The sequence below is a fragment of the Triticum urartu genome, chromosome 1 (assembly GCF_003073215.2).
Source record: "Triticum urartu cultivar G1812 chromosome 1, Tu2.1, whole genome shotgun sequence".
Classification (NCBI taxonomy): Eukaryota; Viridiplantae; Streptophyta; class Magnoliopsida; order Poales; family Poaceae; genus Triticum; species Triticum urartu.
The window spans coordinates 25650300-25722388 of record NC_053022.1 but is presented as its reverse complement, the minus strand read 5'-3'; the positions used below and the strand labels follow the sequence as shown (position 1 = coordinate 25722388).

Here is a 72089-nt window from a genome sequence, read left to right as displayed (position 1 = left end):
ACGAAGATCTTTATCGGGCAGACCGCATAACAACATACGTTGTTCCCTTTGTCATCGGTATGTTACTTGCCCGAGATTCGATCGTCGGTATCTCAATACCTAGTTCAATCTCGTTACCGGCAAGTCTCTTTACTCGTTTCGTAATACATCATCGCAACTAACTCATTAGTTGCAATGCTTGCAAGGCTTAAGTGATGTGCATTACCGAGAGGGCCCAGAGATACCTCTCCGACAATCGGAGTGACAAATCCTAATCTCGAAATACGCCAACCCAACATGTACCTTTGGAGACACCTGTAGAGCTCCTTTATAATCACCCAGTTACGTTGTGACGTTTGGTAGCACACAAAGTGTTCCTCCGGTAAATGGAGTTGCATAATCTCATAGTCATAGGAACATGTATAAGTCATGAAGAAAGCAATAGCAACATACTAAACGATCGGGTGCTAAGCTAATGGAATGGGTCATGTCAATCACATCATTCTCCTAATGATGTGATCCCATTAATCAAATGACAACACATGTCTATGGTTAGGAAACATAACCATCTTTGATTAACGAGCTAGTCAAGTAGAGGCATACTAGTGATGTTTGGTTTGTCTATGTATTCACACATGTATTATGTTTCCGGAAATACAATTCTAGCATGAATAATAAACATTTATCATGATATAAGGAAATAAATAATAACATATTATTGCCTCTAGGGCATATTTCGCCTCTAGGGCATATTTCCTTCAATAGCAACCCCTCGGTATTTGATACTGGTTCAGTTGCTAAGAGTAGTAACTCGAAATGGGAGTTGCAAAATAAACAGAGACTAGTTAAGGGTGAAGTGACGATGTGTGTTGGAATTGGTTCCAAGATTGATATGATCATCATCGCGCACTCCCTATACTTTCGGGATTAGTGTTGAACCTAAATAAATGTTATTTGGTGTTTGCGTTAAGCATAAATATGATTGGATCATGTTTATTGCAATACGGTTATTCATGTAAGTTAGAGAATAATTGTTGTTCTGTTTACATGAATAAAACCTTCTATGGTCATACACCCAATGAAAATGGTTTGTTGGATCTCGATCGTGGCAATACACATTTTCATAATATTGAAGCCAAAAGATGCAAAGTTAATAATGATAGTGCAACTTATTTGTGGCACTGCCGTTTAGGTCATATTGGTGTAAAGCGCATGAAGAAAATCCATGCTGATGGGCTTTTGGAATCACTTGATTATGAATCAGTTGATGCTTGCGAACCATGCTTCATGGGCAAGATGACTAAGACTCCGTTCTCCAGAAAAATGGAGCGAGCAACAGATTTGTTGGAAATCATACATACTGACGTATGTGGTCCGATGAATATTGAGGCTCGCGGCAGGTATCATTATTTTCTGATCTTCACAGATGATATGAGCAGATATGAGTATATCTACTTGATGAAACACAAGTCTGAAATATTTGAAAAGTTCAAAGAATTTCAGAGTGAAGTGGAGAATCATCGTAACAAAAATAAAAATTTCTACGATATGATCGCAGAAGTAAAATATTTGAGTTACGAGTTTGGCCTTCAGTTAAAACAATGTGAAATAGTTTCACTACTCACGCCACCTGGAACACCACAATGTAATGGTGTGTCCGAACGTCGTAACTGTGCTTTATTAGATATGGTGCGATCTATGATGTCTCTTACCGATTACCACTATCGTTTTGGGGTTATGGATTAGAGACAGCTACATTCACGTTAAATAGGGCACCATCTAAATCCGTTGAGACAACGCCATATGAACTGTGGTTTGGCGAGAAACCTAAGCTGTCGTTTCTTAAAGTTTGGGACTGCGATGCTTATGTGAAAAAGTTTCAACTTGATAAGCTCGAACCCAAATCGGAGAAGTAAATCTTCATAGGATACCCAAAAGAAAATGTTGGGTACACCTTCTATCACAGATCCGAAGGCAAGATATTCATTGCTGAGAATGGATCCTTTCTAGAGAAGGAGTTGCTCTTGAAAGAAGTGAGTGGGAGGAAAGTAGAACTTGATGAGGTAACTGTACCTGCTCCCTTATTGGAAAGTAGTTCATCACAGAAATCTGTTCCTGTGACTACTACACCAATTAGTGAGGAAGCTAATGATGATGATCATGTAACTTCAAATCAAGTTACTACCGAACCTCGTAGGTAAACCAGAGTGAGATCTGCACCAGAGTGGTACGGTAATCCTGTTCTAGAAGTCATGGTACTAGACCATGACGAACTTGCGAACTATGAGGAAGCGATGATGAGCCCAGATTCCGCGAAATGGCTTGAGGCCATGAAATCTGAGATGAAATCCATGTATCAGAACAAAGTATGGACTTTGATTGACTTGCCCATTGATCGGCGAGCCATTAAGATTAAATGGATCTTCAAGAGGAAGACGGACGCTAATAGTAGTGTTACTATCTACAAAGCTAGAATTGTCGCAAAAGGTTTTCGACAAGTTCAAGGTGTTGACCACGATGAGAGTTTCTCACTCGTATCTATGCTTAAGTCTGTCCGAATCATGTTAGCAATTGCCACATTTTATGAAATCTGGCAAATGGATAAACAAAACTACATTCCTTAATGGATTTATTAAAGAAGAGTTGTATATGATGCAACAAGAAAGTTTTGTCAATCCTAAAGGTGCTAACAAAATATGCAAGCTCCAGCGATCCATCTATGGACTGGTGCAAGCATCTCGGAGTTGGAATATACGCTTTGATAAGTTGATCAAATCATATAGTTTTATACAGACTTGCGGTGAAGCCTGTATTTACAAGAAAGTGAGTGGGAGCACTACATCATTTCTGATAAGTATATGTGAATGACATATTGTTGATCGGAGATAATGTAGAATTATTCTGCAAAGCATAAAGGAATGTTTGAAAGGAGTTTTTCAAAGAAAGACCTCGGTGAAGCTGCTTACATATTGAGCATCAAGATCTATAGAGATAGATCAAGACGCTTGATAAGTTTTCAATGAGTACATACCTTGACAAGTTTTTGAAGTAGTTCAAAATGGAACAGTCAAAGAAAGAGTTCTTGCTTGTATTACAAGGTGTGAAATTGAGTAAGACTCAAAGCCCGACCACGGCAGAAGATAGAGAGAGAATGAAAGTCATTCCCTATGCCTCAGCCATAGGTTCTATAAAGTATGCCATGCTGTGTACCAGACCTATTGTATACCCTGCCCTGAGTTTGGCAAGGGAGTACAATAGTGATCTAGGAGTAGATCACTGGACATTGGTCAAAATTATCCTTAGTGGAATAAGGATATGTTTCTCGATTATGGAGGTGACAAAAGGTTCGTCGTAAAGGGTTACATTGATGCAAGTTTTGACATTGATCCAGATGACTCAAAGTCTCAATTTGGATACATATTGAAAGTGGGAGCAATTAGCTAGAGTAGCTTCGTGCAGATCATTGTTGACATAGAAATTTGCAAAATACTTACGGATCTGAATGTGGCAGACCCGTTGACTAAACTTCTCTCACAAGCAAAACATGATCACACCTTAGTACTCTTTGGGTGTTAATCACATAGCGATGTGAACTAGATTATTGACTCTAGTAAACCCTTTGGGTGTTGGTCACATGTTGATGTGAACTATGGGTGTTAATCACATGGTGATGTGAACTATTGGTATTAAATCACATGGCGATGTGAACTAGATTATTGACTCTAGTGCAAGTGGGAGACTGAAGGAAATATGCCCTAGAGGCAATAATAAAGTTATTATTTATTTCCTTATATCATGATAAATGTTTATTATTCATGCTAGAATTGTATTAACCGAAAACATAATACATGTGTGAATACATAGACAAACAGAGTGTCACTAGTATGCCTCTCCTTGACTAGCTCGTTGATCAAAGATAGTTATGTTTCCTAACCATAGACATGAGTTGTCACTTGATTAATAGGATCACATCATTTGGAGAATGATGTGATTGACTTGACCCATTCCGTTAGCATAGCACTTGATCGTTTAGTTTGTTGCTATTGCTTTCTTCATGACTTATACATGTTCCTATGACTATGAGATTATGCAACTCCCGTTTACCGGAGGAACACTTTGTGTGCTACCAAACGTCACAACGTAACCAAGTGATTATAAAGGAGCTCTACAAGTGTCTCCGAAGGTACTTGTTGGGTTGGCGTATTTCGAGATTAGGATTTGTCACTCCGATTGTCGGAGAGGTATCTCTGGGCCCACTCGGTAATGCACATCACCATAAGCCTTGCAAGCATTGCAACTAATGAGTTAGTTGCGGGATGATGTATTACGGAACGAGTAAAGAGACTTGCCGGCAACGAGATTGAACTAGGTATTGAGATACCGATGATCGAATCTCGGGCAAGTAACATACTGATGACAAAGGGAACAACGTATGTTGTTATGCGGTCTGACCGATAAAGATCTTCGTAGAATATGTAGGAGCCAATATGGGCATCCAGGTCCCGCTATTGGTTATTGACCAGAGAGGTGTCTCGGTCATGTCTACATAGTTCTCGAACCCGTAGGGTCCGCACGCTTAACGTTCATTGACGATATAATACTATATGAGTTATGTATGTTGATGACCGAATGTTGTTCAGAGTCCGGGATGAGATCACGGACATGACGAGGAACTCCGGAATGGTCCGGAGATAAAGTTTGATATATGGGATAGTAGTGTTTGATCTCCGGAAGGGTTCTGGAATTCACCGGAAGGGGTTCCGGATGTTTCCCGAAATGTTTGGCACGAGAACACTTTATCTGGGCCAAAGGGGAAAGCCCACGAGGCTTTTGGAAAGTGCAAAAGGAAGTTTTGCGGAGACCAGAGGCTAGACGCTAGGAACCCTGGCGTCTAGGGGGTAGACGCCGGGAACCCTGGCGTCTAGCCCTGGAGTCCGAGAAGGACTCTTGCCTTTCGGGTGAAACCGACTTTGAGGAGGCTTTTACTCCAAGTTTCGACCCCAGGGCTCAACATATAAATAGAGGGGTAGGGCTAGCACCAAAGACACATCAAGAAACACCAAGCCATGTGCCGGCAACCCCGTCCCCTCTAGTTTATCCTCCGTCATAGTTTTCGTAGTGCTTAGGCGAAGCCCTGCGGAGATTGTTCTTCACCAACACCGTCACCACACCGTCGTGCTGCCGGAACTCATCTACTACTTCGCCCCTCTTGCTGGATCGAGAAGGCAAGGACGTCACCGAGCCGAACGTGTGCAGAACTCGAAGGTGCCGTGCTTTCGGTACTTGGATCGGTCGGACGTGAAGACGTACGACTAAATCAACTGCGTTGATATAACGCTTCCGCGAACGGTCTACGAGGGTACGTAGACAACACTCTCCCCTCTCGTTGCTATGCATCACCATGATCTTACGTGTGCGTAGGAATTTTTTTGAAATTACTACGTTCCCCAACAGAAAGTTGTACTGAACTCTAGCCTGGTACCCAAAGTTTCATGCAACTGATTCCAGAACTTTGAGGTAAATTGGGTTCCTCTATCTGATACAATGCTCCTTGGAACTCCATGCAGACATACGATTCTGGTCATGTATATTTTTGCCAACTTTGCACTGGTATAGGTAGTCTTCACTGGAATGAAATGAGCTACCTTTGTCAAACGATCGACTACAACCCATGTCGAGTCATAGCCTGAACGAGTTCTGGGCAATCCGGTGATAAAATCCATGCCTAACTTATCCCACTTCCATTCGGGTATCGACAATGGCTGTAGCAATCCTGCTGGCTTCTGATGCTCTGCCTTTACTCTCTGCATACATCACAAACTGCTACATACTCCGCAATATCCTTCTTCATTCTGGTCCACCAGAAAATATCCTTCAAATCCAAATACATCTTGGTATTTCCTGGGTGAATCGAATATGGTGAATCATGGGCCTCTTGCAGAATTAACTTCCTGATCTCCGAATCATTAGGCACATAAATGTGGTCTTCAAACCATAAGGTATCGTGCTCATCCTCACGAAATCCTTTAGCTTTTCCCTTGCTTATTTCTCCTTGATAGAAGCAATCTCCTTGTCAGTCTTCTGGGCTTCTCTGATCTTATCCATCAAAGTAGACTGAATCTCCAATGCTGCTACATAACCTCTCGAGACTATCTCCAAACATAGCTCACGGAGATTTTCGGCTAACTCCCTTGGTAAATCTCCCGTCATTAAGGTGTTGACATGGCTTTTATGACTCAACGTGTCAGCTACTACGTTAGCCTTTCCGGGGTGATAATGCAATCTCATGTCATAATCCTTGATGAGCTCCAACCATCTCCTTTGCCTGATATTCAACTCCTTCTGCGTGAAAATATACTTCAAACTTTTGTGATCCGTGTATACCTCACAATGGTTTCCAATGAGAAAATGTCTCCAGGTCTTCAATGCATGCACTACGGCTGCTAACTCCAAATCATGCGTAGCATAATTCAGCTCATGAGGCTTAAGCTGTCGTGAGGCATATGAAACAACTCTTCCTTCTTGCATAAGCACTGCTCCAAGTCCTCGACGTGAAGCGTCTCAATACACCTCATAATCCTTGGTCTGATCTGGCAAAATCAACACAGATGATGTAACCAAACGTTTCTTCAACTCCTGGAAACTGGCCTCACATTCCTCAATCCATATGAAGTTGGTATCCTTCTTCAACAACTCCGACATAGGCTTCGCAATCTTCGAGAAATTTTCAATAAATCTTCGGTAGTATCCTGCAAGTCCAAGAAAACTCCGGATCTCTCCAACTGTTGTTGGCGCTTCACAATGTGTCACAGTGTCAACCTTGGTGGGATCTACTGCTATACCTTCTTCGGATATAACGTGTCCGAGAAATCCAACTTCCTTCAACCAAAACTCACATTTGCTAAACTTGGCATATAACTAATGTTCTCTGAGTTTACCAAGTACCAAACGCAAATGCTCCTTATGCTCCTCTTCATTTTTCGAGCAAACCAGTATATCATCGATGAACACTACGACGAACTTATCCAGAAACTCCATAAACACCTTGTTCATCATGTTCATAAAATATGCCGGTGCGTTAGTCAGACCAAATGACATAACGGTATACTCGTACAGCCCATACCTGGTGGTAAAAGTCGTCTTAGGTATATCCTGTTCTCGAATCTTCAACTGATGGTATCCTGATCGCAGGTCGATCTTGGAAAATACCTTAGCTCCTTGCAATCGATCAAACAGATCGTTGATCATCGGTAGTGGGTACTTGTTCTTGATGGTTACTTCATTCAATCCTCGATAATCAACAACCATCCTTAAGGATCCATCCTTCTTCTCTACTAGAAGTACTGGCGATCCCCAAGGCGAAGAATTTGGGCGAATATAACCTTTATCCAGTAACTCCTTAATCTACTTCTTAATCTCCACCAAATCCTTTGCAGGCATCCTATATGGTCTCTTAGATATTGGCCCTGTGCCTGGCAAAAGCTCAATCAAAAACTCAATGTCTCTATCCGGTGGCATGCCTGGCAACTCTTCTGGAAATACATCAGGGAAATCCTTCACCACTGGTACTTCCTCCTGCACAACTCCTGTTAGACAATTTACTTGAGTCCTCTTCGGCACATGCCGGGATACATACTTGATCCTTCTCCCTTCTGGGGTGGTAAGAAAAATTGACTTACTAGCGCAATCGATGTTTCCTTCATACATCGACAGCCAATCCATACCCAGAATTACATCCAATCCTTGTGATTCCAAAATGATCAAATCTGAGGGAAACACATGCCTACCTATACTCAGTGGCACTTGAAAACATCCCTTACTAGCCATATACTCCGCTCCTGGTGAGCTTACTAGCATAGGTGTTCTAAGAACTTTGGTGGGCAGGTTATACTTATCCATAAATTCCCTTAATATGTATGAATGCGATGCACCGGTATCGAAAAGAACGAGTGCAGTAAATGACTTAACCAAAAACTTACCAATTACTGCATCCGGCTGTTCTTCAACCTCCTCCACGTTAACGTGGTTCACCTGTCCCCTGTTGAAAGGGTTCGGCTTCTTCTTAGAGCTTCCATTGCCATTTCCATTTTGGGATTCAGGACATTCATTTGCATAATGTCCGGTCTTTTGGCACTTGAAACAAGTGACTTGGCTCAGGTCTCTCTTGGCTGGGGTTGATGGGTTGGTGCGGTTCTGGCCGTTGCTTGTTCCATTCCCATTACCATTCTTGGTGCCATTGTGATTGTGCGAGGTACCTCCTCCATGGGTATGCTGAAAATGTCCTCCCGGTCTAGGGGTAAAACGTGGCTTCTGCTGAGCTCCTGAATTGTACTTCCCTTGTCCGTACTTCCTCTTGCGGTTCTCAATCTGCTGCTGCTTCCCTTCAATCATGAGAGCACGATCTACCAACTCCTGGTAGTTGTTGAAGGTTGCTACCATCAACTGCATGCTCAACTCATCATTCAGTCCTTCCAGAAACTTCTCCTTCTTAGTTGCATCCATAGCTACGTCATCTGGGGCATAACGTGCTAACTTACTAAAATCCTCCACATACTGGCCAACTGTCCGTCCTCCTTGGCGCAAATTGCGAAACTCTCACTTCTTCATGGCCGTAGCTCCTGCTGAAACATGGGCAGTACGGAAAGCCTGCTGAAATTGGTCCCATGTGACAGTGTCGACAGGGAAAGTGGTTGTGAAATTCTCCCACCATGATGATGCAGGTCCTTCAAGCTGATGTGCGACAAACTTCACCTTTTCCGCATCTGTGCATCCTGTTGTGGTCAACTCCCTTGCTGTCTTGCGGAGCCAATCATCTGCTACTATAGGCTCGGTGCTACTGGAAAACACCGGCGGATTTAGCCTAAGAAAACGGGCTAAGTGATCAACAGGTGGTGGTGGTGGTGGTGGGTTGTTGTTGTTCCCCTGATTCTGATTCTGGACTAGCAACTGCATTAATGTGTTCTGCTGCTGGATCAACTGGGTGAGCTGTGGTGGGAAGGTAAATCCGGGGTCACGTCTCGGAGGCATCTGAGGGTTTAGAAAATATGAGATTTAAGAATAAAGAGGGGTCTAGAGAGAAAACACTACCCATATGCACATGAGGCAAAAGCAAACAATTCACTTCAAACAAGGGCATACAATCAAACAAGGGCATACAATCAATCAAACAAGGGCATACAATCGATCTAACTATCACAAAAGTGTTCGGCTACTATATTTACATGGTGGACTTCTATTACTGTTGGGGTGGTCTACTAGAAATATTCTTCGGTTGCAGACTCCATGATATCTGCTCTAGCTTCATCCACATAGTCATCATCGCTATCATCTGGATCCGAGTCGGTGTCGTCGATTATGATCTTTCGGGCGAATCTCCTTGGGTTCTTCGTCTTCTTCTACTGGTGTAGGGCCTCCCATGAATATTCCAATCTTCTTGATCAGATCGTCATTCTTCTCCACTAATACTACGATTCCTCTTCATAATCTTCACGTGTAGACTTGAGTTCTTCCTCCAATTCCTTGATTCTTGTCCTTGTCTTCTTCAGATCTATCATGTCGGCGCACATCTGGTTCTCCTGACGTCGAATGTGCTGGTTTAACTCCTGGATAAAAGCTGCAATTGATCTATCCTTCCTGGTGCTGATCATCTCCCAGTGCTCATCTCGGCGCCCACAAATCTGGTAGATAGTATCCTTGAGATCATTGCGGTAAAATTCTCCAATGCGTCCCATGGCGATGTGAGCTGCCATGCTCTTTCCTAGATTCCAAGTTGGTGCATCAAAAGAAAACTCTATGGGTTCAGTGACTGGCATGAACGTCCTTCCTGGAACTTGAACTTAAATCATCCAGCGCTCCTCTTCAGGTAAAGTGGCGTTGTAGGTCCCGGTGAAGCTTGGTACTCCTATGTTCAGGTATCTAGTGACTTCCTTCAAGTGACTTCCAAAGGGTGTATCTTCATCCGGTTGCGTCAACTTGTTCCTTGCATCCGCCATCCTAAAAGAGTAGAAAAGATGAGAAGTCAGAATGAGAAGAGAGTGAGTAGTGATCTAGGTCTTTTAGCTTAGTGGTCATGTTCTACAGTCAGCGTGTGCTCTGATACCATCTTGTAGCGACCAGACGTCAAACGGTCCAATCTCTGTGCCCAGGTGTCATCCCTGGATCAGTAATGCTGATACCACACAATACTTGAAGGATTTATAACAGAGTAGCAATCACACACTTATTATATCGAGTGTCTCAAAAGAGAACTTATTGCAATAAATATGGCTTAAGGCCATCTAATAACGATAACAGCGGAAGGCTTGGAAGGTAAGTGAGTCCATCAACTCCAACGGCATCACTAAGTATAGAACCACGACCTAAAGGCACCTTAATCGTCGTCTGAAAAGTCTGCAACATGAACGTTGCAGCCCGAAACGGGTTAGCACATGGAATATGCTGGCAATGTAACACATAGAGAGCAATGAAAGATATAGGCTATACTATATGCATATTTGGCTGGTGGAAAGCTCTATGGTTACAGTTTTGTGTAAAGCTAATTTTTCCCTACTGCAAAGGAATAAATTTTATTTAACTTTCATGGTAGTTGTTAAACATTGAGAATTGTTGACAGCATTCTCAATCCCAATTAAGCATCATCCTTAACAAAACCCAACAAAATTAATTAGAGTAACATGATGAGATTCACATGATAATCCAGGTACTAGGTACTCAAGTTGTCCATAATCGGGGACACGGCTAACCATGATTAGTTTATACACTCTGCAGAGATTTTTGCACTTTTCCCCACAAGACTCGATCTCCTCCGTTGGGATTCTTGCACTACATGGTGTTTGAGAAACGAATGACCGAGACATAATCTTTCAGAAGCGCTAGCACCTTACGATCGGGTAAACCGTTACACCTACTTTCCCCTACATCTGCTAGTCTACCACGGTAAGAGTTCGCACAACTTAATCAACTATGCTAGAGCCCATAGTAGCTTGTGGCCGCACACGGAAGTTTCTAACATGAATAATCTCATGATCCCTTTGAGCCTGGGTGGCGGTCCAAAAGAAAAACAGGCAATCGCTGGAATACCCAGGTGCCTCAATCCACCCAGATGTGTATTTAAGTTGCCACCTTAGATAAACTATTAATTTAACAGTCTCACATCTGTCATGGATACACTCACCCAATCCACGTCTACTAGCATAGCATGGCATAATAAGCAAACGTAGAAGTAACTACCAAAGGTTTGATAATAAAACAGGTGATAGGTACTACCTCAACTACTTCCCAGAACCCAGAATTTAATTATATCCTAACCATGCATTGTGTGAGGATTGATCTAATGCAATAAAACTGGGTAGTAGGAGGTATGATCAAAGTGTTACTTACCTTGCTGATGATCCGCAAAACCTAACGATTCGAAGTAGCAAGCGGCGCACTCCGGGTACTCTATCGCAAACAAACAAGCATACAATAAGTACTCAACTAATGCAAAGGTAAAACTCGAATAAGAGATCTAACCAGAAAGTTCAACTTAAGAACTCCGGTTGGCAAAAAGAATCAAATCGAACGAAGCAACGAAAGACAAACGGCAAAAAAAACAGGCTTTGTTTACTATTCTAGATCTAGGGAAATTTTTACGGTGGCAAAAACTTATTTGAGTTAGTTAAACGGAAAGAGGGTTTTGAGACGAAACTCCAGGCGCTTGAATCGCCTGATTCCGATAAACGAGCGAAAAGTTATACTACAACGAAAATCGGATCAGAAATCGCGATCAGAAAAATCGCGGATTTAATCCAAGAAAAAGAAAATGACGAACAGATTAACGAACGAACGTTCGTTATCTGGATCTAACCGATAAACGCATTCGTTAAAACGAACGAACGAGCGAACGCTCGCTAAATAAAATAAACCAAAAAAACCGATCTAATAAAAAACGAAACTAAAAAACGAACGAAAAACCGACGGAAAACCGAGCGGTTTTTTGAGAAAAACTGGAGGCGAGCGGGGTCAACCTCCGGCGAGCGGCGACTCCGGCGGGCGGCGAGGTCAGCGGCGGCAGCGCTCCGACGGGCGGCGAGGGCGGTGCGGCGGCGCGGGCGGTGCGGCGGCGCAGCGGCGGGGCGGTGCGGCGGGCGAGGCGGCGGCGGCGGCGGCGGGGCGCTAGGGTTTGGGGTCGGCTGGGCTCCTCCCCCGGCTTATAAGGCCGGCCGGGCCAGGTGTCCGGGTCGGACACGGCCCGTTAGGTCGGTTCGCGTTTTTTTTAAATAGTTACGCTCAGAAAAAAATAAAAGGAAAACTAAACGGACTCCAAAAATCTTGAAATAAATTTTCTCCGGCTTCTAAAATCAAGCCGCACTGGATGAATATTTATTTGGGGCCTAAATGCAATTTTGAAAAATGCGCATTTTTCCTAAATTCAAATAAAATAGCAAATAAAACCAAAATAAAATCTTATTTGATTTCTTTATTAAATCCTCGGTATTTCTTTATTTTGGGAAAGTCATTTTATTCCCTCTCTCATATATTTGTAATAGAAATAATTCAAGATAAAATAAATAAAATCAAATTATCCTATTTTCAAAATTTGAGAAAACTCAAATATGAAAATAACGAAATCCGCAACTCTCTCCGAGGGTCCTTGAGTTGCGTAGAATTTTCTAGGATCAACCAAAATGGAATAAAATATGATATGCAATGATGATCTAGTATATAACATTCCGAATTAAAAATTTGGGATGTTACAGAGAAAATGACGGTTGCATCCATCCTAAAAAATGGTCATAATGGATTCTTCATATTATGATTATTTGGCAGACAAATGAATGGGATTGTCCCATTTACTATCAACAATATGGGGAGCCTGGATTGTCCAGCCAGTTGAATTTTGAGGAGCTCGTTGGGCACCTGTTTAATGTTTGAACATGCCTGAACGTATGATTGAGAAATGAGTTTTGATGTTAATATGATCTTAATTATTTATTTGATTCATGTAAATGCATTATAGTCCGGAGCAACACACAGGCATTCTGCTAGTAAGTTGTAGTACTAGTGCAGAATTGTTTTACGCATTACGTATACTAGTACCAGTGCAGGATTGTTTTACGCATTACGTGCAAGAGCATGGTTGGTAGTAGTAGTCTGTGTAACAGCAGGTCAGGCTGCAAGTGGACGCGGGCTGCCCGTGGTGTCCACGGCCAAGCCCACATAATTTACGTTCGTGGACACCCACGGTTAGAGCACCGAGAGATGCGGATTATGTGGGCTCTCCCGCGGCGCCCGCATCAAATCCACATCCCTTCTAAGTTGAATGTCAGTCGTGCGCCGTGCGGATTAGCCGATTATGACATGTCGCCATGGCTGCTGCGCCGCCGTGTACCTTCCCCATGGCCGCCCAGCGCCGCTGTCCAACTCCGCCATGGACGCCGTAATGTCGTCGTCAACCTCCGCCATGTACAGATGCAGTTCAGTCTTCTTCCCCTCTCTCATCTGTGATTTATTTGCTATCAACTATTACATCTTCAGCCAATTTCCTATAAATTGTTCAGAGCAGAGCCAATTCATTCTACCTTATTGAATCACATATCATCTGTGGCCTGACAATGCGAGTCAGCAGTTGTGGTATCTTCCCTCCTCATCCAATCCTCCTTGATTTCTTCTTCTCTCAAGAACGTCATGAAGAAGCTCGCTGCTTCAAGGAACAGCAGCTGCAAACAAGCAGATTGCACTCTGCTCACCTCTTATTTTGAGCTTATAACAGTGGCACTTCTAGTATCATTTTCGATGTGATTCTTCTACTGAAGCGACATCCGCCGAAGCACTGAGCTGCGACTTCGTAGAGGCAGAGGATTACCGCTTCCAGATAAACAAAAGTACTACAAAAAAGATGTATTTGCAGTGCCAACTCTGAAGATTCTTCACCTGATAATGAAGCCTGAACTTCTCTACTTCTTCCATGTCCATTGCAAAACAGAAAATATAAGCTTGAGCCTGTGATTTACATAGAGATTACGTGGGATGTGGGAAGCCCACTTATCCCGTGAAAAATTATGTGGACAAATGCAGGCTTCCCACTAATACTACGCGGCAGATGTGGGCGTGTTCGTGGGCTCCCGCGGAACGTCCCACTTGCAGCCTGAGCTGCAGGTCATAGTGGGAAGCTAGCCTGGCAGAGTGCAGCTGCAACGACGCGACGACGCAAGGGTGGAATGCGTGACATGCACTCTTCGACCTCCAGGAGTGTGAAGACATCTTTTCGGCCCACTGCAAGCCGAAGACAGCTCTTCGGTCCAGGCCATCTGTTCTTCGGCCCAGGTAAAACCGAAGAGGGCTCTTCGGCCTAAGCGAGACCGAAAAGTACCTCTTCGGCCTGAGCGAGGCCGACAGGGTCATATAATTGTAATTTACTAATTAGGTCATATATTATCGAAATTGTTATAAAAAAAATAATACTTTTAAAAAAAAATCTCAAATAGAGCCAAGTGTCAGCTTCTTCCAAGAGTTGTTTTACTGCAATAGACAGGCCGAATGCAGTGGAGGGTCGAGTCTGGAGTGCAACGGAGTTACTATCCAAGGGCGAAGGAAATGTGCCTTCCCTGATATGAAACTAGCAAGTCATCCAAGGAATGAAAGAAAACTTGGTTTTACTGTAAAAATACTTCTCCAAATCAGCATAATCCATTGCCGGGTTACAGATATACCCGGCTTGACTCCATGAAGCAGTTTACCTCTTATGCATCTACATAAAAGAGAGAAGCACTAGCACCTATCTATCCCAAAATCAACACCCTGACGGCTCAAGGGCTACTGCAGTAGATTTAACCTGGCACTGGATGAGTTGGCGAATTCAACCTCTCATTCTTAGAAAATGGCTGATGCATGAATACACATGCGTTAGAAGACGACTTGCGCTTCAGTGACTACGACCTGTCCGCCAGTGATCTCATGAAGGCCATCAAGAAACTTCTTGGTGAGACTCGGGAGAAGATCGCAATTGTGGGCCTTGCCCCTTTCTACGCTCGTAACACGACACCGGAGGTAAGCCGCCTTCTACTTTATTTTTAAAAACTTGTGCAACTTCCTTTGCCTCCTTTGATATGCTAGCTTATAATTCCTCAGGCAAACTCTCATTGAAGGAAAACTTGATTCCCTTGGTTGTCTTCACTGAAAGATCGTGAAAGATCGTGGATGTCGCCTAGAGGAGGGGTAAATAGGCGTTTTAAAATAATTACGGTTTAGACTTGAACAAATGCGGAATAAATCTAGCGATTAATTTATCAAGCACAAAACCTAAAACAACTAGGCTCATCTATGTGCACCAACAACTTATGCTAAACAAGATAAGCAACTATGTGATAGCAAGATATATGACAAGAAACAATATGGCTATCACAAAGTAAAGTGCATAAGTAAAGGGATCGGGTAAGAGATAACCGAGGCACGCGGAGACGATGATGTATCCCGAAGTTCACACCCTTGCGGATGCTAATCTCCGCTTGGAGGCACAATGCACCCCAAGAAGCCACTAGGGCCACCGTAATCTCCTCACGCCCTCGCACAATGCAAGATGCCGTGATTCCACTAAGGGACCCTTGAGGGCGGTCACCGAACCCGTACAAATGGCAACCCTTGGGGGCGGTCACCGAACCCGTACACTTTGACAACCCTTGGGGGCGGTCACCGATACCCGTCAAATTGTTCGGGGCGATCTCCACAACCTAATTGGAGACCCCGACGCTTGCCCGGAGCTTTACACCACAATGATTGAGCTCTGAACAACACCAACCGTCTAGGGCGCCAAGGCACCAAAGAGGAACAAGCTCTAGGGTGCCCAAACACCCAAGAGTAATAAACTTCTCAAACTTCACTTCCACATATCACCGTGGAGAACTCAAACCGATGCACCAAATGCAATGGCAAGGGCACACGGAGTGCCTAAGTCCTTCTCTCTCAAATCCCACCGGAGCAACTAATGCTAGGGAGGAAAATGAGAGGAAGAACAAGAAGGAGAACACCAAGAACTCCAAGATCTAGATCCAAGGGGTTCCCCTCACATAGAGGAGAAAGTGATTGGTGGAAATATGGATCTAGATCTCCTTTCTCTTTTCCCTCGAAAACTAGCAAGAATCCATGGAGGATTGAGAGTTAGCAAGCTCAAAGAAGGTCAACAATGGGGGCAAAAACGAGCTCAAGAGATAGGGAACCATTGGGGAAGAAGACCCCCTTAAATAGGTCCCCACGAATCTGCCCGTTATGTACAGAATAACATAGGAGCGGTACAACCTCTATGAGCACCGGTACAACCGGTAACAGGCAATAAGCGATACAACCGGCCCACAACCGCCCAACAACCGCACCACAACAGAGACCAGTCCGGTGGTAGAGCGGTACATGACCGATACAACCTCCGGACCAATTCTGGAGCGGTACAACCGCTCCAAACACCGGTTGTACCGGTCAAGCGGTACAACCTCTCCATGGGGCGGTACAACCTCTCTGTGTAAAACAGGCAATATCAAAACAGCCACAACTTTCGCATACGAGCTACGAATTCAACGAAACCAAGTTTGTTGGAAAGCTAATGAAAAGGGCTAACACAATCTTGAGAGAAATATAAATAAGAAGCAAATGAGAAAAAGACCATAATAAAATGGTGAGAACCCTTCCTCGGATAAGACCGGTAAAACCTCCAACACCGAAAACATCATAGAAGATGCATGCGAACTCCGTTTTCGATGAACTCAAGCTTGTCATAAAGATGACCATAAGCTCTAAGACTCACAAATGGAGCCAAACAAGAACCAAGAAAGATAATGCAAGGATGCAATGGTTTGAGATCTCGACTAATGATACAATCAAGCTACTCCCTAGAGAGCCCCCCTTGATAGTACGACAATCGATCCTAGAACCCGGTCTCCCAACTACCACTATGAGACCGGTAAAATAGAAAACCTATCAAGGGCAAACATTTGCCTTGCACATAGTCCACTTGAGCTAGATGATGATGATCTTGACTTCCTCAAGTTGGACCACCTTTCTTGATTGTGTTGGCTCGATGAAGACTAGTTGATTGCTCCCCCATACTCCACTATGGGTGAGCCACTCTTTGGCTCATCTTCACAATTACATTGACACCACAATGGACGGCAAGCTTCAAGCTTGATTGCTCCCCCATACTCCATTATGGGTGAGCCACTCTTCGAGTTGCTCCACTTGGACTTGCACACTGCAAACTTGATGACGATCACCACTTGATGTCATCCTCCATGGGTTGTATGAGATCTTCCTCTTGACGCAAGACCATGGAAACATACCTAACCCCACAAAGAACTCTCACGTAGACCATGGGTTAGTACACAAAGCGTAATGGACAATGCTTACCATACCATGGGATCACTTGATCCCTCTCGGTACTTCTTCTACGCTTTGTGAGTTGATCAACTTGATTCACTCTTGGCTTAGTATTGATCAACATTGAATCTTTCCAACTCTCATTTGGATGATGTCTTGAAGGTAGCCATGAATGATCACACAATCTTCTTCTTCAAGACATGCTTGCAATAAGCTCAACTCACACATGACCAATCTTTGGATAATTCCTTGAAAAGCACTTTGGCCATCTCATAAACTCCTTGAAACCAACACATGGACTTCAAGACAATCCTATGGACAAATCCATCAAATATAACTCAAGGCAACCGTTAGTCCATAGAGATTGTCATCAATTACCAAAACCACACATGGGGGCACCACATGTTCTTTCAATCTCCCCCATTTTGGTAATTGATGACAATCACTTTCAAGAGAGTTTATATAAGGAATTATGCATCACCATGCACTGCAACAACCAATAATGCATGCGAATGAGATGCAAAAGCTAAGGAAACATAAACCAAAGCTTCTCCACAAAACTCTCTGAAACTTCTCCCCCATTGGTATCGATTGCCAAAATGGGCGAAAAGCTTAGAGGGCCAATATAGATTGTGGTCCTCCATAAATTGTGTATTTCTCAACAAGAGAGTGGAATGCAATACACACATCCAATGGTAAATACTTGGAGGAAGACAAACTATATTGAGGCCCAAAGACTGCAAAAGGAAGATATGCCACAAAGACATAACAAAGAGAGAAACAAGCAATCAAAAGATACCAATTGAACCAACTAGGCCAATGATCCTACGAGCCACATGAATAAAAGATATTATGATATGAGCAAAGGAGTGTTCTAAAGAAACTAGAGATGCTCCCCATGATTTATGCACACATAAGAATATTTGAATTTGGAAACAAAGTGCACAAAATAGGATCATAGCTCCCCCAAAATCAATAGAAACTTACAACAAGTGCAAGTGAGCAAATAGGAAACTAAGCCTAGTACATGTAACAAACACATGGTTGAGCAAAAAGTGAAAGAGGCAACTTAAGAATGGGCTCAACCAAAATGATGTGCGTGAGTCAAGGCAATGCACTTGAGAAGACTAATGTACGTATGAGCATTAAGCATCAATAAAGTCTTGAAAGATTGAGGCAACACAGTGCAAGGCCTATCATTCCCACACACAACAAGCAAATGGGTTCACAAGCTTACTAATAAGCATATAGAGAACCTATGCTTGTGACAACCCTCGGTGAAGATAGAAGATGAAAGGCGCATCAAGACGAGGGATGCCAATTAAGATGGCAAAAACCTCGTAAAGATAAGCATGAGGAAAAATAATCTTCACCACACAAGAGCGCATCAAGATGCAACGATAGAAGACACGCACTCAAGGCAAAAGCTTTCACGGAGCCACCAAAGAAATAACATAAGAAAGACAAGGTGGACGTGAAAGAAAGGATATCATCTAGAGATGTAATTTCTCTCAAGTGTATATGGTTCTAGGTAGACTAGATCATGATGATATATATCTACAAAGAAGGATGTACACCCGAAATAGTTACAACATGAAGGAACAAGATATCCAAAAGGAAGTCATACATATACCAATAAGATATTTGCTTGGAAGCATAGCACATGGCTAGATATGGTCTTATAGTATATAAATGAATTCCTACCACACACCCATCAAAGACATCACAACTAGCAACAAGACATCATTGTTGGGATGCTTTGAGAAAGGAAACAAGTATCACAAGAATGAAAGAATAACATGCCATGATACAACCTACACAAGGTTGATGCAAGAAATGTGTGCATGAAGAATATTAAGATACTTGTTACCGAGTTAACATTGGAAGGATGTAGTAGATACCAATTGAAGGTAGATAGTAGTTCATTGATCATCCTAGCTTGACTCCAATAAGCACATGGTGACAACACCTTCCTTGTGAGTGAGCCGAGCATCCAATGCATCTCCACTTGTTCCTAGAACAATAACACAAACAAAATGGTACCCAAACTCATTGGGACCAAAGAGTTAGAGAACCAACAACACATAGGACAAACTCCACATAAAAAAGTGCATATAGATATGAAAATGAATTTCATGCACATCTCATCCAATTTGAGACTTGGTGGAGTTTCCCCTATATATTGGGTCAAAGAAAGAAATCATGCCAAATATACTACACGAAGTTAATATGCATGCTCAAGACTTTCAAGAACCGATACCAAATGACAAAGAAATACCAAGTGAAGAAAAGATACCAAATGAATAAATCATCACTTGGAGGATATCAAACCCCCAAAAGAGAGGATGGTTCCAAACAAACCAAGCTCTCTACAAAGTTTCATGATGGCACAAAGTACCCAAAAGAAACGACTTGCCTTCCACCGACACACACTTGATAAGGATCACAAGATGAGTGTTTTATAGAAAATATGATAGCTCCCCCAAGACTAGTGCATTATAGAGAAATTGCATTTGAATACAAAATGCACAAGGTGGGATCACCACTTTCACTATATCTAGAAAACACTAGACAAGATCAAGAAATAAACAAGACCCACAAGTGGTATGGAAGACAAAGGGAGTTGATACAATCCTTGGCAAGAGAAAGGGAAAATAAAAAGCAAAGGCCAATGTAAAGATGATCAATAAATTCTACCACAAAAGTGAGTACCAATTTTCAAAAGACAAGAAGTAAACGGAAATAATTCCCGGTGGTAGATAGCAAGGATATCCGACATCATCTTCACACCAAACAAAAAGCAAATTGCAACTTGTAGAGCTAACATGCCACCTAGGAACAAGATAATTAACAATATCAACTCTAGGTGACAATATCTCAAATGTACACATTTTCTAGGCTAGTAATATACACATAGCATATTACTCCCCCATAATGTGATACCAATTAAGGATAAACAAGAAGCAAATAAAAGGATCCAACAAGAGATAATTAATGGACTATTTAGAATTTAAATTTCTCATGAGAAGACATACCACATAGTGACTATATAATCTTGAAATATCAATACTAGATGATATTACTCATGTACACACATATATAGGATTGTGAGGTGCACAAAGCACATCACTCCCCCATAATGGGATATTCCATTAATCTCTCACAAGAGCCAACTAAGAAAAGAACAAGATGCAAAAGGCTCAACACACAACACACACGTACATGATGTGCAAACCAACATACACATACTTGATTTCTCAAGATAAGCAAATTGGAAGCACAACATATACAAGCACATGCAAGGTACAAAACCACAACATGCAAGGGGGCAAGTAACTTTCAATGTAAGCAATTTAAGTACAAGTTACCGCAAGGAGGCACATTGGATATAAGATATAAACTTGATGATTCAATTGGCTTGGCTTGAGACAATAAGAATGATGAATTCCCCTTAATTCTTCATAATGTAGCCAAGTCTCCAATGACCTCCAACAACACCTATTGATCAAGTATGAGCTAGTTGGTCCCCAACCAAGTTGGGTCCTAATTAAGAGGTTAGTCAAAATAGGCTTGGCTACCTAAATGGTTCTTTTCTTGACACCACTTTGAGCACCAACAAATTTGGCAAACACATTGCCAACTTTATCCTTCCCAAGAGAATAGATATCATCAATTAGAATAGGGTTGGATAAGGTACCATTTGTGCATGAAGAAGCGACGTGACCTTTTTCATGACATAGGTAGCAACGTCTACTCTTTACTTTCGTCTCACTTGATTTCTCAACTTGAGAAGCATTTGCTTGAGTTTTCTTGGGAAGAGGCCTTTCTTCAACTTGAGGTTGAGAATGAGAGTGAACTTGTGGCCGCTTCCCTTGTTGCTTGTCACTAATGGGCTTCTTCTTCAATGGGCAAGATCTAACATGATGCCCTTCTACTTTGCACTTGAAGCAAACAATCTTGGCCGAATTCTTGACTTGTTCTTGGCCCTTCCTTTTGTTCACCTTGGACTTCTTCTTCTTGTTGGAGTTGAATCTAAGTCCACCTTTGTCATTGGGGGATTTTTGCACACTCAAGATATTGTTGAGTGTGAATTTCCCTTCATGACTCTTTTCCAAGTCTTTCTTCAAAGAAGTGACTTGGGCCTTGAGCTCTTTGATTTCCTTTACATGGTTAGTCTCAACACAAGAACTAGAGGAAGTATAAGATTCATCTTTAGAGCAACAAGGCAAGGAAAGCAATTCATCACAAGATGTACCAATGTTATGCATGGATGAATCGCGAGGACTAGCACAAGGCAATATAGCATTTTGAATAAAAGTGGTGCTAGTATCCACATGAGGCTCACTAGATGTTACCTTAGCAAGCATGGCCTCATGAGCTAACTTTAGCACATTATGGGATACTAGAAGATCATCATGAGAGCTTGTGAGCTTTACATGATTTTCTTCCAACATCCCATAATTGCTAGATAGCAACTCAAGTTGAGCCCTTAGCTCAAAATTCTCCTTCAATATGGATGCCTCACAAGAGATAGAGTTAGTGGCACAAGCATCATCATTAGAAACAAGAGGAGAAGACAACTTGTCAAGCTCTTTTGAATATGAAGCTTTAAGTTGAGCATGAGACTCGGTGAGTTTGATGAGCTCACTTTTAATGACCCTTGAGCCATTTTTGAGGTGCTCAAAGTCCTCAAGGAGTTTAGCATGCGCAACTTCAAGCTCCTCATTTTTAGTTTCAAAATCATTGGCCACCTCAAGAGCTCTATCACGAGATTCCCTCACTCTAGATAATTCTAGAGCAAAAGTCTCCTCAAGAGATTCCTTGGTGGTTTGTTCAAGTTCAAGAGCTTGAGAGAGGTCTGCAATCTCATTAGCATAATCACGCTCATGACCTTCCATTTGATCAATGGTGACCTCATGCTCCTCAAGACGAGATTCCAACTCATCAATATATTTCTTGCCCTCAATAGCAATAGACATGATTTCCATGAAGTTGGAACGAGCAATTTTATTCTTAAGAAGAGCTTTAAAAATCATTTCCCCCTTAATTTTTAAGGAGGCAACATCATCATTCTCTTCATCATAATCAACATCATCATCACACTTGCCATCATCAATATCATCACAAGATATATTGGGATTCAAAGTGGGAGATACCTTTGAAGCCTTAGCCATAAGGCAAAAAGCAATCGATGATGATGTAGGTTCCCTTGAAGCACCGTACAAGACCACATCTTGTTCCATGGAGTGTTGGGTTTCCTCTACATTGTTAGCACAACAACTCGAGGAAATAGATGCATTTTTATCATGGCAACAAGACATAGTAAACATATCATCATGAGATTTAGTCAAGCAATTTCTACATGATATGCAAGGACTATCAACACAAGCATGTGAAACATTTGGAGTGCTCGAAGTGTTAAAGCCCAAAGAAGGAGCATTGCAATAAGATAGTGATGAAGGATCATCCACAATAAGCATACTCTTATCATTGCAATGACCAACACTACTCACCATATCATTACCTTGTGGAAAACCACATGTAGGTGAAGTAGAAGAAGTTGAGAAGACTATATGACCGGAGGTGGAGGGAGAACAATCATCCCCACAAATCTTGGACACTCCATATTTATCTTGAAGCTTCGTCCACAACTCATGAGCATCCCGGAATGGCATGAGTTGAAATATAACTACATTGCTCAAAGCATCGAAAAGCACATTAGAAGCTTGAGCATTGAGATAAGAGTTTTTCTCATCCTCTAAAGATAATCTTTAGGGATCCTTTGGAGGAGAAAACCCCATATCTACAATTCGCTCTAAATTTGGGTCCATGACCCTAAAGAGATTAAGCATGCGAATTACCCAAACATCAAAATTTGCGCCATTGAAACTAAGAGTGTCAGAGAATCCTAATCCCCTAGTCGACATCTTTACTCTCTAGGTGGTTAAGCCTAATAAAGAGAGACGAGGCTCTGATACCAATTGAAAGATCGTGGATGTCGCCTAGAGGGGGGTGAATAGGCGTTTTAAAGTAATTACGGTTTAGGCTTGAACAAATGCGGAATAAACTTAGCGGTTAATTTGTCAAGCACAAAACCTAAAATAACTAGGCTCACCTATGTGCACCAACAACTTATGCTAAGCAAGATAAGCAACTATGTGATAGCAAGATATATGACAAGAAACAATATGGCTATCACAAAGTAAAGTGCATAAGTAAAGGGTTCGGGTAAGAGATAACCGAGGCACGCGGAGACGATGATGTATCCCGAAGTTCACACCCTTGCGGATGCTAATCTCCGTTTGGAGCGGTGTGGAGGCACAATGCTCCCCAAGAAGCCACTAGGGCCACCGTAATCTCCTCACGCCCTCGCACAATGCAAGATGCCGTGATTCCACTAAGGGACCCTTGAGGACGGTCACCGAACCCATACAAATGGCAACCCTTGGGGGGCGGTCACCGAACCCGTACACTTTGGCAACCCTTGGGGGCGGTCACCGGTACCCGTCAAATTGTTCGGGGCGATCTCCACAACCTAATTGGAGACCCCGACGCTTGGCCGGAGCTTTACACCACAATGATTGAGCTTCGAACAACACCAACCGTCTAGGGCGCCAAGGCACCCAAGAGGAACAAGCTCTAGGGTGCCCAAACACCCAAGAGTAATAAGCTTCTCAAACTTCACTTCCACGTATCACCGTGGAGAACTCAAACCGATGCACCAAATGCAATGGCAAGGGCACACTGAGTGCCCAAGTCCTTCTCTCTCAAATCCCACCGGAGCAACTAATGCTAGGGAGGAAAATGAGAGGAAGAACAAGAAGGAGAACACCAAGAACTCCAAGATCTAGATCCAAGGGGTTCCCCTCACATAGAGGAGAAAGTGATTGGTGGAAATGTGGATCTAGATCTTCTCTCTCTTTGCCCTCGAAAACTAGCAAGAATCCATGGAGGGATTGAGAGTTAGCAAGCTCAAAGAAGGTCAACAATGGGGGCAAAAACGAGCTCAAGAGATAGGGAACCATTGGGAAAGAAGACCCCCTTAAATAGGTCCCCACGAATCTGCCCGTTATGTACGGAATAACATAGGAGCGGTACAACCTCTATGAGCACCGGTACAACCGGTAACAGGCAATAAGCGGTACAACCGGCCCACAACCGCCCAACAACCGCACCACAACAGAGACCAGTCCGGTGGTAGAGCGGTACATGACCGGTACAACCTCCGGACCAATTCTGGAGCGGTACAACCGCTCCAAACACCGGTTGTACCGGTCAAGCGGTACAACCTCTCCATGGGGCGGTACAACCTCTCTGTGTAAAACAGGCAATATCAAAACAGCCACAACTTTCGCATACGAGCTCCGAATTCAACGAAACCAAGTTTGTTGGAAAGCTAATGACAAGGGCTAACACAATCTTGAGAGAAATATCAATAAGAAGCAAATGAGAAAAGGACCATAATAAAATGGTGAGAACCCTTCCTCGGATAAGACCGGTAAAACCTCCAACACCGAAAACATCATAGAAGATGCATGCGAACTCCGTTTTCGATGAACTCAAGCTTGTCATAAAGATGACCATAATCTCTAAGACTCACAAATGGAACCAAACAAGAACCAAGAAAGATGATGCAAGGATGCAATGGTTTGAGCTCTCGACTAATGATACGATCAAGCTACTCCCTAGAGAGCCCCCTTGATAGTACGACAATCGATCCTAGAACCCGGTCTCCCAACTACCACTATGAGACCGGTAAAATAGAAAACCTATCAAGGGCAAACCTTTGCCTTGCACATAGTCCACTTGAGCTAGATGATGATGATCTTGACTTCCTCAAGTTGGACCACCTTTCTTGATTGTGTTGGCTCGATGAAGACTAGTTGATTGCTCCCCCATACTCCACTATGGGTGAGCCACTCTTTGGCTCATCTTCACAATTACATTGACACCACAATGGACGGCAAGCTTCAAGCTTGATTGCTCCCCCATACTCCATTATGGGTGAGCCACTCTTCGAGTTGCTCCACTTGGATTTGCACACTGCAAACTTGATGACGATCACCACTTGAGGTCATCCTTCATGGGTTGTATGAGATCTTCCTCTTGATGCAAGACCATGGAAACATACCTAACCCCACAAAGAACTCTCACGTAGACCATGGGTTAGTACACAAAGCGTAATGGACAATGCTTACCATACCATGGGATCACTTGATCCCTCTCGGCACTTCTTCTACGCTTTGTGAGTTGATCAACTTGATTCACTCTTGACTTAGTCTTGATCAACATTGAATCTTTCCAACTCTCATTTGGATGATGTCTTGAAGATAACCATGAATGATCACACAATCTTCTTCTTCAAGACATGCTTGCAATAAGCTCAACTCACACATGACCAATCTTTGGATAATTCCTTGAAAAGCACTTTGGCCATCTCAACTCACACATGACCAATCTTTGGATAATTCCTTGAAAAGCACTTTGGCCATCTCAACTCACACATGACCAATCTTTGGATAATTCCTTGAAAAGCACTTTGGCCATCTCATAAACTCCTTGAAACCAACACATGGACTTCAAGACAATCCTATGGACAAATCCTTCAAATATAACTCAAGGCAACCGTTAGTCCATAGAGATTGTCATCAATTACCAAAACCACACATGGGGCATCGCATGTTCTTTCATTCACAATGAACTTGGTGATGCCGACTCTTCTCAGGAAGAAATAGGGACCGATGAGATAGAGGTAAACACTACAGCCTCTGACTCGGAAACACTTGGCCAAAGGGGATGCTTCTAATGCAACTATTTACACTATTTATTCTAGGGGTGCAACAGGTTTATTGGGCCGGCCCAGCACGCTTCGCCTGAGCGCGGCGGCATAGCGGTCGAGGGTTTAGTACTACTCCCTCCGTTCGGAATTACTTGTCGCAGAAATGGATGTATCTAGATGTATTTTAGTTCTAGATACATCCATATCCGAGACAAGTAATTCCGAACGGAGGGAGTACCTTGCAGCGCGAGGGTGTGTCAGGCCAGCGGTTCAGGTGCGCAAACATGTACGTGTACATGTGTACATACCACTCACACGTCCCCGAAGGTGACCATCCGGAGGTGGGTATATGTTTTTGCCATAAAATCACATGTCCCCGAAGGAGACCATACGGAGGTGGGTATATGTTTTTGCCAAAATACCATACTGCCCTTATATGTTTAGAGGCGGGGTGGGGGTGGAAGCGGAGCTCATGATCTACTCCCATAAAATGTCTGATATTTGTTTATTGATAATCTAAAATGTCTTATATTTATTTACAGAGAGAGTAATTCATTTTATAGAAGTTAAGTTTGAGAGTTTGCCTCTAGCGGCACACTCTTTTTAACTACTCATATTTAAGAAGTTTATAAGAATTTGTTAAGGGTTGGTTAGAAATACCCTTACAACTCTTTTAAGTCGATACCGAATTGCCGAAGAGAGTAGTATAAACAAATGAAGGGTAAATACAAGAAACAAAATGAGTATTGGTTCTATTTGATTTGCATAGCCCACAGGGCAAAAAGGGCAAGGACAATATATTTCTTGTTGATATTAAATTGCAAAAATAGGACAATTGGAATTGGAGACAAGTCATGGCTCTCAGATGATCATAGAATTGGAAGTGGTAACTGAAACATGGCAGTTTCGTTTAGTTCAGCTTCCTTGTCTGTCCTTGATGATTTTTCACGACGCCAGGGCGCTGTCTCCTGCGCCCTCCTGGATGCAAGGGAACGTAGTCTTTATCTTGGTCGTAGTCCTCGTCGACCTCGACCTCATAGGTTACTACGCCCTTGGCTTTCAGCTGTTGCCTGTAGTCTTTCTGTAAATCCAGCATCTCCTGGTTAACACAGTCGTCGAACAGGGCTATGTCGGCCAACATGTCATACAAGCTCGCAGCCAGCACAGGGTCTTTCCTGAAAGCAATCTCAGGCACCTCCATATCCATGCTGTCCGGTTTGTAGGAGAGGACACGTTTCACATCGCACTCTGCCACCTGACGCGAGATCTTCTTCTTCTTCTTCTTCTTCTTCTTCAGCCCCTTCGACTCTGCAGATATTTCGGCTGACTCGCCGGGTGCGTTTTTCTGAACCTGCGGATCAACCAGCTTCACCTCCTGCTCCAAAGAACTCGAGCTCGCCATCGGGACCTGCACCAACTGCTATCGATTATTGAGATAAAAAAATCAGGTGACCCTTGATGCATATTTATATGCACGCGCGAGCAGAGTCCCTGTCGGGCTCCTCAAGTCGTATACGTGTGCTGCACGATCCGACTCGATCCCCGGCCGGAATCGGCAGAAGAGCGCGTCCGGGTCGATTCCAGATCGACAGATCCGAAGCTGCCACGATTAGGGTTCCAGATCGGGCACATGGATCCGACGCAGAAACCAATCGAGCATAAAACGGAATCATCTAACAAGGGAAGTCACACGTACCGAGCGACTCGGGGAGATCTGCTTGGCTCCTCGCTTCCAAAGGCAGGGCAGAGAGAAGGCCTTAGGGTTACACGAGTAACTTTGTTTTATAAGGATTGGAACACGGGCCTTGCTATACTTCAGAATCGGTCCAAAGTGTTGTCATGGCTGCAGCCCAAGAGAACTCGGGGCTATGTGGCCCAATAGGCCCCATCAAATTATTCACGCCAGCATTTATAAAACTGGAAAACTCCGTGTGGTTTTTTGATGAATAAGAACTTGGTTTACCCCTCAAAAAAATGAAAGGAAAAAAATCAAGAGAGGGGGGAATTCAGATTGTCACTCACGCCGTGATCATAACAGGAAGTTTATAGCGGCGACCAATGAGAGTATGAGACGATGAGCTTCTGTTTTCATGCTTTCACCACACAGGCGACAACTGTTAGATTTGGGCTAAACTTGGCTGCAACAGTCGGATGTAAAGCTAGAGGTGGAATTCGGTAACTCCAAGGTGGTTTCGGCCTTGCAAGAAGGAAGATCGAGTTCAGTGATGGAGCACACCACATGATACCAAGATATTCACATATCATATAAGTATTACAACACAGCTCCGGTCTTTATTACAACTGGATGACCCGTTGTGCCCTTGGCAAAGAACAATTGTAACAAAGAAATGCAACCAAAGGAACAGATGTACCATGTGAAGGAGTCTATTTTGGGTTTATCTGCAAAATACAATGCCAATGACTATGCTCACGTTCTTTTATTTTACATCGTTGCGGTAGACCATTAACGAGCATCACATGACCGCATGTCAACTAAGGTAACACCAAACCGGACGACCCGAGAAACAGGGCTCTGACCCGAACAAACCGAGAACCAACCTCCCCACCAAAAAGTGGCCAAAACCCAAATCCAAACCAACAAACAGAGTAGTAGAGGTGACTGGCACAATCCAACCCGACGAATGACAACAGTGAATAAGCCGCGGAGCCAGCCACTCAATGGTCCCTGTCGTGTGGGTCGAAGGCGAGCCCGGGGCTACCTCCTCTACCACTCGCTGTCCTCGCCTTGCGTGTGCCACCCTGCGCATTGGTGGTGGGGCCTGGTGTTTGTTCCATCGGGTAAAGGCGTCGAGTCTGATGCGATGGGTGCAGCATGGTTTAGCATGTGGGCTGTTTGACACACATGTGCGATGACCCGCTTGAAAGTTACACCAGTCAGAGGCCATCGCACACGATTTTTGAAACCATGTGCTTAAGGGGGCCTATTTGCGTACCAACCCAAGACATGCTTATCAGGCTTTATGTATTAACGATTGGAAAGCGTCAAGGTATTTGTGCAAATAGATATAATAGTTGCAGAAACTACCCAAATCTAAAAGTAAATTACAATAATAATAATAATTCTAAATATAGGAAAGATAAAGAACCCCATTTTCGCACAGACTTCCCAAATCTGTGTGTGATACGAGGGGTCAATCGCACACACAGTTAGAACACAAAAACTATGTCAATAAGTAGGGTCCGCCACACACAATCAGAATTCAAAATTGTGTGCTCAGATAGGTTGGCGACTGGGGATGCCATCGCACACACTTCCAAAACCGTGTGTGACTGGGGATCTAAACATGTTTAACCAAGCCTAAAATTAGTGCCATGTTACTAGAATTATTAGAACAAAATTACAAGCAAACATAGCACATAATGTAATTCACATTCAAAACACATCATGTGATTGTTTCCAACATGTATCTAACATATGACATGTTCCAAGTTCATCATAGAACATATGCAAGTACAAATGTACTTCTCCACATCACACAACGATCAACACACACAGCTAGCAATCACATATAATCTTACAGCATCTACAGAAGCTTCAGCTGGCCCTCTAAATAAACGGAGACCAGACTCTACCTTGCTCAGGAGCAATTAAAATTTTCTGATAACCATCATCTTGTGAAACAATTCGTTCAACGTTTTGCAAAGAGAGGTAGTGGTCAAATGGAAGCTCCCACAGAGCAGCAGGGAGTTAGTTATCAAAACCCCATCAGAGGACTTAGAGGAGCGGCAATGGAAATTTGTGCGGCTGTTCCGTGGAGAAGGAGGTATGGCCAGGGTTCCATCCATTCATGAGGTTTTATCAAGCTTCCTTCTGTTTATTTATGGTTGAACTTCTGGTCGAAGAATACTGCACGGAAGTTGCCGATTTGGAGCTCAGCTTGAGAGCTCTTGATTTCTTGCTTGTTGCTTGATGTGGGATGTGAGTATGCTGTCCCTTTTTTTTTATAAATTTTTCACCTATCCAAGCAGCTCAATTTTGTAATCCCCGCAAAAAAAAAGCTCAATTAATCCCCGCAAAAAAAAGCTCAATTTTGTAGTTAGAACAAGAACAAATTTATATCGTTCTTGTGGTGAACTGATCAACCTAAAGAAAGATCAGCACAGCATGCACTCACAGAAGGTGTACTGTAGTCTTTCAGTGATTATCAGATGCAATGTACATGTTTGTTTTTAAACTGGTATAAGTAATTTCGAAAGTCAACTGAATATATATCAAAGAAGTGCAGCATCAGATACCAAAGCTGAAACGAAGAGCATATATTGAATTGGTAAAATTCAGAGTCAACTGAACGCAGATCAATAGCTTTCCCTTTTCTTGGGTGAAGATCAAACTCTAAAATATAAATTCTTCTCAACGTCAGTGGGTTACTTTCAGTTGACATCTCAGAAGGCACCTTTTTGGTTTTATACATAACTACATATTTGATACTCTTATCAATTTCAGATTTCCCTTGATTGGTGGCCGCTTCTGCATTGCTGAATTTCTAATTGCCTCATATTCCCCGTTCCAACTACAATATAAGGTGAGTACTGTGTGCTTAGAGAGATGCCTTGTGAAAAAAATTGTCAACAGTTCGTTTTTGTAGCAGTTTCCCGTTCACACGTTGCACACTTTCCATGAGCCACACACTAAATGCTTTCTTTAGCTTATGTACATTTTTTTTAATCTTATGCTTGTATCTCATCATCTAGAAGGATTAACAGCCCCATCTTAGTTTAAATTTCATGTCTGGCATGGCATGTACATAATTAGAGGATGGATATCTATTTTCTGTTCATAATCAGTACACAGGAAAACATGTAGAAATCATCTTCCATACCATTGTGTCATTGATGAAGTAGATTTAAAATCAAGCTATATTAATGGGAGGATAGACACAGTTGGTTAACTTATCAATTTATAGCTTGCCTCCACACACGAGGAAGGCGATTCCATGATGCCTAGGCTGCCGCAAAGCCAAACAGGGTCGCAGCCTCAACACGCCTGCTAAACCCCTGGTTGGCTAGCTGTCCTTTCTTCCCAGTGAGGCCAGCCCAATTAAGCATCATTGAAATTTATGGCTGGGGAAGTGTTGAATCAACCTCCTCAATATTACCTATCCTCTTACTGCTTTACCATTCGAATCCTTAATTAATGCTAAATAACTGTTACTGATTATCTGAGGAGAAGTAGACGTTTGAACCATAATTTAGTTCTATTCATATTTTTGAGGAAGATGGCCATGTATCTCCTAATTTTGTAGTGGAGTTAATTTCTCTAAAAATAAGTAACTTCTTGCAAGACCGATATGGATATATGACAGTTTCGAGACAGGATGAGGAAATGACGTACATGTCTGGGAATGATGAAAATCATGGTATTTGTCTACTGATATGAACAACTATGATTATTACTGTTGCATTGTGAGCACCTCTCCTCCTCGACACTCAACAGGAGCCAAGGTGAGCCGCTGTTGATTCCTCTGCACATAAGGTTTTGCATTTGCTATTTTTGAATTTCATTACTGGGCAGCCAGTGCATGACTCACAAGATCTTGAACAAAAGATTGTTTGCATGTTGCTACTGACCATTGTGTGCGGCAATGAGGTGTGCAAGCAATTAATCAGCAGGTGACTAGCTTGGATGATTTTTATCGCTATTGCCTGTGAGAAGTTACTGTGTTCACTACGCTCTAACTAGCAATTATACATGTATTGTGTATGCTACCATTTCTAGCAGAGAAGTCATCGTTTCATTTATCCAGAATCACTGGTTCATGTCATGTGCCACTTCTTTCAGGGTATGTGGTTGATTTATTTTACTTTTGTATACATAAATAATTATTTGCTTGAGCTACAATTTTAGATGGTCAGTACCTATAATCCACCTTGTGCAAGAAAAGTTGTTGAAAGAAAGGTTGCGTACTATTTCTAACGAATAGTGATAATCAGTTATGATAGATGAGACACATTTCTAATTTAAGTACATGAGTAGTTACATTAGCAATCCAAATTTATCATTGACTCGAAAATAGAATAGTGGTGATCATAGCAACGCAATATAAGCTTCACTCTGAACTGCTGATAGATGTACCTACTAGCTAGGCCAAAGGGAGTCAAAATCTCTACAAGTCCACGGAAGTCAAAATCTTTTCTGAAGATGAATTGATGGTCACTGTCTATCTATGCCTCTTTTGTCACCAGATTCAGTGTCCATCCCTTATTTATAATAAGGAAGCATCTAATTTCATGGTTGGGTGTGTCGTGCCAGTAAGCACATGCGAAATGCGGAAAACGATAGAGAAATTGAACTAAAAAAATCTTATAACAGAAATCAGTTAACTCCATTTGAACTAAAACTTAATACACAAAACTTCCAGTCGGCTTCCGTGGAATAGCAGCAGATCTAACCATGATTTGCCAGAATAGTTCCACTTACCAGTAGCAAACTATGTTCACTAGGTTGGCCCATGCATGGGAGCACCACGACTCAGGCCAGTGGTTTAGCAGACACAAATGTTTGTTGGCTTAGCAAGTGAAAAATTATTTATGATGTTCTTGTGCTACATAGTTAGTAGACAGAAATATCTAATGAGATATTGATTCAGTAAATTGAAATTTGCTTTAGCCTATGGTTAGGTTATGCTCTTAAGAGATACTCCCTCCGTCCCAAAATTCTTGTCTTAGATATGTCTAGATACGGATGTATCTAATACTAAAACGTGACTTGATACATCCGTATTTAGCCAAATCTAAGACAAGAATTTTGGGACGGAGGGAGTACTTTTTTCCGACTATCTTTGCACAGTTTTCTTCAATGACCTACAAAAGATTACCTCGAGTGTGAAGTTACTGAGCATGGACCTGTGTTCCTATTTTGGAGCTCTATGCTACTACTGAGTTTTACAATTGAGTTTTCTTTTCGTAGCTTTGCATTATTTTACTGCTCATGTTGTTACCTATGAACTAAAGATTGAAGCTATTTATTGAATGAAGACACTAAATTAATTTCTGGGTCAGCTTGTAGAGGAGCGTTCAAGTTCATCTCAGTTTTTCCTTTGTTTTTGGTTGTCAATTATTGTACCTATGAACTCTTGTATTCTGCTCTTTCAAGCAACCACCATCAAGTTAATGCAAGAAACTACCGGCACTACCATAAGGATTAGCAAGCTAGGATGAATGCCGCGCTACCAGAACATGGTGAAGCATGAACCACTAGCCTATTAAAAAAAGGAAAAGCAGGACCAAGCATGCCAAGCAATTACCTTCGATGTCTGCTGGATGCAGAAGAGATGAAGATGAACTGCTGTGCACTCTATTCCCTTCCCACCTTGCCCGCCACCAACCAGTCACAGGCTCGCCTGCGCAGCTGCACCACATGATTCATCATGCCCACTTTCTCACTGCATAAGAGAGAAACATACACTGAATTACTCTCAGTTTTCCTATGGATAAGACAAATCAGACCTAATATTTTGTTTCTTAAATGTAACAGAAAAGATGTAGGCCAGCTGATTATGAGTTAGAATAGGAACAAGCTGAAGAACAAAATGTTTTTTGAAATTGCTACTACCTAGAGCTCAACAAATCTTCTACTCTAACTAGAGGTCATCAAATCTTTTGATGGCCTGAGGTGCTTCGACCAGAGTAGATACTAACTTAAACAGCAAAGAGAGAATAAATACCCTGCAAATGTCCGTGTTAGATTTCAGTAACAGTACATAAAAAACTAAATCGTTTGCTGAGACATGGAGCCACAACTGAGAAGCCTCCTATTACATAATGGAGTCAATTATAGTGTTGATACATAGACACATCCAAACCTGATAGTTTCTGGATCCGACATTAGGGCCAAGGCAATTTGATAGGTATCTATCTGAACTGGAGAGTTGGAGAATAGAGCATCTAAGTTCAAATTACTTGCCTGTTCAGTTGGGGCATGACGATAGGCGACAAAGATACTTCGACTGGAGCTCGATCTGCTTACTCTGAGAACATTAAGACTTGTATGGGATCAGGGGCAGAGCTGGAGAAAAATAAGCCCGATGCACGTCTGTAAGATGCACACAAAAATATCCAATAAAAAAGGTACTACTAACTAGCAACCTGTTCCGCAACTCTTGGAAGTCTGATATGAAAGTCTTTGGTAACTTATGAAATAGTTTTTTTTGGTTCAGATTATCAAGTAAAAAGAGTAAGTTTGCAAATAAAATTAATTAAGCAAGTTCTGGTGCTCTCGATATTGACTGAACTTAGGTAAAGTCATCTTTTCATCTGTGTCTATTTTTCACTGAATATTGTATGATAAGTTCAATGCGGCAAAATTCATTAATTGCAAACTGAGCCTAGATAAATAACACACAAGGCGATTAAGTTGGGTAACGCCAGGGTTTTCCCAGTCACGACGTTGTAAAACGACGGCCAGTGAATTGTAATACGACTCACTATAGGGCGAATTCTCTACTTCTCACAAGACCCACAAGAATTGAATTGAGATAGATTTAGGGGTGACCGGATGACGAGGGGAGGAGATGGGAGAAGTATTTACCACTAAGTGAGAAATTACAAAATCAAGATGACTTCACGTCATATTGAGGTAGGATGTAGGCGTGGCTGATCTGGTCCGACGGCTTTGTGCTTGGCGCCTGTGCAGAGGTTGAACATCAAACTGAGCAAGACCTGCGTCCGCTCGAGGAAGCACATGCATTGATCGATGGACTCCTGTCAATTCATTCCATCTAGCATTTATACATGACCGGTTGTGCACAAATAAAATAGACTTGCTGCATCATGGAGTATATCATAAAAAAAAGAGTTTTTTGAGAATTATGGCAGCAGATAAGACAGGACAGAAAAACGAGTTAGTAAGCTGCATAAACTTATATACCTATGATCAAATCAACTGACAAAACACTGTACTATGAGTGCTCTGAAGGAGAGTGCCAATGGATATTCTTGAGCTTGTACTTCATCCCATCGATCTGCACCGTCCCAGCAGCATCTTTGGCAGTTGCATCAATCGATTATACAGAACAAGAACACAGTGGATCCAATTAGATAAAACTGTATACATGCAGTAAGAGGAATTTCTCTGTGTATAAACTTAAAAAAAACTAAACAAAAAAAAAAGATGCAAACGGTGCCACTAGCAAAACCACCTGGTAACTTATACACTCAATAGATTTTTCAAGTAGAGAGAGTTGAAAGCCTTCACGAGTCAAGACTAAGGATGCAAGCGGGGCTTGTTACGGCCAGCCCGCACTTGCCTACAGAATTTCTACATACGCAGGTACTCACATTTGACATAGTTTATTATCTTCAGATAACCATCCCTTTTGCTGGATATCTATGTACAAGGACAGCATGATGGCACTACAGGTAGATGAGGTAATCATCATGTTTAGACTTTAGATACCAAAATACTTTGATGGGTACTAAGGAACATCATGGACTAGAGTTCCTAACTGAAGAATCACACCATCAAAGCTACTCTGAAGTCGGTTTGTGTCCCAGATTGAATCGTCTGGCTAATTCACAACACCGTGAAGCTAAATTGAGCTCTGCTACTAGAACACTGCACATAGGCAAAAACTGATGAGGCGAGAGCTTACGGTAAGATGTAGTTCCTGGTGAGCAGGAAGTAGATTGTCCAGAACTGCGTATCCTTCATGTGGCGTGGGCACAGATCATGCTGGATTTTAGCGAGTTCCTGCAGGGATCACAAATTACAGTAGTGAGTTCCTAAAGGGATCACATATTACAGTTTGAGGCTTTAGAGCCATCTCTCTTCGGCCAAGTGGGGGATGAGATCCCGGTAGACCTTACCTTGGCTCTGGCGAGAACGAGGATGGTGTGCCGCTGCTGCCAGTCCGAGAGCTCGCCCCCCGCGGCCATCGCCTCCGTGGAGGCACCTGCCACAGACAACACGGCACGTCACCGTCAGCAATCGAGACTGGACGAGTAGGGGAGCGGAATCAATGGGGGAGGAGAGGAAGGAGGAGTGCCTTGGTGAAGCGGGAGAGCGGACGACTTGAAGCCGTCGGGGGAGAGCGTCCGGAGGAAGCCGGCTCCTCCTCCTCCTCCTCCTCCTTCCGCCCCGAGGCCGCGGCGGGTTTGCTTGGGCCAGCTCCGGCGTTGGCGCTGCCGCCGCTCGGCGGCTGAACGACCATGTGAAAGGGGAGAAGGCCATCCATCGGCAGGGAGAAGGCTGGGACGGGATGCGTCCGGCGACGGCGATCTGATGGATACGACGGCGGCGGCCGGATCCGCGTGGCAGGCTGGAGAGGAGGAATGGACCCACGGCAGGGAAAGATGGATCCATGGAGCCAAACCTGGATTGGCGGAGGAGAGGAGAGACTCGAGAGATGATGGACCCACAGCGTGGGTGAGTTTCTTTTAACGAGAAAAGGCTTTCATGGCTAGCTTTATTAATTTAAACAACCGCTACATAGAAATCCGAAAATAAATTTGAAAGGTGAGTCTGAGCACAGAGTTGTCGCTTCTTCAGCTTGGTGCGCTCGCTTCCCGCATTACAAAATGGTGAACGTCAATCCAAAACACTCGGACCATAGGCCAGTGATCTTATGGGTGAACGACAGTAGGCGTTCGTCGGGCAGACCGAACGGTACACAGGTCAAAAGATTCGAGGCCCCTTGGTTACTTGAGGAGGAATGTGATGATCTGGTGCAGGCTGCATGGGAGAATGCAGAGGGGCCATCAACGACAAGTAGGTTGGGTGGGGCCCTACATGACCGGAGCCGGGATGTACTTGGGGACTTTCGGGCTCGCAAGTTAAAGGAGGATTTGGAGGTCGTTGGACGCCAGCCACTATCCCAGGCCAAATTCGTTGAGAGCTAACAATAAAATACAAGCTTGAAAAACTAGAGGAGCAACTGGATTTAGTATACTGACAAAGATCGCATGTAGACTGATTATCAAAGGGGGACCGTAACACCAAAAAATTTCAGGCCTTTGCATCGGAGAGAAAGAAAAAAAACACTATTCACAAGCTAGAGAGGGAGGATGGTGTGAAGGTGTCTGAGAAGGAGGGTTTAAAGGCCCTCGTAATTAACTATTTTCTTCATTTCAAAACAGATGACTCGACTTTGTACTAACTAGGAGTACAATTTATCAGTTCCCATCAAAACGAGCTGTCCTCATCTGATTAGTTGGCCTCATCAACGTTTGAACCAAATGAATCCAGTCAATCCAATTATGCCCAATGAGCGCAGGGCAAAACAAAGTATTCAATGGGCTCGACCCAAGCACTGGCGCTAACAGACACATACAAGTTTAGATATTGTATATGCCTAGGGAGAATCACCAAGCCATGTATCTTCCCAAACCATTGACGGTCATCTACTATAAATTCTCCCTTCTAGAAGAAATCATCCTTCATCCTCATCAGACCTTTCCAATAAGTGTATGTATGTCGGTTTTGCCATCACTGGAGATAAAGCCTATGATTTCGAGTGTTGGTTGGCCATTCGCTCCTAACAAATACCTTCCCCGCTTCATTAGTTTGAACAACCATTTTAATTAGAAAACAATTATTTTTAACCTCGAGGTCTTCAATCCCAAGAGCATCTGATCTTTTGCACAACACGTAATATCTCACTTAGCTAGTCGATACTTCTGATTTTACTCAACACTTTGCTGAATCACAAACTATAGAAATCCAGTTTTTTCTGCAGCCCCTTTGGGTATTTCAAAGAAGGATAATTAACATAACTATTGGCAAGCTAGTAAGGAAAACATTAATAAGAACAAGACGCTCTCCATAAGATATAAGCTTTCCTTTCCAGTTGCTAAGCATTTTCTCGAAGCAGTCCTCAGTAATCTTTCAATCTTTATTACGCATATGGAAGTAAATTGGGACACCCAAGATGTTTGAATGGTAGTGAACCAACCTCACAACCAAAAAGATTTTTGTATTGATTTTGTTTTATTTTGGCATTTTTTTTCATTCAAAACAGAACAACTCATTTTTGTGAAAATTAATCTTGAATGGGGACAGTTGATCAAATAGGCAACTGATCAACTTCATGTGCGTCTATATTTCATAGTAGCAGCAAATCTGATTGGTCAGCTCTTGTTAGAGAAATAATGGGTCAGTCGGATACATACATCGTACATACGTGGCAGATTCTTCTTGTTCTTCTTTGGGGCCAGTCCATTGGAAAATAGTTAGAGCAAGTCTAGTAGAGTCCTCAAATCCTCAAACCCCTAAAAATAATTACTTTTTTTACAGTTTTCGTCGAAAAAAAGCCATAGACTAGAATCTCTAAACCCTCAAACCCGTAAAAAAATTTAGAGGTCCAACCCTCAAACTGTTTCCCAACCTGTAGAAGTGAGGGTTGAGAGGAAAAACTCCCCCCAACCCACACTCTTTCTTTTCGCGCGGGAGGGAAGTTTCATCCCGCCTCCCCGGCTCCTCCCGCCGCCTCCTCCCGCCGTCTCGCCCCGCCCGCGGCCGCGCCTGACTCGGGCCCCGCCCCCGCCCCCGCCCCGACCGTGGCCGACGTGGTGGCGGCGACCCACGTCGAGGCCAAGCGGCGGCGGGCGGGCCTCGCCCCGCCTCCTCCCGCCTCCCCGGCTCCCGCCCCGGCCCCCGTCCCCGCCCCGCCGCCCGCCCCCGCCGCCGCGCCCGCCCCCAAGAAGAGCCGGCCGAAGGTGGCCTCACATGGGCCGCGAGGGGCGGCCTCCAAGGTCGCCGGCTCGTCCCCGGCCGTGAACACGGCGCGGAAGAAGCCCGCGGCCCCGCCCGCCGCCGTCGCCGAACCTCCTCCCGCCACGCACGAGGTGTTCGAGGAAATGGCAACCCCATCCTCGTTCATGGACCTCCTCCAAAACGCGGAGGTGGACCTCGGAGCTCCGCCTCTAGACCCCTTTAGGGTTGGTGACGACTTGGAGGAAGATGAGGAAGATGAGGAGGATGACGGGGATGACGAGGAGGAGGTGGCCGAGATAGGGCAGGAGGCATTCACCACCGCTTCCCGCCCACACGCGCGGCCGACAAACTACACCGAGGCGGAAGATATCCTCTTGGTTCGTGCTTGGGCAGCTGTGGGGATGGATGCAAGCACCGGCACCGATCAAACCGGTAAACGGTATTGGAAAAGGATCGAGGACACCTATTGTAGGATCAAGCCGAAGAATAGTGGGTTCATCTCTCGCACTTACCAGTCGCTTCAAGGCCGGTGGGAGTTGATGAAACCCGCTTGTGCCCGTTGGAGTGCGGCCATGGACCAAGTGAGGGATGCACCACCTAGTGGAACCGTGGAGAGTGACTATGTGAGTACATATCTCTTCACTATTTTGATTATGTGTGTGTACTATGCTATTGGTGGGTTCTTATGTGATTATGTGTGGTTGATAGGAGACAATTGCCGGCATGAGGTACAAGGAGATGGCCTCTTCCAAGGGCAAGCCATTCCCATTTAAGCATGCTTGGGCAATTCTTCAAACCTTTGACAAGTGGAAGTTGAGGGATCAAGAGACCGCACCCAAGAAGTCGGCAATGCTTAGGATGGATGATAGTGAAGATGAGGAGGAGAGGAACTTGGGCAAGCCCGAGGGAAACAAGAAGGGCAAGCTAAGGGTGAAGATGGAAGGAGAGGCGTCAAGCCTAAGGGAGAAGATGGAGCACATGATGAAGGCAAGAGAGGAATTGACAACGAAGACATTGGAGACGAAGCTTCTTATCACCGAGAAGAAGAAAGAGGTCAAGCTTGCACAAGTTGAAGCAAAGCGTGAAGAAGCAAAGCGCAAGGCCGACTTGGAGGAGAGGATGATCAATCTCAAAGAGGCAAAGGTATGGAAGGAACTCATGGTGGAAGAGAAGGAGCACATGATGATGTCCAAGAAGGACATGGATCAAGACCAATTGCAATGGTGGAAGGACTACAAGGAGGACATCGCGGAGAGGAAGAGGATGTTCCGTAGTGCGTCCTCTACTTTTCGAGGTGACACTCCGATGAGTAGTTGTGGCGATGGCGGTGTGGACGACTCCGTTGGCGTCTATGGAGATGCTTGATGGAGCCCGAATGTGGTCTAGAAGATGGCGCCGAGGTGCAACTTTTTGGTGATGGTGCCGATGAGAGGGGGAAGATGATGATTTTGTGATGTAAACTATTAAACCATGCATCAATGATTGTCATTTGGTAGTTTGTTTGAGGTTGATTGTGTTCTTGTAGTCATAAATTATGAGATGTCAAATGATAGATTTAAAGGTTGGGGTTGAGGCAAAGAATAGAACCCTCAAACTCAACCCTTAAAGCAATTTAAGGGTTGGGTTTGAGGGTTTTAGTCTTTGCCCCTATTTTTCAACCCTAAAAAGTGACAAAATCTAGCACTTCTCAACCCTTAAAACTGCTTTAAGGGTTTGAGGGTTCTACTAGACATGCTCTTAGTGCACCATAGGGGCGTGCATGAATTTTTTACTCGGTGTTTTTGTCGATGATTGCCAGCAACACCGGTTATTAGCAGCGATCAATTTATTAACCGGAACTTTTAGACATGGTTGTAGTAGTGTAGACATATTTTAGGTTCAAATGTAATAATTGGCCATGTACAAGCATATGTATGCCGAAGAAATTTACCAACCTTAAGATTCAGCCCAACTAGGCGCACAATGCTCAATACTCTTTTTTTTGCGATGATAAGAGAGTTTTATTCCATATGAATAGGGTTACAATCGAGAGGCACCAACTCAATACAAGGTGGACCTCTACCAAGCCATACGGTAGTAGTGCTCTTCGTACGGCTATACAATGCCAAACGATGTGCTACCATATTTTGTTCCCGTTTGATTTTAGACGGAATAAACTCCCGCTCTATCATATGATGCCGAATCTCCGCTACCAGATGGCCATACGCTGATCTGGTTAGACTTTCCCCCTTCATAGCCGCCAATGCCTCCATGGAATCAGACTGAACGATGACCGGTAGGGAACAATGCTGAATAGTGAGTGCCATACCCTGCATTATCGCATGTAGTTCCGCCTCCAAAGCATCATTGCAGTTGAAGATGCACCTGTATGCAGCAAATAACATGCTGCCATCCTGCTTGCGCAATACCATTCCCGCCGCCGCCGATCCATCAGAAGGTGAGAACGCTCCGTCAACAGAGAGTGCAACCCAGTCCGCAGGTGGGTTCGGCCATGGCAGTGACGGGGCCGCAACCCGATGCTCGATAGGCGTGTCATGAACCATTGGCATCTTTCCCTTGATAATCTCCTCCGTTGTGAACCTCCTACTCACATGTATCGACTTCATATAGCTCTGAAGATATTCAGCCGTTGCTACCACAGATGGAGTGTCACACCCTCGATGCGACTATATCTCCCACGTGTCGAGGCACGACTTAGAGGCATAATCGCATTGAAGGCATATGTCGCAAGTCAGGCAATCATCACAAACATCCCATGTAATATAGATAAATAAAAGGGATAACGCTTACACTCGCTCTTGGAAATATGCCCTAGAGGCAATAATAAAAGCATTATTATTATATTTCCTTGTTCATGATAATTGTCTTTATTCATGCTATAATTGTGTTATCCAGAAATCGTAATACATGTGTGAATAACAGACACCAACATGTCCCTAGTAAGCCTCTAGTTGACTAGATCGTTGATCAACAGATAGTCATGGTTTCCTGACTATGGACATTGGATGTCATTGATAACGAGATCACATCATTAGGAGAATGATGTGATGGACAAGACCCAATCCTAAACATAGCATAAGATCGTATAGTTCGTTTGCTGGAGTTTTTCCAATGTCAAGTATCCTTTCCTTAGACCATGAGATCGTGTAACTCCCGGATACCGTAGGAGTGCTTTGGGTATACCAAACGTCACAACGTAACTGGGTGACCATAAAGGTATACTACGGGTATCTCCGAAAGTGTCTGTTGGGTTGACACGGATCAAGACTGGGATTTGTCACTCCGTATGACGGAGAGGTATCACTGGGCCCACTCGGTAATGCATCATCATTATGAGCTCAAAGTGACCAAGTGTCTGGTCACGGGATCATGCATTACGGTACGAGTAAAGTGACTTGCCGGTAACGAGATTGAACGAGGTATTGGGATACCGTCGATCGAATCTCGGGCAAGTAACATACCGACTGGCAAAGGGAATTGTATATGGGGTTGCTTGAATCCTCAACATCGTGGTTCATCCGATGAGATCATCGTGGAGCATGTGGGAGCCAACATGGGTATCCAAATCCCGCTGTTGGTTATTGACCGGAGAGTCGTCTCGGTCATGTCTGCATGTCTCCCGAACCCGTAGGGTCTACACACTTAAGGTTCGGTGACGCTAGGGTTGTGAAGATATGTATATGCAGTAACCCGAATGTTGTTCGGAGTCCCGGATGAGATCCCGGATGTCACGAGGAGTTCCGGAATAGTCCGGAGGTAAAGAATTATATATAGGAAGTGCTGTTTCGGCCATCGGGACAAGTTTCGGGGTCACCGGTATTGTATCGGGACCACCGGAAGGGTCCCGGGGGTCCACCGGGTGGGGCCACCCATCCCGAAGGGCCCCATGGGCCAAAGTGGGGAGGGGAACCAGCCCATAGTGGGCTAGTGCGCCTCCCTAGGCCCACCCCATGCGCCTAGGGTTGAAACCCTAGGGGTGGGGGGGGGGGCGCCCCACCTTGGCTTGGGGGCCACTCCAGCCCTGGCCGCCGCCCCCCTAGGAGATCTCATCTCCTAGGGCCGTCGCCCCCTAGGGGAGCCTATATATATGAGGGGAGGGAGGGGGCAGCCACACCTTGAGCCTTGGCGCCTCCCTCTCCCCTGTTACACCTCTCTCTCTCGTAGTATAGGCGAAGCCCTGCTACTGTGACGCCCTGCATCCACCACTACGCCGTCATGCTGCTGGATCTTCATCAACCTCTCCTTCCCCCTTGCTGGATCAAGAAGGAGGAGACGTTACGCTGACCGTACGTGTGTTGAACGCGGAGGTGCCGTCCTTTCGACGCTAGGATCTCCTGTGATTTGGATCACGTTGTGTACGACTTCCTCATCCCCGTTCTTTGAACGCTTCCGCGCGTGATCTACAAAGGTATGTAGATACAATCCAATCACTCGTTGCTAGATGAACTCATAGATGGATCTTGGTGATCACGTAGGAAATTTTTTGTTTTCTGCAACGTTCCCCAACAGTGGCATCATGAGCTAGGTCTATGCGTAGTTCTTCTTGCGCGAGTAGAACACAATTTGTTGTGGGCGTAGATGTTGTCAACTTTCTTGCCGCTACTAGTCTTATCTTGCTTCAACGGTATTGTGGGATGAAGCGGCCCGGACCAACCTTACACGTACGCTTACGTGAGACCGGTTCCACCGACTAACATGCACTAGTTTCATAAGGTGGCTGGCGGGTGTCTGTCTCTCCCACTTTAGTTGGAGCGGATTCGATGAAAAGGGTCCTTATGAAGGGTAAATAGAAGTTGACAAATCACGTGGTGGTTTTCACGTAGGTAAGAAAACGTTCTTGCTATAACCCTATTTCAACCACGTAAAACTTGCAACAACAATTAGAGGACGTCTAACTTGTTTTTGCAGCAAGTGCTTTGTGATATGATATGGCCAAAGTTGTGAATGATATATATGTGATGTATGAGATGTTCATGCTATTGCAATAGGAATCACGACTTGCATGTCGATGAGTATGACAACCGGCAGGAGCCATAGGAGTTGTCTTTATTTTTTGTATGACCTGCGTGTCATTGAGAAACGCCATGTAAATTACTTTACTTTATTGCTAAACGCGTTAGCCATAGTAGTAGAAGTAATAGTTGGCGAGCAACTTCATGGAGACACGATGATGGAGATCATGATGATGGAGATCATGGTGTCATGCCGGTGACAAGGTGATCATGGAGCCCCAAGATGGAGATCAAAGGAGCTATGTGATATTGGCCATATCATGTCACTATTATTATTTGATTGCATGTGATGTTTATCATGTTTTGCATCTTGTTTACTTAGAATGACGGTAGTAAATAAGATGATCCCTCATAATAATTTCAAGAAAGTGTTCCCCCTAACTGTGCACCGTTGCGATAGTTCGTTGTTTCGAAGCACCACGTGATGATCGGGTGTGATAGATTCTAACATTCACATACAACGGGTGTAAGACAGATTTACACATGCAAACACTTAGGTTGACTTGACGAGCCTAGCATGTGTACAGACATGGCCTCGGAACACAGAAGACTGAAAGGTCGAGCATGAGTCGTATAGAAGATACGATCAACATGAAGATGTTCACCGACGTTGACTAGTCTGTCTCATGTGATGATCGGACACGGCCTAGTTGACTCGGATCATGTTATACTTAGATGACTAGAAGAGGGATGTCTATCTAAGTGGGAGTTCATTGAATAATTTGATTAGATGAACTTAATTATCATGAACTTAGTCTAAAATATTTACAATATGTCTTGTAGATCAAATGGCCAATGTAGTCCTCAACTTCAACGCGTTCCTAGAGAAAACCAAGCTGAAAGACGATGGCAGCAACTATACGGACTGGGTCCGGAACCTGAGGATCATCCTCATAGCTGCCAAGAAAGAATATGTCCTACAAGCACCGCTAGGTGACGCTCCCGTCCCACAGAACCAAGACGTTATGAACGCTTGGCAGACACGTGTTGATGACTACTCCCTCGTTCAGTGCGGCATGCTTTACAGCCTAGAGCCGGGGCTCCAAAAGCGTTTTGAGAGACATGGAGCATATGAGATGTTCAAAGAGCTGAAAATGGTTTTTCAAGCTCATGCCCGGGTCGAGAGATATGAAGTCTTCGAAAAATTCTTCAGCTGTAAGATGGAGGAAAATAGTTCTGTCAGTGAGCACATACTCACTATGTCTGGGTTACATAACTGCTTGACTCAGCTGGGAGTTAATCTCCCGGATGACGCGGTCATTGACAGAATCCTCCAGTCGCTTCCACCAAGCTACAAGAGCTTTGTGATGAACTTCAATATGCAGGGGATGGAAAAGACCATTCCTGAATTATTTTCAATGCTGAAATCAGCAGAGGTAGAAGTCAAGAAGGAACATCAAGTGTTGATGGTGAATAAAACCACTAAGTTCAAGAAGGGCAAGGGTAAAAAGAACTTCAAGAAGGACGGCAAGGAAGTTGCCGCGCCTGGCAAGAAAGCTGCCGGGAAGAAGCCAAAGAATTGACCCAAGCCCGAGTCTGAGTGCTTTTATTGCAAGGGAAGTGGTCACTGGAAGCGGAACTGCCCCAAATACTTAGCGGACAAGAAGGCCGGCAAAATAAAAGGTATATGTGATATACATGTAATTGATGTGTACCTTACCAGTACTCGTAGTAGCTCTTGGGTATTTGATACCGGTGCAGTTGCTCACATTTGTAACTCAAAGCAGGAGCTGCGGAATAAGCGGAGACTGGCGAAGGACGAGGTGACGATGCGCGTCGGGAATGGTTCCAAGGTCGATGTGATCGCCGTCGGCACGCTGCCTCTTCATTTACCTACGGGATTAGTTTTGAACCTCAATAATTGTTATTTAGTGCCAAGTTTGAGCATGAACATTGTATCGGGATCTCGTTTAATTCGAGATGGCTACTCATTTAAATCCGAGAATAGTGGTTGTTCTATTTATATGAGAGATATGTTTTATGGTCATGCTCCGATGGTGAATGGTTTATTCTTAATGAATCTCGAGCGTAATGCTACACATATTCATAGTGTGAGTACCAAAAGATGTAAAGTTGATAATGATAGTCCCACATACTTGTGGCACTGCCGCCTTGGTCACATAGGTATCAAACGCATGAAGAAGCTCCATGCAGATGGACTTTTAGAGTCTCTTGATTATGAATCATTTGACACGTGCGAACCATGCCTCATGGGTAAGATGACCAAGACTCCGTTCTCAGGAACAATGGAGCGAGCAACCAACCTATTGGAAATCATACATACTGATGTGTGCGGTCCAATGAGCGTTGAGGCTCGCGGTGGCTATCGTTATGTTCTCACCCTCACTGATGACTTGAGTAGATATGGGTATGTCTACTTAATGAAACACAAGTCTGAAACCTTTGAAAGGTTCAAGGAATTTCAGAGTGAGGTTGAGAATCAACGTGACAGGAAAATCAAGTTCCTACGATCAGATCGTGGAGGAGAATACTTGAGTCACGAATTTGGCACACACTTAAGAAAATGTGGAATAGTTTCACAACTCACGCCGCCTGGAACACCTCAGCGTAATGGTGTGTCCGAACGTCGTAATCGCACTCTATTAGATATGGTGCGATCTATGATGTCTCTTACCGATTTACCGCTATCTTTTTGGGGCTATGCTTTAGAGACTGCCGCATTCACTTTAAATAGGGCTCCGTCGAAATCCGTTGAGACGACACCGTTTGAATTATGGCTTGGGAAGAAACCTAAGCTGTCATTTCTAAAAGTTTGGGGATGCGATGCTTATGTCAAGAAACTTCAACCTGAAAAGCTCGAACCCAAGTCGGAAAAATGCGTCTTCATAGGTTACCCTAAAGAAACTGTTGGGTATACCTTCTACCTCAGATCCGAAGGCAAGATCTTTGTTGCCAAGAATGGATCCTTTCTAGAGAAGGAGTTTCTCTCGAAAGAAGTAAGTGGGAGGAAAGTAGAACTTGATGAAGTATTACCTCTTGAACCGGAAAAAGGCGCAACTCAAGAAAATGTTCCAGAGGTGCCTGCACCGACTAGAGAGGAAGTTATTGATGATGATCAAGATACTTCTGATCAAGCTCCTACTGAAATTCGAAGGTCCACAAGGACACGTTCCGCACCAGAGTGGTACGGCAACCCTGTCTTGGAAATCATGTTGTTAGACAACGGTGAACCTTCGAACTATGAAGAAGCGATGGCGGGCTCGGATTCCGACAAATGGCTAGAAGCCATGAAATCCGAGATAGGATCCATGTATGAAAACGAAGTATGGACTTTGACTGACTTGCCCGTTGAGCGGCGGGCCATAGAAAATAAATGGATCTTTAAGAAGAAGACAGACGCGGATGGTAATGTGACCATCTATAAAGCTCGGCTTGTCGCTAAGGGTTATCGACAAGTTCAAGGGGTTGACTACAATGAGACTTTCTCACCGGTAGCGAAGCTAAAGTCCGTCCGAATCATGTTAGCAATTGCCGCATTCTACGATTATGAGATATGGCAAATGGACGTCAAAACGGCATTCCTTAATGGTTTCCTTAAGGAAGAATTGTATATGATGCAGCCGGAAGGTTTTGTCGACCCTGAGAATGCTGACAAGGTGTGCAAGCTCCAACGCTCGATTTACGGGCTGGTGCAAGCATCTCGGAGTTGGAACATTCGCTTTGATGAGATGATCAAAGCGTTTGGGTTTATGCAGACTTATGGAGAAGCCTGCATTTACAAGAAAGTGAGTGGGAGCTCTGTAGCATTTCTCATATTATATGTAGATGACATACTTTTGATGGGAAATGATATAGAACTCTTGGACAGCATTAAGGCCTACTTGAATAAGAGTTTTTCAATGAAGGACCTTGGAGAAGCTGCTTATATATTAGGCATCAAGATCTATAGAGATAGATCGAGACGCCTCATAGGTCTTTCACAAAGCACATACCTTGATAAGATATTGAAGAAGTTCAATATGGACCAGTCTAAGAAGGGGTTCTTACCTGTGTTACAAGGTATGAAATTGAGCTCAGCTCAATGTCTGACCACGGCAGAAGATATAGAAGAGATGAGTGTCATCCCCTATGCCTCAGCCATAGGTTCTATTATGTATGCCATGCTGTGTACCAGACCTGATGTAAACCTTGCCCTAAGTTTGGTAGGAAGGTACCAAAGTAATCTCGGCAAGGAACACTGGACAGCGGTCAAGAATATCCTGAAGTACCTGAAAAGGACTAAGGAAATGTTTCTTGTTTATGGAGGTGACGAAGAGCTCGTCGTAAAGGGTTACATCAACACTAGCTTCGACACAGATCTGGATGACTCTAAGTCACAAACCGGATACGTGTATATTTTGAATGGTGGGGCAGTAAGCTGGTGCAGTTGCAAGCAGAGCGTCGTGGCGGGATCTACATGTGAAGCGGAGTACATGGCAGCCTCGGAGGCAGCGCATGAAGCAATTTGGGTGAAGGAGTTCATCACCGACCTAGGAGTCATACCCAATGCGTCGGGGCCAATTAAACTCTTCTGTGACAACACTGGAGCTATTGCACTTGCAAAGGAGCCCAGGTTTCACAAGAAGACAAGGCACATCAAGCGTCGCTTCAACTCCATTCGTGAAAATGTTCAAGATGGAGACATAGATATTTGTAAAGTACATACGGACCTAAATGTAGCAGATCCGTTGACTAAACCTCTCCCTAGAGCAAAACATGATCAACACCAGAATTCCATGGGTGTTCGATTCATCACAATGTAACTAGATTATTGACTCTAGTGCAAGTGGGAGACTGTTGGAAATATGCCCTAGAGGCAATAATAAAAGCATTATTATTATATTTCCTTGTTCATGATAATTGTCTTTATTCATGCTATAATTGTGTTATCCGGAAATCATAATAAATGTGTGAATAACAGACACCAACATGTCCCTAGTAAGCCTCTAGTTGACTAGCTCGTTGATCAACAGATAGTCATGGTTTCCTGACTATGGACATTGGATTTCATTGATAACGAGATCACATCATTAGGAGAATGATGTGATGGACAAGACCCAATCCTAAACATAGCATAAGATCGTATAGTTCGTTTGCTGGAGTTTTTCCAATGTCAAGTATCCTTTCCTTAGACCATGAGATCGTGTAACTCCCGGATACCGTAGGAGTGCTTTGGGTATACCAAACGTCACAACGTAACTGGGTGACCATAAAGGTATACTACGGGTATCTCCGAAAGTGTCTGTTGGGTTGACACAGATCAAGACTGGGATTTGTCACTCCGTATGACGGAGAGGTATCACTGGGCCCACTCGGTAATGCATCATCATTATGATCTCAAAGTGACCAAGTGTCTGGTCACGGGATCATGCATTACGGTACGAGTAAAGTGACTTGCCGGTAACGAGATTGAACGAGGTATTGGGATACCGACGATCGAATCTCGGGCAAGTAACATACCGACTGGCAAATGGAATTGTATACGGGGTTGCTTGAATCCTCGACATCGTGGTTCATCCGATGAGATCATCGTGGAGCATGTGGGAGCCAACATGGGTATCCAGATCCCGCTGTTGGTTATTGACCGGAGAGTCGTCTCGGTCATGTCTGCATGTCTCCCGAACCCGTAGGGTCTACACACTTAAGGTTCGGTGATGCTAGGGTTGTGAAGATATGTATATGCAGTAACCCAAATGTTGTTCGGAGTCCCGGATGAGATCCCGGACGTCACGAGGAGTTCCGGAATAGTCCGGAGGTAAAGAATTATATATAGGAAGTGCTGTTTCGGCCATCGGGACAAGTTTCGGGGTCACCGGTATTGTACCGGGACCACCGGAAGGGTCCCGGGGGTCCACCGGGTGGGGCCACCCATCCCAGAGGGTCCCATGGGCCAAAGTGGGGAGGGGAACCAACCCATAGTGGGCTGGTGCGCCCCCCTAGGCCCACCCCATGCGCCTAGGGTTGAAACCCTAGGGGTGGGGGGGCGCCCCACCTTGGCTTGGGGGCCACTCCAGCCCTGGCCGCCGCCCCCCTAGGAGATCTCATCTCCTAGGGCCGGTGCCCCCCCTAGGGGAGCCTATATATATGAGGGGAGGGAGGGGGCAGCCACACCTTGAGCCTTGGCGCCTCCCTCTCCCCTGTTACACCTCTCTCTCTCGTAGTATAGGCGAAGCCCTGCTACTGTGACGCCCTGCATCCACCACCACGCCGTCGTGCTGCTGGATCTTCATCAACCTCTCCTCCCCCCTTGCTGGATCAAGAAGGAGGAGACATTACGCTGACCATACGTGTGTTGAACGCGGAGGTGCCGTCCGTTCGGCGCTAGGATCTCCGGTGATTTGGATCACGTTGTGTACGACTTCCTCATCCCCGTTCTTTGAACGCTTCCGCGCGTGATCTACAAAGGTATGTAGATGCAATCCAATCACTCGTTGCTAGATGAACTCATAGATGGATCTTGGTGATCACGTAGGAAAATTTTTGTTTTCTGCAACGTTCCCCAACACTTGCCACGTCAATCAAGTACGTAAATAACATACATCATCCAAACACTCATGGCCCGACTACGGCGCCAAAATAAAATATAACCCAACAAGCGACATGGTCCCGATCACCCCAACTGGGCACCACTACTGATCATCAGGAAAAGAAACATAGTATCGCTGAGAGTCCTTGTCGTACTCCCACTTGAGCTCGAGCGCGCCATCTGGAGCTGTAACATCGGGTCCTGCATCTGGTGTAATAGTAATCTGTGAGCCACAGGGACTCAGCAATCTCGCACCCTCGCGATCAAGACTATTTAAGCTTAATAGGAAGGGTGAGGTAAATATATGTGGAGCTGCAGCAAGCGACTAGCATATATGGTGGCTAACTTATACGCAAAAGAGAGCGAGAAGAGGAGGCAAAGCGCGAGCGAGAAACTAGAGAGCAACCTGCGCAAACATTACTCCAACACCGTGTCCACTTCCCAGACTCCGCCGAGAAGAGGCCATCACGGTAACACACACGGTTGATTCATTTTAATTATATTAAGGTTCAAGTTATCTACAACCGGACATTAACAAATTCCCATCTGCCCATAACCGCGGGCATGGATTTCGAAAGTTCAATCCCTGCAGGGGAGTCCCAACTTAGCCCATGACAAGCTCTCACGGTCAACGAAGGAATAGACCTCCTCCCGAGACGTTCCGATCAGACTCGGTATCTCGGTTCTTCAAGACACTTCGACAGGTTAAAACAAGACCAGCAACACCGCCCGAATGTGCCGACAAATCCCGATAGGAGCTGCACATATCTCATTGTCAGGGCACACTCAGATGAGCGCTCCATACAACTAAAACCAAACCTCGAGTTTCCCCGAGGGGGCGCTGCACAGGACTCTAGTTCGGACCAACACTCAGAGGAGCACTGGCCCGGGGGGGGGGGTTCAAAATAAGATGACCCTCGGGCTCCGGAAACCCAAGGGAAAAGAGGCTAGGTGGCAAATGGTAAAACCAAGGTTGGGCATTGCTGGAAAAGCTTTAATCAAGGCGAACTATCAAGGGGTTCCCATTATAACCCAACCGCGTAAGGAACGCAAAAATCCGGGAACATAACACCGATATGACAGAAACTAGGGCGGCAAGAGTGGAACAAAACACTAGGCGAGAGGCCGAGCCTTCCACCCTTTACCAAGTATATATATGCATTAAGATAACATGGAAATATAATGATATCCCAACAAGTAAATAAATGTTCCAACAAGGAACGGTCTCCAATCTTCACCCGCAACTAGCAACACTATAAGAGGGGCTGAGCAAAGCGGTAACATAGCCAAACAACGGTTTGCTAGGACAATGGTGGGTTAGAGGCTGAACATGGCAATTTGGGCTTGAAAGCAAGTGGTAAGCATCGTAGCATTGGCATAGCAAAAGAGCGAGCAAACTAGCATAGCAAAGATAGTAGTGATTTCAAGGGTATGATCATCTTGCCTGCAAAGTTGTCAGAGTTGACTGGATCCTCGAAAGCAAACTCAACAGGCTCCTCGTTAGCGAACTCGTCTCCCGGCTCTACCCAAACAAGACAAACAAGCAACAAGAACACAATCAACCACGTGCAAGGACCAAACAAGATGATGCAAACATGGTATGCTATGCGGGATGCGATGCGGGATGCATATGCAAGATATGATAGGAAATGCATGAACCTGGCCTCAACATGGAAAACCAAGTGTGCCACTGAAAAGATGAGATGAAATCGCTTGAAAACGATATAAAGATCACCGGAATCGGAGTTACGGTTTGGAAATGGCAAGCGATTCAAATATGACACCGATCTGCGATTTACAGCAAGTAGTCATCTAAATGCAATGAGATGAACATGGTACAGCACTCAAACATGGCATCACAATACATGGCAGGGATGCATTCAAGATGCTTAACAAAAGTCTAGTACTGAGCTACAGCCAATTCATCCATTAACAGGTTCAAACAAGCATGGCAAAAACGCAAATGGTAAAACAGATCTCAGACTTTGTGAAATTAACACTTGTCTGAAATTTCAGATCATATAGCCCTCTTCGGAGCACCAAAACAACATGCTACAGGGCCTGAACATGACAAAGTAAAGCATGGCATGGAGCTACTCAAAGATCTTAACAAAAGTCCCTTAGTGACCTTGAGCCAAAAGGGATCACAAAATACATTTGCAAGCATGTGAACATGGCAAAAACATAATCAGTTTTCAGACTTAGTGAAAACTGGGACATGCTGAAACATAACTCAAGTAGGCATGTTTACGAGCTCGATGCACTCACTACGGTGCAAGTCATGGCAATACAAGCATACATCCATCAAGAAGGCACAAAATTCAAGCTAGACATGGCAAGAACAATGGCATAGCATGCACGGATCAACTACAACAACATCGGCAAAATCGCAAACAAGTTGACGATCTGCCCAGATTCCCAATGAAGCAAAAGTAGAGCTCGATTGACTCAAGCTAGGGTGCTCCATAATTGCAAACAAAGGCATGGATGGATAGAGCACTACAATATTAACAAAACTCCTTTACTGATCATCCTCAAAAGAGGCACGGATCACTAGGAAACAACATGAACATATGGCATCATGAACTAAACAATCACAGGACTTAGTGGAAATGCTAAGTCCCTGAAAACAGAATTACCGGGTGCCTCACTTTGCAAGCTTGCACTAGTCACCACACACATCACAAAAATACACGGGTTGCACCTCTGGAAAGATGACAAAACCCTTAACAAAACATATGTAGAGCTCATGGGCATATCATGCACACAACAATCATGGCAAAAATGACAAATGTCTAAGATGAAGTAGCAGATCTGACAATTAACTCAAGTACCCTCTTCTAACAGCATTTCGGGCATCAAGATGAACTCAAATGAAAATGATGCAATGGAATGAAATGATTTACTCTCTGAGACGAACATTTTGATATGCTATATGCCAAAAACGGAGCTACGGATGCGGAGTTACGAGGCCATGAACATGAGCATATGGGCTAGGGTTAGGAGGGAAAAAGTCAACCCGAACGAGATATTTTCAGATTTGGATCGCACGCGGATCGAGGACGGCCGGAATCTTCGCTGGAGTTGCGGGATGCGGTGGCCGGAGGAAGGAGGAGGCCGGCCAGGGCAAGGTCGTCGGCGGGGCGATAGGCGACGGAGGGAGTCCGGTGGGCGGCCGGCAGCGGGGACGAAGGCCCCGGGCGGCGGCGCGGGTCAACGGGCCTCGGGGGCTCCTCCTGGGCCTCCCGGGCCGGCGGCGGTGGTGAAGTGGGGCGGGCGGCACGGCGAATGGCAACGCGCCACGTGGCGGCGGCGGGGCGGACGCTGTCCGGTCCGCTCCGGACATGTCCGACGGCGGCGGTGGATGGATCTAGGGTTAGGGGGGAGAGTGGAACCGCGAATTTGGAATGGGGGTGTATATATAGGCATAGGGGGAGCTAGGAGAGTCCAAATGAGGTGCGGTTTTCGGCCACGCGATCGTGATCGAATGCTCTAGGTGATGGAGCAGAGTTAGGTGGGTTTTGGGCCAAATTGGAGGGGTGTTGGGCTGCAACACACACGAGGCCTTTTCGGTCCCTCGGTTAACCGTTGGAGTATCAAACGAAGTCCAAATGGTACGAAACTTGACAGGCGGTCTACCGGTAGTAAACCAAGGCCGCTTGGCAAGTCTCGGTCCAATCCGGAAATGTTTAATCCCCACACACGAAAGAAAGGTAGAATTGACCACCGGAGGAGAACGAAGCGCCGGAATGCAAAACGGACAACGGGGAAAATGCTTGAATGCATGAGCTGAACACGTATGCAAATGCAATGCACATGATGACATGATATGAGATGCATGACAATGATAAAAACACATGGAGACAAAGACTCGAACCCGAGAAAATAAATTAACTTAAAGCCGGAAACGACAAGAGTTGGATTACAAATTGGGAAAGTCATATCCGGGGTGTTACATGGAGTGTCCTTCCCGTGAGCCAGGTCTAACCTCAATGAACAAATTCTCCAGATCAACATTATTGTGCAATCACGCATCGAATCATCACACTTCGTCAGTATGTTCAAGAGCCAATCTTTCCCCGTCTCCAGCAGCCATTCTTGAGCTGGCAATTTCCAAACTGTACGCATTTGTTCCCAGATGTTCCTTACATGAACACACGAAACCAAGGCATGGAAGCTAGACTCTTTTTCTCGTCCACACAACGGGAAGCCGTCTCTAGTAGAAATGTGTCTATATTTTTTGCACGCATTTGTGGCAAGGGCTCCTGAGACAACTTTCCAATCCATAATCCTCATTTTTAGCGGCACCTGGGCACTCCAAATCCGCTGCCAAACAGGTCTCTGGACCAACAGTTGAGTTCTAGATGAGCCCATGCTTAATGCCAGACGATCCTCAGATGCCAAACGGTAAGCACTTTTAACTGAAAATTGTCCGCTTCTCTCCGGATACCACGCAAGAAAGTCCTGGCCGTTCCTTGGTGAGGTGCGGATCCTCAAAATTTCACGAACATCCAAATCCCAGAAGTGCTCTCGTAATCTTTGTACATTCCAAGCACCATGATCATCCAGAAAGTCAGCAACCCAATTGAAGCGGCAATTTCTCTTTGGTGTGACAGGCCGGAAGTCATGTCTCCTCGGAATCCAAGCATCCCTCCATGGTTTGATCAAGGTACCATCGCTTACGCGCCAAATAATACCTTTTTTCAGAAGCTCTAAGACGTGAACAATCCCTTTCCAGACTGCAGACGAGTTCGTGGAAAAGACAGTGTCCAACAAATTTCCTCTTGGGTAATATTTAGCCCTTAGTAGCCGCGCACACAGGCTCTCCGGGCTCTCCAACAGACGTCAGGTTTGCTTTGCCAACAAAGCCTGGTTAAACGCACGCATGCCTCTAAACCCCATACCCCCCATAGACTTGGGGAGCATCATCTTTTCCCAGCTAAGCCAAGCCATCTTCCTCTTGACATTTTCCACCCCCACCAATACCGCCTCATCATTTTTGTTAGATCGTCGCACACTGATGCCGGCAGACGGAATACGCTCATAACATAGGTGGGGATTGCCTGCGCCACAACCTTTATCAAAATTTCTTTGTTCCTCGAGGACACATATTGTTCACTCCAATCAACATGCCTCTTTCTTAACCTTTCCTGTAGGGTCTCAAATTGCCCTTTGTGTACTCTTCCTTTCGGTACTGGCAGGCCCAAGTATTTTGGCTCAAACACATGTTGTGTAACCTCCAGAATGCTCTTGACCTCAGCTGCCACTGACCCATTGCAATTATCAAAAAAAAGGATGGAACACTTCTCGGGGTTGATAAGTTGACCCGTCGCTGAAGTATAAGTGTTCAACAAACCTTTGACAATGTTCGCTTGCTGGCCAAAAGCTTCAAACAACAACATAGTATCATCTGCAAAGAGAAGGTGAGATATAACCAGTGCCCCGCGGCAAATAGACACCCCCTTCAAATTCCCATCATTTACTGATTTGGAGATAAGAGCAGACAAAGCATCAGCAACAAAGAGGAACAAGAAAGGGGACAGTGGGTCACCTTGGTGTAGGCCTCTCGAGGGTGTAAACGCCTGGAGTAATTTCCCATTGAATTTCACCGAATATTTGACCGATCTAACACAAGTCATTAGCCATGCAATCCACTGGCTCGAGAAGCCCCATCTACCAAGAGCTTGCTCCAAAAAATACCAATCAACACGATCATAGGCCTTCGATAAGTCAAGCTTGTAGGCACATGCCGTTTGGCCATTCTGCCTCATTGTTTGTATGTGGTGAATACATTCAAACGCAATGATAGAGTTATCCAATATAAGCCTGATGACCCACAAGTATAGGGGATATATCATAGTCCTTTCGATAAGTAAGAGTGTCGAACCCAACGAGGAGCAGAAGGAAATGATAAGCGGTTTTCAGCAAGGTATTCTCTGCAATCACTGAAATTATTGATAACAGATAGTTTTGTGATAAGGTAATTGGTAACGAGTAGCAAGTAATAAAAGTAAATAAGGTGCAGCAAGATGGCCCAATCCTTTTTGTAGCAAAGGACAAGCCTGGACAAACTCTTATATGAGGTAAAGCGCTCCCAAGGACACATGGGAATTATCGTCAAGCTAGTTTTCATCACGATCATATGATTCGCGTTTGGTACTTTGATAATCTGATATGTGGGTGGACCGGTTCTTGGGTACTATCCTTAATTGGACAAGCATCCCACTTATGATTAACCCCAATTGCAAGCATCCGCAACTACAACAGAATTATTAAGGTAAACCTAACCATAGCATGAAACATATGGATCCAAATCAGCCCCTTACGAAGCAACGCATAAACTAGGGTTTAAGCTTCTGTCACTCTAGCAACCTATCATCTACTTATTACTTCCCAATGCCTCCCTCTAAGCCCAAACAATGGTGAATTGTCATGTAGTCGACATTCACATGACACCACTAGAGGGATGACAACATACATCTCATCAAAATATCGAACGAATACCAAATTCACATGACTACTAATAGCAAGACTTCTCCCATGTCCTCAGGAACAAACGTAACTACTCACAAAGCATACTCATGTTCATAATCAGAGGGGTATTAATATGCATAATGGATCTGAACATATGATCTTCCACCAAGTAAACCAACTAGCATCAACTACAAGGAGTAATCAACACTACTAGCAACCCACAGGTACCAATCTGAGGTTTGGATACAAAGATTGGATACAAGAGATGAACTATGGTTTGAGATGAGATGGTGCTGGTGAAGATGTTGATGGAGAATGACCCCCTCCCGATGAGAGGATCGTTGGTGATGACGATGGTGATGGTTTCCCCCTCCTAGAGGGAAGTTTCTCCGGCAGAACAGCTCCGCTGGAGCCCTAGATTGGTTCCGCCAAGGTTCTGCCTCGTGGCGGCAAAGTCTCGTCCCTAAAGCTTGCTTATGATTTTTTTCCTCGACGAAAGACTCCATATAGCAGAAGATGGGCATCGGAGGGCCACCAGGGGGCCCACGAGGCAGGGGCGCGCCCAGGGGGTAGGGCGCGCCCCACCCTCATGGCCAGGGTGTGGCCCCCCTCTGGAACTTCTTGCGCTCAGTATTTTTTATATATTCTGGAAATAGCTTCCGTGAAGTTTCAGGACTTTTGGAGCTATGCAGAATAGGTCTCTAATATTTGCTCCTTTTCCAGCCCAGAATCCCAGCTATCGGCATTCTCCCTCTTTATGTAAACCTTGTAAAATATGAGAGAATAGGCATAAGTATTGTGACATAATGTGTAATAACAGCCCATAATGCAATAAATATCGATATAAAAGCATGATGCAAAATGGACGTATCAACTCCCCCAAGCTTAGACCTCGCTTGTCCTCAAGCGAAAGCCGAAATCGAAAAATATGTCCACATATTTAGAGATAGAGGTGTCGATAAAAATAAAATACGGACATGAGGGCATCATGATCATTCTTAGAACAGCAACGTATATATATATATAGTCATAAGATCTCTTATGCTAAAGTAACAATTCAATCATAATTTCAAGTATGAATCATAAACTTCATTGAGAACCAACAAACTCTAATCTCAGTCATTGAGGCAATTGCAATTTATCATAACATAGGAAAGAGTCAATATAAGAGCTTTTCAGCAAGTCCACATACTCAACCATCTTTTAGTCTTTCACAATTGCTAACACTCACGCAATATTTATGGGTATGAAGTTTTAATCGGACACAGAGAAAGATAGGGGCTTATAGTTTGGCCTCCCAACATTTTACCTCAAGGGTAATGTCAACAATAATAGTTCATGAAGACTCACATCCAGTTAGCTATATATATCAGGATCTTTCCAACACATTGTGCTTGCCAAAGAATAAAATGTAAAAAGGAAAGGTGAAGATCACAATGACTCTTATGTAAGGTAGAAGATAAAATTAAAAGATAGGCCCTTCGAAGAGGAAAGCAGAGGTTATCATGCGCTTTTATGGTTGGATGCACGAAATCTTAATGCAAAAGAACGTCACTTTATATTGCCACTTGCGATATGGACCTTTATTATGCAGTCCGTCGCTTTTATTTCTTCCATATCACAAGATCGTATAAAGCTTATTTTCTCCGCACTAATAAGTCATACATATTTAGAGAGCAATTTTTATTGCTTGCATCGATGACAACTTACTTGAAGGATCTTACTCAATCCATAGGTAGATATGGTGGACTCTCATGGCAAAACTGGGTTAGGGATATTTGGAAGCACAAGTAGTATCTCTACTTGGTGCAAATAAATTGGATAGCATGAGAGGGAAGGGCAAGCTCAACATGTTGGATGATCCATGACAATATAATTTATCTCAGATGTAAGAAAACATAACCCATTACGTTGTCTTTCTTGTCCAGCGTCAACTCTTAGCATGTCATACTTTAATGAGTGCTCACAATCATAAAAGATGTCCAAGATAGTATTTATATGAGAACCTCTCTTTCTTTATTACTTCCTATTAATTGCAACGATGACCAAAACTATGTTTGTCAACTCTCAACAACTTTTATTCATCATGCTCTTTATATGTGAGGTCATTACTCTCCATAAGATCCATATGATATCTTTATTTATTTTTTCTTCTCTTTTATTTTATTCCCTCAAGATCATAGTGAAAAATCAAGCCCTTGACTCAACACTAATCTTTATTATATAGCTCACGGACTCGATTACGTAGAGGGATCATAAAGCAAAACTCACAATTAGATCATACTAAAACTTTATTCTACTAGATCAAGATATTACCAAAAGGATCGAACTAAGAAAAGCGGTAAAGATAAAAGTGATGGTGATACGATACCGGGGCACTCCCCCAAGCTTGGTAGTTGCCAAGGGGAGTGCCCATACCAGATACTCAGTTCTTCTTTGTTGGTGAAGGAGATGTTGGTTTTGTTGATGGCGTACGCTTCTTCCTTAATTTGCGCTTGAGGACAGCATTCTGATCCCTTAGATCATCGATCTCCTGCTCAAGGGTTAATATCTTTTTGCATAGTTCCTGCTTGTTTTCCTACAAGAGGTGAAAAGGGATAAACTCGATCTTAGGTTCTTTACTCTATCAGGGAGGCTTGACTTTTTGAACTCCACATGCATGTCCCCAGGTTGAGGTAATGGAACTTCATCTTCGTCTGAGCTCGTCTCCTCTTTTCCCTTGGGTTCATAGTCCTCCTCTTCTTTCGTAGTCCAACCACAATGCTCCACGTCCCCATAGACCTTAGGATCTGCAAGGTAATCAGCCACATAGCTTTCTCCTTCCGAATCCTGGGACGACATGTTGCTCTAATATGCAGCAGGACAGCTCGAAACAAAGACAAGAGATATTTGCGTGATACGATGGTCAAAACCTTCAGGAGATTATATAATGAATTTTTACCGACCAAAAGAAGTATCGTGCAAGAAAACAGAGTCCAGAGAGCACATGAGGTGCCCACGAGCCAGGGGGCGCGCCCAGGGGGGTAGGGCGCACCTCCCACCCTCGTGGAAGCCACGTGCCCTTTCCGGCCTGCTTCTTATTTTCCTATTTTGTTAAATATTCCAAAACAAAGAAATATTGCCATTAGAATTGTTTTGGAGTCGGTTTACTTACTGTACCACGTACCTATTCCTTTTCGGAGTCTGAAACGTTTTGGAAAGTGTCCCTTATGTATTCCTCCGAGGTTACAGTTTCAATAATATTAGTTTCAACATTTATAGGATTACCTGAGATATAATGTTTAATTCTTTGACCGTTCACCACCCTCGGATTTGTGCCTTCGAAGTTGTTGATTTTTATGGCACCGGAATGATAGACCTCCTCGATAACGTAAGGACCTTCCCATTTAGAGAGAAGTTTTCCTGCAAAAAATCTTAAACGAGAGTTGTATAACAATACATAATCACCTACATTAAACTCACGCTTTTGTATCCTTTTGTCATGCCATCTTTTAACTTTTTCTTTAAACAGCTTGGCATTTTCATAAGCCTGGGTTCTCCATTCATCAAGTGAGCTAATGTCAAATAACCTCTTCTCACCGGCAAGTTTGAAATCATAATTGAGCTCTTTAATGGCCCAATATGCCTTATGTTCTAATTCAAGAGGTAAGTGACATGCTTTACCATAAACCATTTTATACGGGGACATACCCATAGGATTTTTATATGCAATTCTATATGCCCATAATGCATCATCAAGTTTCTTGGACCAATTCTTTCTAGATCTATTGATAGTCTTTTGCAAAATTAATTTGAGCTCTCTGTTACTCAATTCTACTTGACCACTAGACTGTGGGTGATATGGAGATGCAATTCTATGATTAACGTCATACTTAGCAAGCATTTTACGAAAGGCACCATGAATAAAATGTGAACCACCATCAGTCATTAAATATCTAGGGACTCCAAACCTCGGGAAAATAACTTCTTTAAGCATCTTAATAGAGGTGTTATGATCAGCACTACTAGTTGGAATAGCTTCTACCCACTTAGTAACGTAATCAACATCAACTAAAATATGTGTATACCCATTAGAGGAAGGAAAAGGTCCCATATAATCAAAGCCCCAAACATCAAATGGTTCAATAACAAGTGAATAATTCATAGGCATTTCTTGACGTCTACTAATATTACCAATTCTTTGACATTTATCACAAGACAAGACAAACTTACGGGCATCCTTGAAGAGAGTAGGCCAATAAAAACCGGATTGCAATACCTTGTGTGCAGCTCTATCTCCAGCATGGTGTCCTCCATAAGCCTCGGAGTGACACTTGCGTAGGATCTGTTCTTGTTCATGCTTAGGTACACAACGTCTAATAACACCATCTACTCCTTTATAAAGATGTGGGTCATCCCAAAAGTAATGTCTCAGATCATAGAAGAACTTTTTCTTTTGCTGGTATGTGAAACTAGGTGGTATGAATTTAGCAACAATATAATTAGCATAATCAGCATACCATGGAGCAGTTCGAGAAGCATTTGTGACATTTAATTGTTCATCAGAAAAGCTATCATCAATGGGTAGTGGGTCATCAAGAACATTTTCTAACCTAGACAAGTTGTCTGCAACGGGGTTCTCAGCTCCCTTTCTATCAATAATATGCACATCAAATTCTTGTAGCAAGAGAACCCATCTAATAAGTCTAGGTTTAGCATCTTTCTTTTCCATAAGATATTTAATAGCAGCATGATCAGTGTGAATAGTTACTTTAGAATCAACAATGTAAGGTTAAACTTATCACAAGCAAATACAACTGCTAAGAATTCCTTTTTAGTGGTAGCATAATTTCTCTGGGCATTGTCTAGAGTTTTACTAGCACATTGAATATCATTTAATTTCTTATCAAATCTTTGCCCTAGAACAGCACCTACAACATAATCACTAGCATCACACATAATTTCAAAGGGTAAATTCCAATCAGGTGGCTGAATAATAGGTACAGAAATCAATGCTTTCTTAAGTATTTCAAATGCTTCTATGCAATCATCATCAAAGACAAAAGGAATATCTTTTTGTAATAGATTAGTCAGAGGCCGAGAAATTTTTGAGAAGTCCTTAATGAACCTCCTATAAAAACTGGTGTGACCGAGGAAGCTTCTTATACCTTTAATGTCCTTGGGAGATGGCATCTTTTCAATAGCATCAACTTTAGCTTTGTCAACTTCAATACCTCTTTCAGAAATTTTATGCCCCAAGACAATACCTTCATTAACCATAAAGTGACATTTCTCCCAATTCAAGACAAGATTAGTTTCTTCACATCTCTGCAAAAATCGATCAAGGTTGCTTAAGCAATCATCAAAAGAGGATCCATAAACGGAGAAATCGTCCATGAAAACCTCACATATCTTTTCACAAAAGTCAGAGAATATAGCCATCATGCATCTTTGAAAGGTAGCAGGTGCATTACATAAACCAAAAGGCATACGTCTATAAGCAAAAGTACCGAAAGGGCAAGTAAAAGTGGTCTTTGATTGATCATCAGCTGACACGGGTATTTGAGAGAAGCCAGAGTAACCATCTAGAAAGCAAAAATGTGTATGTTTGGATAATCTTTCTAGCATTTGATCAATAAAAGGTAAGGGGTAATGATATTTTTTAGTAGCCATATTTAATTTGCGGAAATCAATTACCATCCTATAACCTGTAATAATTCTTTGCAGAATCAATTCATCTTTATCATCAGGAACAACAGTAATACCTCCCTTCTTAGGGACACAATGGACAAGACTTACCCACTGACTATCAACAACGGGATAGATTATACCTGCCTCAAGGAGCTTTAATATTTCCTTTCTTACCACTTCTTTCATCTTAGGATTCAGCCGTCGTTGATGATCAATAACGGGTTTGGCGTCTTCCTCCAAATTTATTTTGTGTTGACATAGAGTGGGACTAATGCCCTTAAGATCATAAAGAGTATATCCAATAGTAGCACGGTGCTTCTTCAGAGTTTTCAATAATTTCTCTTCCACCTTCTCTGAAAGGTTAGCACTAATAATAACAGGATATATTTTCTTTTCATCAAGATAAGCATATTTAAGAGTATCAGGTAATGGTTTAAGCTCAAACACAGGATCACCCTTGGGTGGAGGAGGATCCCCTAGGATTTCAACAGGCAACTTATGTTTCAGAATAGGTCCATGTTTAAAGAATACTTCATCTATTTCCCTTCTTTCATTCATAAACATATCATTTTCATGGTCTAGCAAGTATTGTTCTAATGGATCAGTAGGAGGCACGGCAAAAGAAGCAAGACCAATAATTTCATCTTTACTAGGCAATTCTTTATCATGGGGTTGTCAACGAAATTTAGAAAAATTAAACTCATGAGACATATCCCCTAAACCAATAGAAACAATATCCTTATTGCAGTCTATCTTAGCATTGACAGTATTCAAGAAGTGTCTATCAAATATAATGGGACAAAAGCTATCTTGAGGGGAACCAATAACAAGAGAATCAGCAGTATATTTAGCCTTCCCACACAAGACTTCAACGTCTCTAACAATCCCAATTGGTGAAATAGTATCTCTATTAGCAAGCTTAATGGTAACATCAATACCTTCTATTTCAGCTGGTGCAATATCATGCATAATTTCATTGTATAAGGAAATAGGTATTGCACTGGCACTAGCACCCATATCACACAAGCCATGATAACAATTATCTCCTATTTTAACAGAAATAACAGGCATGTGTACGACATGTTTATGTTTATTTTTAGCACTAGGTTTAGCAATTCTAGCAGTCTCATTACAGAAGTAAATAACTTGTCCATCAATATTATCAGCCAAGAGATCTTTAACCATAGCAACATTAGGTTCAACTTTAACTTGCTCAGGGGGTTTAGGTGTCTTAATATTATTTTTGTTGACCACAGTTAAAGCTTTAGCATGATTCTTTATTCTAACAGGGAAATGTGGTTTCTCAACATAAGCAGTAGGAACAATAGGATCATTATAAGTGATAGTCTTTTCTTCAACTTTAATAGGTGCAACTACTTTTACTTCAATGGGAGGATTATATTTAAACCACTTCTCCTTAGGGAGATCAACATGGGTAGCAAAGGATTCACAGAAAGAAGCTACTATCTCAGAGTCAAGTCCATATTTAGTGCTAAATTTACGGAAAACATCGGTATCCATAAAAGATTTAACACAATCAAACTTAGGTGTTATACCTGACTCCTTACCTTCATCGAGATCCCAATCTTCAGAGTTGCGTTTAATTCTCTCCAATAAATTCCATTTGTATTCAATAGTCTTCATCATAAAGAAACTAGTACAAGAAGTATCGAGCATGGAACGATTGTTGTCAGAAAGCCGAGCATAAAATTTTTGAATAATCATTTCTCTTGAGAGCTCATGATTGGGGCATGAATATAACATTGACTTAAGCCTCCCCCAAGCTTGAGCGATGCTTTCTCCTTCGCGAGGCCAAAAATTATATATATAATTACGATCACGATGAACAAGATGCATAGGATAAAACTTTTGATGGAATTCCAATTTCAACTGTTTGTAGTCCCATGATCCCATATCATCACATAGACTATACCATGTCAATGCATCTCCCTTCAAAGATAACGGGAAGACCTTCTTCTTGATAACATCATCGGGCATACCTGCAAGCTTAAATAATCCACAAACTTCATCCACATAGATTAAGTGTAAGTCGGGATGCAATGTTCCATCTTCTGCAAAAGGATTAGCTAGCAGTTTCTCTATCATACCCGAAGGAATTTCAAAGTAAACATTTTTCATTTTCAGTAGGTTGAGTAGGTTGAGGAGCAACTATTTGCTCTACCGGTCGAGGTAAAGATACCCCGAACAAGCCCCTCAAAGGATTACTTTCCATAGTAACAAGTGACAGTAAATTTCAGCACACTATATAAATTTTTCCTTACCAAATTTCACGTATGAAAGACACTTCACTCCCTCGGAACGGCGCCAGAAAAGAGTCTTGATGACCCACAAGTATAGGGGATTTATCGTAGTCCTTTCGATAAATAAGAGTGTCGAACCCAACGAGGAGCAGAAGGAAATGATAAGCGATTTTCAGCAAGGTATTCTCTGCAAGCACTAAAATTATCGGTAACAGGTAGTTTTGTGATAAGGTAATTGGTAACATGTAGCAAGTAATAAAAATAAATAAGGTGCAGCAAGATGGTCTAATCAAAAAACAAAAGTAAACAGAAAACCAGTGAAAAACAAAAAAAACCGGTTCAGAAACTGTAGAAGGTTCCCAAAACCAATAAAGACCAAGGCTGGAACCTTACAGAAGGTTCACAAAACCGAATGCAAATCTACATGTTAGCTAGCTCTGATGGGCCGGCCCAGTCGTTAGCTTAGGTGTCATAGCTGTAGGCGTTACCTGGACAGTTTGACGCAAAGAGCGTCATATAGGAAATTCTAGAAAAGAAAAGCCAGCCTTTAAGTATCCCAAACCGGTGCAAGCTTCAGAAAACGAGTGTACGCGGCCGAAAGAAACAACGCAGCAAACCACTGCACCAGGACCACGTTGCTGTCTACAATCAAAGACCAAGCTATTTAATACTTCTCCTAGTACAGCATTAACATCAATATCCCTAAAAAACAGCATTAACATAAATTTTGTACCATATAAATCATTTCAAAAGAGAAAACATAAAAATGAAAAAAATCATAGATTTATAATAAAAGTTAAATTTCAAAAAATCATAGAATTCAAAAAAACTTCATCAATTTTTTGAAAAAATACGAATTTTAAAAATTAGTTCAATGATTATGAAACAATTTTGGAAACAGTTCATCGATTTTTTTTGACCTTGAAAAGTTCATCGATTTAAAAAAAAAGTTCATCGATTTTGAAAAAATAGTTCACAAATTTGAAATTTTCATAGATTTTGAAAAAAGTTAATCAAATTCAAAAAAAATTCATTGAATTTGGAAAAAAGTTCATCCAATTAGAAAAAAGTATGTCGAATTTGAAAAGAAAAATCATCAAATTTCACAAAATGTTCATCAAATTTGAAAAAAAATCATTGATTTTCAAAAAAGTTCAAAAATTTAAATAAATAGTTCACGAATTTTAAAAAATGGCACAATAAAGAAAGGAAAAAAGATGAAGGAAAAAGAAAAATAATAAACCGAGTTGAAGAACGAAATAAAAAAGAAAAATGAACTAAGTCAACAGTCGTGGGTGTATAATCTGGTGGTTAGCACTGAGTGCTTGCAGTAAAAGGGTTGGTAGTTTGAATCCCTGTCACAGCATTATTTTTTGACACTCAACTTTCCCAGGTCGTGACAAATGGCGCACATGCAGCGCACCACTTGTCGCAACCTATGAGTTTTCTCTTTTTACGTAGATTCGTTTATTCAAAACGTTTTATTTTTTAAACCGTGTGTTCAAATCTCGAATCGTTTTCACTATTAAATTCCTCACGTGGAGATCTTCATAACTAGATCCCATGTTGATAGGTTTTGACGAACTTTTTTTTTCATGAAAAAAATCGGGCAAAAAAACCGAAACCGGGAGCATGATTTTTTTTCCCTTTTCGAAAGAGGCACGCCCATGCCTCTCGCAAAATCACGCCCGTGCCTCTCGTGAAAGCAAAACCGTGGCTCTCGTGGAAGGAAAAAAACAGAAAACACGTTTTTTTCCTTTCCGAGAGGCACAACCGTGACTCTTGCGGAAGCACAACCATGCCTTTCGCGGAAGCAAAACCGTAACTCTTGCGAAAGAAAAAAGAAGCAGAAAACACGTATTTTTTCCCTTTCTGAGAGGCACGGCCGTGACTCTCGCGAAAGCACAACCGTGTCTCTCGCGGAAGCAAAACCGTGACTCTCGCGAAAGAAAAAAAAACAGAAAACGCGTTTTGTTTTTCCCTTTCCTAGAGGCACGGCCGCGACTCTCGTGAAAGCACAACCGTGCTTCTCGCGGAAGTAAAACCGTGACTCTCGCGAAAGGAAAAAAAAACAGAAAATGCGTTTTTTTCGTTTGCGAAAGGCACGGCCGTGACTCTCGTGAAAAAACCGTGACTTTCACGAAAGAAAAAAAAATAGAAAATGTGTTTTTTTCGCGTAATTTTTTTCCCGATTTTTTATCGAAAAGCTAAGAAAGACTGGGGGAAAACCAAAACGTCAAAAATAATCAAGAAAAACCGTTTAAAAGCCAAAAACGCGGGTGAAAAAAAAATCCGAAGAGAGCGTCCAGAGCGCGACACGTGGCAAATGGCTGAAAGCGCGCCAAGTGACGCTGATCGTTGCGAGGCTCACGAAGAAGCGCTCGTTAACTAGTTGCTCCCTCAAAAAACCGATGGAAATTCTGAAAACCAGAAACGCCTGTACGTTAAAATGGGCCTGCCTATTACCCAAGTAATGGTAGGTGTACGCTCTCTATCTTTTTGTTTTACGAACCTTGTACGAATTAGTAGGACTAGTAAAAATGCCCGTGCGTTGCATTGGACGATCTTTTTTTGTAAAACCTGCTCGTCTCGAGTGCCACTATGTGCCACTTCTTATATCCAAGACAAATGTCAAAAATAAGGTTGCCCTCATTCGCTATAAGGTGAATATGCCTTCGTGTTGTCGTAGTTGAATTATCACGAAACAATGCTTTAGGTTGAGGTATGAGTCTGCTCTTCAGCCACCTCCACAAGAAAACCTAGATCGCTTCTCCTCCTCTTGCCGCCGCCATGGTACACTGCCGGTCACAGCCCACACAGAGCCGTCGACAACGAGGACGTCCTTCGGAGATGTTGTGCCCTGGTGGGCCGCGCGATATGGAGGGGAGGGCCGGCTACTGCGTGTGCATTGGTGGGTGATCTGGGTTGCGTCTCAGCTCTAGCGTGTTGGCTACCTTCAGTGGCAGCCCGACCTAGCCTGGTCATTGGAGAAGGGGGCTACATGACGGGATCCTAGGCGGCGATGGGTTCTCGGTTGTCTTAGGATTTTGGACAGGGAACCGAGAGAGCGTGACATCCCTCCGTAGGAATATGGTTTTCCGTGTCCTATCCCCGTTTCATTGTTGTGCTTATTCGCGGTCGAGGGTGTGTGGGGCTGTGTCTTCGTCAGGATTTTGTATGTTTAGGTTTCTGGGGGATCTGTTCGGATTCGATCAATTTTCATGGTCTTGCAGTTTCTACATGCCCTTCTCACATTTTCCTATCTGGGGCAGAAATTTGCTTCACAAATTGTGACCGACGACATCTCCTGGTCTACATCAGCGACTTCTCGGCCACTGCTTCCATAAGCTCCTGGACTGAAAAAAGTTTGATTCATCTAGGTAGAGGCTTAGAGGGATGCAGGAAGAACAAGAGCTCGGCTCCCCAGAGATTTGAATGTTTCCGTACGGGTGAGTTTGTAAGGACATGTGTCCCACTAGTAGAAAACAGGGCTATGGTCTAGGCCGGCTCAGCCCATTAGTCCCGGTTCAGTCTAGAACCGGGACCAATGTGGGCATTGGTCCCGGTTCGTGAGCCCAGGGGGCCGGCCGGGCCACGTGGGCCATTGGTCCCAGTTTGTCTGGACCTTTTGGTCCCGGTTGGTGGGACGAACCGGGACCAATGGGCCTCGCTCCTGGCCCACCACCATTGGTCCCGGTTGGTGGCTTGAACCGGGACCAAAGGCTCCCCTTTAGTCCCGGTTCATGTCATCAACCGGGACCAATGAGGTGCCTATATATACCCCCTCGCGCAAGAGCAGAGCACAGTGCTCTGTTTTTTCTGGCCGAGGGGGAGAGGGCTTTGTGGTGCTCTAGCTCACCTCCTATGCACATGAGGTGTTCGATGGAATGCCCGAGCCACACTACTTAAGCTTTCTCCTCTCGAAGCTCGACCTCCAAGCTCCATTTTCCCCGAGATTTGTCTAGATTTAGCGGTCCGTCACGCCCCGTCCCCGTCTTCACCGCCGTCGATCACCCGCGCCGATCTCATCACCGACACCACCGTGGTGAGCCTCTTGTTCTTATCTTCTTTCTGAAAGGAAAAATATTCTTACTTGTATGTTTAGATAGATACTTGTATCATTTTCTTACATTTATTATTGCATCTTATATAGTGCGATGGTTTTGGTATCCGCCCCCGTCGGCCCTCGTCCTGTCTATGATTCGGATTTGGTATGTATATTATCTTTATAACTATTGGTTCATTTATTGTTTATGAAAATTATGCCGACCAACGTGACATAGATTTTATTTATGTAGGATGTATGTGAATCGGAAATGCCAACCGACCCTATTGTCGAGAGGTTAAATTTAGTTGAAAGAGAAAACAAGGATTTGAAGGAAAAATTGAAAAGAATTGAGGGGGAGAAGATGGAATTGGAGTTGCATGTTGCCGATGTCGTCGATGATCACAAGATCAAGATGGATGCAATGCGCTTGAAGATTAGAAAGATTAGAAAATATGCCATTCATACCGAGGCTTGGTATCATTATGCCGTTGGATCAATTGTTACCTTGGTTGCGATTATGATCGCATTTGTTTTCGCATTGAAATGTTTTACATAGTTTCAATGTATGGTTTAATTAATTAGATGCTCTGGAGAGCTATATGTTGTTAGATGAGAACTATGTATGCACTTTGGTTTTAATGTGATGATGAACTTCTATTAATTTGGACACTTAATTATATATAATGCACGCAGATGAAGCGGCAATGGATGTACGGTGACAGACACACCCGCGAGTACATTAAGGGCGTGCATGAGTTTCTTGATGCGGCTGAGGCAAACAAGCAGAATGGTTTTATGTGTTGTCCATGCACTGAATGTGGGAATACGAGGTCTTACTCTAACCGGAAAATCCTTCACTCCCACCTGCTTTACAAGGGTTTCATGCCACACTATAATGTTTGGACGAGGCACGGAGAAATAGGGGTTATGATGGAAGATGGCGAAGAAGAAGAGTACGATGACAACTATGTGCCCCCTGAATACGGTGATGCTGCAACGGGGGGAGCTGGTGAAGATCAAGAGGAACCAGACGATGTGCCCAATGATGCTGCCACGGGTGAAGCTGCTGAAGATCAAGAGGAACCAGACGATGTGCCTGATGATGATGATCTCCGCCGGGTCATTGTCGATGCAAGGACGCAATGCATTAGTCAAAAGGAGAAGCTGAAGTTCGATCGCATGTTAGAGGATCACAAAAAAGGGTTATACCCCAATTGCGAAGATGGCAACACAAAGCTCGGTACCATACTGGATTTGCTGCAGTGGAAGGCAGAGAATGCTGTGGCTGACAAAGGATTTGAGAAGCTACTGAAAATATTGAAGAAGAAGCTTCCAAAGGATAACGAATTGCCCGACAGTACATACGCAGCAAAGAAGGTCGTATGCCCTCTAGGATTGGAGGTGGAGAAGATACATGCATGCCCTAATGACTGCATCCTCTACCGCGGTGCATACAAGGATCTGAACGCATGCCCGGTATGCGGTGCGTTGCGGTATAAGATCAGACGAGATGACCCTGGTGATGTTGACGGCGAGCCCCTCAGGAAGAGGGTTCCTGCGAAGGTGATGTGGTATGCTCCTATAATACCACGGTTGAAACGTCTGTTCAGAAACGAAGAGCATGCCAAGTTGATGCGATGGCACAGTGAGAACCGAAAGAAAGATGGGAAGTTGAGAGCACCCGCTGACGGGTCGCAGTGGAGAAAAATCGAGAGAAAGTACTGGGATGAGTTTGCAAAGGACCCAAGGAATGTATGGTTTTCTTTAAGCGCGGATGGCATTAATCCATTCGGGGAGCAGAGCAGCAATCACAACACCTGACCCGTGACTCTATGTATGTATAACCTTCTGTTGGAAATATGCCCTAGAGGCAATAATAAATTGATTATTATTATATTTCCTTGTTCATGATAATCGTTTATTATCCATGCTAGAATTGTATTGATAGGAAACTCAGATACATGTGTGGATACATAGACAACACCATGTCCCTAGTAAGCCTCTAGTTGACTAGCTCGTTGATCAATAGATGGTTACGGTTTCCTGACCATGGACATTGGATGTCGTTGATAACGGGATCACATCATTAGGAGAATGATGTGATGGACAAGACCCAATCCTAAGCATAGCACTAGATCGTGAGTTCGTATGCTAAAGCTTTTCTAATGTCAAGTATCATTTCCTTAGACCATGAGATTGTGCAACTCCCAGATACCGTAGGAGTGCTTTGGGTGTGCCAAACGTCACAACGTAACTGGGTGACTATAAAGGTGCACTACGGGTATCTCCGAAAGTGTCTGTTGGGTTGGCACGAATCGAGACTGGGATTTGTCACTCCGTGTGACGGAGAGGTATCTCTGGGCCCACTCGGTAGGACATCATCATAATGTGCACAATGTGATCAAGGAGTTGATCACGGGATGATGTGTTACGGAACGAGTAAAGAGACTTGCCTGTAACGAGATTGAACAAGGTATCGGGATACCGACGATCGAATCTCGGGCAAGTATCATACCGATAGACAAAGGGAATTGAATACGGGATTGATTAAGTCCTTGACATCGTGGTTCATCCGATGAGATCATCGTGGAACACGTGGGAGCCAACATGGGTATCCAGATCCCGCTGTTGGTTATTGACTGGAGAACGTCTCGGTCATGTCTTCATGTCTCCCGAACCCGTAGGGTCTACACACTTAAGGTTCGGTGACTCTAGGGTTATAAAGGAAGCTTGTATGTGGTTACCGAAGGTAGTTCGGAGTCCCGGATGAGATCCCGGACATCACGAGGAGTTCTGGAATGGTCCGGAGGTAAAGATTGATATATTGGACGAAGGGTTTTGGAGTCCAGGAGTGTTCCGGAGGTACTGGGTGATGACCAGCATGACCGAAAGGTGTTTCGGGAGCCCCGGCAAGTGTTGGGGGGCTTCATGGGCCAAGGGAAGGGGGCAAACCAGCCCACTAAGGGGCTGTGTGCCCCCCTCACCTATTCCCACGTGACCAGGGGTTTGGGGCGCCCCATCTAAGGGTTCCCACCTCCTGGCTTGGGGGCCAAGTCACCCAAGGGGTAGATCCCATCTGCCCTGGCCGCCGCCCCCCCTAGGGGAAACCCTAGGGCGCCTCCCCCTCCCCCTTGCCCCTATATATAGTGGAGGTTTTGGGGCTGCCCAAGACACGAGATGAGTTCCTCTCCCCGTTGGTGCAGCCCTACCTCTCTTTCTCCTTTCTCCTTTCCCGCGGTGCTTGGCGAAGCCCTGCAGGATAGCCACGCTCCTCCATCACCACCACGCCGTTGTGCTGCTGTTGGATGGAGTCTTCCTCAACCTCTCCCT

The 72089-nt window shown here is 43.7% G+C and overlaps 1 protein-coding gene and 1 pseudogene across 7 annotated transcripts; both read right to left on the bottom strand.

The window, feature by feature from the left end:
- Positions 1-26824: 26824 nt before the first annotated feature.
- On the bottom strand, positions 26825-33499 carry LOC125544190. Of its 7 annotated transcripts, none has more exons than XR_007299320.1 (3): positions 33364-33499; positions 27795-30076; positions 26825-27506 (listed from the first exon to the last, which is right to left on the bottom strand). XR_007299320.1 is itself a non-coding variant. In XM_048707785.1 (2 exons), the coding sequence occupies exon 2, from the start codon at positions 27498-27500 to the stop codon at positions 27009-27011; it is 492 nt and encodes a 163-aa protein (XP_048563742.1). In that variant the 5' UTR covers positions 27501-27515; positions 33364-33499; the 3' UTR covers positions 26825-27008. The 7 variants fall into 7 exon arrangements, 2 of the variants coding, with proteins under 2 accessions (XP_048563742.1, XP_048563735.1); XR_007299326.1 differs by having other exon boundaries at positions 27795-29397; XR_007299325.1 differs by having other exon boundaries at positions 27795-29040.
- A 523-nt stretch (positions 33500-34022) lies between these two features.
- LOC125544181 lies at positions 34023-36486 on the bottom strand (annotated as a pseudogene).
- Between the last annotated feature and the right edge of the window lie 35603 nt (positions 36487-72089).

Excerpts from the sequence above, each read along its gene's own strand:
- LOC125544190 (XM_048707785.1), bottom strand. The coding sequence starts at position 27,500 with ATGGCGAGCTCGAGTTCTTTGGAGCAGGAGGTGAAGCTGGTTGATCCG.